The 53526-nt window shown below is 49.3% G+C and overlaps 2 protein-coding genes across 2 annotated transcripts in view; one reads left to right on the plus strand and one right to left on the minus strand.

Moving 5' to 3' along the window:
- KBTBD12 (kelch repeat and BTB domain containing 12) overlaps positions 1-7624 on the minus strand; it is a 19658-nt gene extending 12034 nt beyond the window's left edge. The window contains exons 1-6 of the mRNA XM_078610402.1: positions 7271-7624; positions 5204-5410; positions 3941-4132; positions 1900-2294; positions 1197-1494; positions 1-138 (exon numbers count right to left, since the gene is read on the minus strand). The exon at positions 1-138 is cut by the window's left edge and continues 13 nt beyond it. Of these exons, the coding sequence (XP_078466528.1) occupies positions 1-138; positions 1197-1494; positions 1900-2294; positions 3941-4132; positions 5204-5410; positions 7271-7618 (1578 nt within the window). The 5' untranslated portion in view covers positions 7619-7624. The remainder of the gene's footprint in view (positions 139-1196; positions 1495-1899; positions 2295-3940; positions 4133-5203; positions 5411-7270) is intronic.
- A 7009-nt stretch (positions 7625-14633) lies between these two features.
- On the plus strand, positions 14634-51113 carry LOC144729976 (monoglyceride lipase-like). Its single transcript, XM_078610403.1, has 7 exons — positions 14634-14848; positions 36823-36929; positions 46060-46196; positions 47601-47711; positions 49242-49331; positions 50185-50400; positions 50566-51113. The coding sequence occupies exons 1-7, from the start codon at positions 14730-14732 to the stop codon at positions 50668-50670; spliced, it is 885 nt and encodes a 294-aa protein (XP_078466529.1). The 5' UTR covers positions 14634-14729; the 3' UTR covers positions 50671-51113.
- The last annotated feature ends 2413 nt before the right edge of the window (positions 51114-53526 follow it).

Genomic DNA, 53526 nt, shown 5'->3' on the forward strand with positions numbered 1-53526 from the left:
TTCGCCGTTGAGGGCGGCGCAGCCGAAGCGGTAGCGTGAGAAGCGCATTGACGCCAGCTCCTGCCAGCGGTCGCGCTCCGAGTCGTAGCGGAAGGCGCGGTTGCTCAGCCGCTCCAGCTCCTCGTCCGGGCGCTCCAGCTGCGGGAGAGAGATTCAAACAAACGCCACCACCACCCCCCCCCCCCCCCATAGGTCCCACCGTGTGGCAGAGGTCGCGAACGGGCTTTGATTCCTTACCCGTACCCGTACCCGGCCGTACCAGGGTCGCAAATGGGTACCCGTACCCGTACCCAGCCGGGTACGGGTACCCGTTCCCTACCCGTACCATACCCGAAATGAGTGACAAACGGTTACTCACCAGTGACTCACGGCCTAGCCGTACCCGGCCGCACCAGGGTCGCAAACGGCTACCCGTACCCGTACCCGGCCGGGTACGGGTAGCCGGGTATCGGGTAGGGTACGGGTATCGGGTACCCGGTTGCGACCTCTGCCGTGTGGTGTCTGGGCGTGCCGCGTGGGGGTGGGGGGTGGGGGTCAAGCCTTGCGACGAGCCGAGGGCACGACCCTGCTGACCCCTTGGTGGAAATTCCACGTTGACACTGCCAGAGGGGGCATCCTCTTTGTGTCACTCAGCCCACCCCTGAGTTAACGCTCGGCCACAATGTGAACTCGCAAACTTCCGAGAAAAAAAATGTTTCACGGACGACTTTGCGTACCTAATTAGGGGTGGGGTTTTTTTTAATCAAATTATCTCTCACACGAGAAATAATGAATTTCGGTGGAGTTAATGACGCTCGACGGAATCGCATTTCGGCACATTATCTCCTCTGCGTTAAAAGTCTGTGTCACCACCACAATAATGGCATTAATTAATCATCCCGATATTTCCCGGAGATGATCTGTTAGTGCACACCACTCCGGTATCTTTGTGTCTTCATTCCCCCCTTTGTCCCTACAACCCCGCGTACCTGTGCCTCCAAGCCCTTGCTTGACCTCACCATCATTTGAAGGAATAATCCAGTAATGTTATTAGTTATCGAGGAAAACTCTTTCTGAAACTCGTGAATTTTATCGTCACGGCCTTGCTTGAGAATGTTTGGCCCAAACTCTGAAAGCCTCAGTTGGGGGGGGGGGGGGGGGGGGGGTCGTGGGGTCCCGTATAAATGAGTGAATTGACACCGATGCTACTGTTGTACCTGCGGTATCCATCCTCCCATCACGTAGATGTAACTGCCGACCGTCAGGGCCACGTGTGAGGCCAACATGACAGGCAGCGGAGAAACACTGCGCCACTGCTGCGTCATCCCTCCTCCTCCTCCGTCACCTCCTCCCGACGAAGGGAGGGGCAGCCTCTCTGCGGCGTTGGTGACGAGGTAGCGCTGCTTCTCCTGCACCTGGCCGCCCAGCAGGTAGAGGTGTCCGCGCGCCACCGCCAACGCGTACAGCTCGCGGTACGGCGCCGAGCACACGTGCTCCCAGCTCGACGCACGGTACCTGTCGCAGCCACGGGCACGCGCGTCCGTCGTGTCTCGCAGCTGCTCGGTGTGGGCCCGTCATGAGTCCTTCCATCCATGCTCAATCGTCTCCCCCCGCCGAACTCATCCCTCGCTTCCTGTCCACCCAATAGCAACAGCAGCCACCCGCCACTAAGTGACGGTGATGTCACCGCAGCGCCTGTGCCAGGCCAGGTGCACTTTGAAGCGACGTGAAGTGTCGAAGGCTCAGCTGACAAGAGGTCATGGGACAGAACCAGGTGTTGCCGTGGGGTTGACTAACTGAGATGACTGGCAGGCAGATGCACCAGCTGTGCCCCCTACTGCCCACCCACCCACCCACCCTCCATCACCACACAACCCCACACCACCACCACCGTCCCAGCCCGCTCGTCCAAACCCTCACCTCACGAACTCGACCCCGGCGGGAGGCGCTCCCCTCGCGCGGCGCGCCGCCTTGGTGAAGCCGGCCTCCCCGGCGAGGATGATGTCGTTGTCGGCCGTGACGACGCCGGCCCGCACGGCGGCCAGGGCCTCCCCCTGACGCGGGCAGACCACGTAGCACGTGCGGCGCAGAGACGGCGCGTAGCAGAAGCACGCGTCGGAGTAGCCCGGGCGTCGCGAGCGCACGCCGCGCGCGTCGGTGCCCGCGCACACGATCACGTCCGATGTCTCCATGCCGTAGCGGAGGCCGGCGCCGGGGGTCGCCACGGCGAGGGAGGCTCGGCTCGAGTCGACCGACTCCAGCGCCACGGCCAACATGTGGCTGCAAGCGGCGTCGCTCACGAGCACCGTGCTCCTCTGGGCACGCGTCCCAAAGAGAGTTCCATTTGCGACAAGGGCCGAGTGCAACTAACAAAATAATGCATCAAGCAGGAACTAAACATCGTGGGGGGTGGGTGGGGAATAATAATGCACGGAAGTGTTTAAAGTTTGTCGCACGTACGGCATTTGTCTGTAAAACACCGTAACACACGCGTGCTCGTGACGATGAGTAGTCGAGCTTTCGGGGGTGTTTTGTGGGTTTGTCGCCTGTAGGCACACTTTATTAGGCTCCGTCTGGTAGCCCGGCAGCAGGGGTGGTTTAACAAGGCCTGACTTTTGCTGACGAGACACACAAGAGTTTGAAACCAGCACAGAGATTGCCTGCTTGTTTATACAAAAGCTGCTGCTACTGCTGATGGACAGCGCGTATCCGCCGAACGCCGCTCGACGCATCTCCACCAAAGTTGGCCTCGTGCCTCCCGATGAGCCACTTCAAGCAGATTCATCTTAGCAACCAGGTTCACTTACCCGGTCTGTAGACCTCTCATTGATAAGCAATACTAATTATAATTCACATTTGTAAGACGCAAAGTCTGCAGGGTAGACGGACATAACTCGGACATAGAGGCCAGTTTAAAGCAACGACTGCCCGCACCTTGCCGTAGTGCATCATGATCTGAATGTGTCACAATCGTCTGGCATGCCGGTGCCAATTGTCGTGTCTGCACGGAAGTACGGTCGTTGAAACATCGGCCACAATGGCACTTCCATCGTCATCATCATCATCGTTATCATCGTCGTTATCATCGTCTTAATCGTCATCATCATCGTCATCATCATCGTCATTATTATCGTCTTAATCGTCATCATCATCGTCGTCAGCATCGTCGTCATAAGCATCGTCATTATCATTTTCTTAATCGTCATCATCATCGTCTTCCTCATCGTCATCATCGTCTTCATCATCGTCGTGGTCATCGTCGTCATCATCGTCGTCATCATCATCATCGTCGTCATCATCATCATCGTCATCATCATCATCATCATGGTCGTCATCATCATCATCGTCATCATCATCATCATCGTCATCATCGTCATCATGGTCGTCATCGTCGTCATCATCGTCGTCGTCATCATCATCATTATCGTCATCTTCATCATCGTTGTCATCATCATCATCATCATCATTGTCATCATCATCATCGTCGTCATCATCGTCATCATCATCGTCATCATCATCATCATCGTCATCATGGTCGTCATCGTCGTCATCATCGTCGTCGTCATCATCATCATTATCGTCATCTTCATTATCGTCGTCATCATCATCATCATCATTGTCATCATCATCATCGTCGTCATCATCGTCATCATCATCATCATCATCGTCATCATCATCATCATCGTCATCATGGTCGTCATCGTCGTCATCATCGTATTCGTCATCATCATCATCATCATCGTCATTATCGTCATCATCATCGTCATCATCGTTCTCGCAAGCATCGACGTCACCCGAGGACGTCGTCGTCATCATCATCGTCATCATCATCATCGTCGTCATCATCATCGTCATCATCATCATCATCGCCGTCATCATCATCGTCATCATCATCATCGTCATCATCATCATCATCGTCATCATCATCGACGTCACCCGACGACGTCATCGTCGTCGCCACCTTGAGGCTCTCGCTGAGGCAGTCCGCGCTGACGAGCGTGAGCCGCACGCGCGCGAGCAGCCCGGCCAGGCGCGGGGCGCGCGCCCGGCGGTCCCAGCGCGCCCAGCGCAGCACCACGTCCAGCACGGGGTCCTCGCGCGTCACGTTCAGCTCGTCCGACGAGATCAGCGCCTCCAGCTGATCCGCGCTGACCTGCGGGTAACACGGGGAACAGGGGCCGTCCATAAATGACTAGGGGGGGGGGGGGGGTCTGACATTTGTGACGATGTGTGACGGGGGGGGTGGTTGAGAAATGTGGCGTCACATCAAAATGCGCAACTTTAAATAAATATAGACAACGCGTTCTACTTAATTAAATTGACTTTTTAAGCAATGTTTTCTCCTACAACATCAGAGTGCAGCGCCACATTAAACACACACTACAATGACAATAGTTTAAAGCGATTTGAAGCATGTTTTATTTGGGGGGGGGGGGCAGAGCTTTGTGACGTCATATTAAAGGGGGGTCTGACTTTTTGTGACGCCGTGTGACGAGGTGGAGGGGGGTCAAAAATCGTCAAAAATCGCGTGACGTCATTTATGGACGGCCCCAAAGAGGGGAGAGTCGTGAGCAATGTGAATTGAAGCGAGGAGGACGACCTAAGAGGCCCATATGTAGACATGGGTCTGCCCCCCACCCCCCACCTTATCTCACTCCTCCTCCCTACTCGCTCCCCTTCAATAGAACCAACTCCCACTGAAGCACGCGAAAGCAGTCGTCTTCGGTGACCTGCGCAGAGGCAACGAGCGGCGACACGTCACCGTGCTCGCGTCGTCACGAACCGGCGCGTTGTGTTCACGTGACTCAACCTCACTGATCGGCCGCGTCGGGTGGTGGTGGCGGCTTTGACGACACATTCATATTCGCCGGGCCAAAATGTGTCCACGCCTGGGACGCGACGCGTCCAGTGCGCATCTCGCCATGACTGAGGCTGCTCTCCCCCCCTTCCCCGCAGCTGCGATTAGCCCGGTTGGCTACGTACGGTGCGAAAGAAGTTCAACACACACACGTGCGTGCGTGCGCGCGCGCCACCTATTCCAGTTTATATTTACGTGATCTGACCCATCAACAACAACAAAAGGGAGGAGGGGGGAGTAGGAACCAACGGCACGCACGCGCTCGCACGCACGGACGCACACACTAACACATGCGCACGCACGCACGGACGCACGCACGCGCGCGCACGCACAAACACGTGCGCACGCGCGCGCTCGCTCGCGTACCTCGAGGATCTCGTCGTGCAGGCAGACCTCGGCGAAGTGTCGGCGCAGGAAGTCGTGCGCCGCGTCCGCCAGCTGCTCGGCGCCGATCTGGCGCGCGAACGCGTGCAGGCCCACGCAGTTGGACGCCTCCATGTTGTCAAGCATGTGGCGGGAGCAGGCGGCGAAGACGCCGTCCATCTGCAGCAGGAACGCGCCTGTCGCCACGCCCTGCGCTCCCACACAACCACCAACACCCCCCCCCCCCGGCACGAACGCACGTATCGCAAGAGTGCGTGCGTACGTACGTGTGCCTTTGTGGGTCGAACGTGCCGGCCTTCATAGGTGCTGCTCGCCAACAGCACTTGGCTCCAACGGTCTGTTAAGGCTACACGGGGGATCTTTGTCTTTGTTGAACTTGGAGAGCGGTAGGCGCGCTGCGCTCCGAATCAATCCGCCCGAGTTCGATTCCTGCTCACGGCCAACACCCGGTGACGATTATCTGGACCGGTCCTGGGCCTCTCCCTAGGTCGACTCAGTCACAAATGAGTACCTGGTGCGGTGTGCAAACATCGACACTGGGAGAGACAAAGGCGGCCAGGCGTGGTGCTGGCCACCTACCCCCTCGTGTGCCATGCAGCACTTGTGTCCCCAGGTCTGTCTCCCTTACAAAAGCTCTCGCTAGTCTGAATAAACTCTATTTAGGCTTCAAAATAAATAAGTCTTACGTGGTATGCCACTTGATGTATCATGGGGTATTGTTTGTCCGCTGTTTATGGTGTTGAACGTCTTTCGCACCGTACGCAACCAACCGTGCTAATCGGAGGTGCAGGGGAAGGACAACTAAACAGACAAAGCAGTTTCGAAAGAAACGAGTTTTTAATCTAGATATACAAGTGCATGGCTCCAGTGGCATCCTAATTTCGGAAGGAAGAGCGTTCCAGACGGCCACAGAAGCACGTGTGAAAGCGCGCGATGCGGCGACCGAATTTGTTCGATGGTCAGCCAAAAGCCGCTGCTGCTGCGAGAATGACAACCGGAGTTCGCGTGATGGCTTACGCTGCTTGACAAGATCAGCAAGGCATTGTGGTTCATTTGTGCCACCCACCCTCCCGTAACGAAATGTCCCATCCGAGTTTCAACGTCAGGCCGCGACTGTTTCAGCCTCTCGATGAACTGAACATCTGTGATTAAAAAAAAATCATAATAGCTTAATTTTAAGCTTTCGTTACTGCAGGAATCCATACTCTTTGGTTCTTTCGGTAAAGTCACGTGGGTAGAAAAAATAGTAGATCACGACGTTTGGATCACTACCTACGTGACTTTACCGACAGAACCAAAGCGTATTCACAATAGCTCATGAGATTCCACCGGCCTGAATAAAGATTCTAATTCCGAACGACAAATCGGGAGAAGGCTTCGCCGAGACTCTCATCGCTCGCTCACGGCTCGCCGGCGTTTTAGAAAACTCGGGGCCGGATTCTCCTGGGATGTGGCATGGCTGGGGCAAAGCTTTAATCCGAGTGGATTGGCATCAAAATGAATCGTGGTTGCGACCAGGGCACGTACAGCACCTTTCGCCAATCTGCTGCTGGGTTGAGGGCCTCCCTCCGAACAGTGCGGGTCGTCGGGGTGTTATTGTTCGACCGTACTTCACCGCGCTGTCAGTGCGGGTCAGAGGCGGACAGCACCGACGCCGTTTTTCCACTGCAAGAGCCGAGCCGGGCCGAGCCACCGCCGTCGACGACGCCACGCAGGAACGAACGTCGCCAGAGACGCGCACACACGGCACCGTGGCGCCGTGGTGTCCTCACGGCGCACCGACCGCTGACATGCGCCACACGCGGTCGAACGCCTCTCTCACCACCCTGCCTCCTGGCCCTGCTTGGCCCCACAGACGGCTCGGTACCGGCTCGGCACGGCAAACGGCCAGTGGGGGGGGGGGGGGGGAGACCCTGCACCGCGAGGTCCCCCACTTTGGCTATGCCGGGAAGTGCCAACGGAAAGAGGGGGGTATCGGAGTGCTGGAGGGACCAGGGAGAGTAGTGGTGGTGATGGGGGGGGGGGGGGGGCAAGACGCGTGCCACTCGCCTGCACGTTGGCGTTGCAGAGGCGCAGGCGCGCCGTGTACATGTAGTCGAGCAGCACGGCGAGGCTGTCGGGCGCCAGGTCGTGGAGCCGCACCTCGCGGCGCTCGCACTCCGCCAAGCCGCAGGTGAACATGGCGCGGAAGTAGGGGCTGAAGGCGGCCAGCACGGCGCGGTGGCACGGGAAGGAGGCTGCCCCCGCCAGTAGATCCACGTCGGTGAGCTGGCGCGTGTCCCTCAGCCGCGAAAGCTGCTCGAGCAGGAACTGGCTGTGCTTGGAGCCGCATCCTTCACTCGCCTCCGGCCGCGGCGCCTCTGGCAAGGGCTCGCGATGCAGCCCCGACTGGGCCATGACTAAACCTTGGAGTTGATGGCGAGAAGGAAGCCCTGCGCTCCGGCTGGTTGGGGTGGGGACGCGGGGTCGGGTGGTTGAGGGTTTAACGACGCATTTGTATTTGCGTGATTTAACCCGAAAAAAACACATTTATTAAGTACCACTTTGTCCGATGTCAACAGCGGTTTTGCTATGGGTAGACTCACGCCTGCCACAGTAATGTGGAATTTTCACCGTGGGCTCGCATCGCTTTGTTCATTTGAGAATGGATCACCACGCAGATGTTACGGAAATCCCTTCCCGTTGGGCATCGACGTGCCAGGAATCGATGTAACAGCAGGAAATGTGGACTACTCTCTATCTGGGATAGAGTGTTACCCCCTCGCACACGTGCGGGTTTCTTTGGGTGCTCCGGTTTCCTCTCACATGCATATAAATACTCACTCTTAATCGACGAATACATTTTTTTTTAATGTGAACATAAAAACAAACGATGCAGGACTCCCCTGAAAAAGAGTGCTTGGACTCGGTGTGGCTTCCTGGGTAAATAAAACATTTCATGTCGTAATAGTTGTATTATTATTAAACTGCATTCAAACAATTTGAAGCTTTGGTGACTGCAGGGATTCATCTTCTTGGTTCTTTCGGTAAAAAGTCACGTAGAATGGAAATAATAAAATAATAAAATAAAACATAATCAAATAATTCTCACGACGTTTCGGCCAAAACGCAAGCAGCCGTCCTCAGGTCTCCCCGTCAGACCTGGTCTTCACCTGAGGACGGCTGCTTGCGTTGTGGCCGAAACGTCGTGAGAATTATTTTATTATGTTTTATTTTATTATTTTATTATTTCCATTCTACGTGACTTTACCGAAAGAACCAAGAAGATGCTTTCAAACAATTGTGGGAACGCATGTGACTCTCACGTGGTCATAACAGTTTAATGTGGCCACTTGGCAGAGCCCGGGCGAGTTGAAGTTCTCCGTGTAGGAGTAGAGGGGAGGGGTGAGTATGTGACTGGACGGCTATACTCGGGTTGGGTAATGCGATACGCCTCAGCCAATGCTAAAAATAAATTCTACAGGCACTGGGGCAGCTTGCTGTAACATTCAACCATCACGAGATCAGCCAGAGACACCTTAGCCGTCATGCAGGCCACACACACACACAGCAACTTCAACTTAAAAAAACAACGCATTACAAAACGGCGATCGAATTAGATCGATGAACGTAATCATCTGTTCGTTGCCCCACCTGGTAAAGAAAGTGGGCACGCAAATGAAAAATAATGGACACTCGTCTGTCTGTGACTCCGTACACACGGCGTGGCGGGGATTGTTTTTGTTCAGAACAACGCCGGTTACGATTTTGCTGGCTCGGAAATGGTTCGGAACGCTCTAACTCAAAACACTTTTAAAACATTGAAATCAGTATAAGAATCATCATCATCATCATCCTCCGCGTGAAAGTTGCTCAAGGGCACAATGACAACAGCCCGCAAACAACTGCGATCCGACAAGCAGCGTGGCAGCGTGTAACATTCGAGCAAGCAGCAATGCACAAAGACAAAGATCCCCCGGTGTAGCCTTGACAGACTTTCGGGGCAAGTGCTGTGAGCGAGCAGCACCTATGAAGGCCGGAACGGCACGCGGAGGGGGGTGGGTGGCCAGCACCACGCCCGGCCGCCTTTGTCTCTCCCCCTCCCCCCGTGACGCACAGAATACACATAACCACAACCACCACCACCACCAGTACGAATCTCCCGACTTCCGTACCTTGAGGACAGACTAACAATCTAGATTTGAAGCTTTCGTGACTGCAGGAATCCATTATCTTTGGTTCTTTAGGTAAAGTCACGACGTTTTTTTTCTTGCGTAGTTTTTTTTTTCCCGATGACGATTGCTTGTGTTGCGGTCGAACCGTCGTGGTTTATTTTATTTTATTTCTACCCACGTGACTTTCCCGAAAGAACCAAAAGAGGACAGAATAACAACATCGACACTGTGGATCATGAAGCGGCGCGTGGCACGGCACCCACCCAGGGCCTCTTACCTCCCCCGTCTCTCCGGGAGCAGCGGTGTTGCTGCCTCCGTGCGTTCTCGCGCGAGGAAATTTAAAAAAAACAACCGGGCACACACACACGCGCAGACCACCCACACCCCACCACCCCCCCCGGGTGTCAGATCAGCGAGGTTGGCATGAGGCTCACTACAGGGCGCGTGGCATCTGCTTTCGCATTTGCATTGCTGTTGCGTTGACCAACACCGGGTACACAGTGAGATTCGCCCCGTGTAAGTCTTTACAGACTGCTGGGGTAAGTGCCGTTACCTATGAAGGCCGGCACGGCACACGAGGGGGTTTGGTGGCCAACACCACGCCCGGCCGCCTTTGTCTCCCTAGTGGCGATGTTTACACACGGCACTAGGTGCTCATGTTAGGCTGAGTAGACCTAGGGGAGGCCCACGACCGGTTTAGACGATCTACCGCTCCCCCCACTCACCTTCCCAATGGCATCGACCTATAAGTCGTAGGATTTTTGGTATATTTTAATTGGAGTCTCATTGCGTACCTGGTTATTGAGCTGATAATTAAGCAGCGCCTCCAAGGCTAGACTGGCCAGATTATCGGATCAAAGGTCAAATGTTGTCATGAATGTAACCGCATTCGCCAATAAACTACACGCATATTGTACATTCGTTGCAATCGGCGTAGCGGTCTCTAGACAGGTCTCCAGAACCTCACGCGAAATACGACAACTACTTCTGTGCATAGCAAACCTCCTGCAACATCACGGGTAGCTGCTGCTAATGCATTGTGTGGGGAAAGCCATCAGCATACATTGTAACGTATATACAGCATCGCATACATCACACGTGCAGTATAACGCCAGCCCTCCCCAGCCACTCAGCCAGCCCCTGAAAACAATCACTATAGATCCTAAGTCAGTGGCATATAAACTCAACTATTTACTATATATTTTGTTTATTTTATCAGGTAAAGCCCACTTGATTTCAGAAACGACTCGGAAGCAAATGATAGTCCAATGAAAAAAGCAAATACTCTAAATGCTTAATTTTAAATGTGGAGGGGAGAACCAGATGATCCGGAGAAAAATGCACGTGGGGATCGAGAGACACGCAAACTCCATATATACAGCAGCAGGCATCGTCAGTGTAGGGATCAAACCCACGACCACCTGTATGCCAGGCGAGGTAGTTAACATCTCACCACCGTGGTGATGATGATGATGAGAGAGACACGCAAACTCCAAATATACAGCAGGCATCGTCAGTGTCGGGATCGAACCCACGACCACCTGTATGCCAGGCGAGGTAGTTAACATCTCCTAGCCACCGTGATGATGATGAGAGAGAGAGACACGCAAACTCCCAATATACAGCAGGTAGTGTCAGAGTGGAGTTAGAACCCACGACCTCCTGTACACCAGGCGAGGTAGTTAACATCTCCTAGCCACCGTGATGATGATGATGATGAGAGAGACACGCAAACTCCAAATACACAGCAGGCATCGTCAGCGTCGGGATAAAACCCACGACCACCTGTATGCCAGGCGAGGTAGTTAACATCTGGCTAGCGCGGATACAACAGGAGTATGGATGGAAGCAATCGCTACCCATTGAGACCACGAAAATTGGTACATTATTGATTTTTACCAGAGAAAATACGTGAATTTGTTTTCTATTGATAATGTAAAGGACCTCATTTAAAAGGCTTAACAATTCTGGACCGTCCTTTGGACGTTTCAAGATCCACCTCTGCTCTGGATGGTTGCCATAGTTTTAAGGATGTAGCATCGATTCATAAATTAAAGTCGATTCTTTCACTCACCATGCATGCGTCCAATAGAGCTTGCAAGAATCAATGACTTTCAATCCTTGTGTGGTGTGTGTAGAGTACGTTGCTTGGTTCACGTAAACCCCGCAGCCACTCGAACATGCAACAATCACCCCCCCCCCCCCCCCCCCAAAATAATTATTGAATTGACTCATGACACAAAATCGTGGCAATTAATCGAATTTCTTGGCAGGGGCGTGGAGTGGTTAGAAAATTGTTGCATTTACAACAATTCCCTGCGCCGTTTGATTTCCAAAACAAACACATTCACGAATTCCCAAAAAAGGGATTCAATCTGTGGAATGAAACCTGACAGCGATGGTGGGGATGGTGAAGTGGAGGACGGACGTGATATAATTTCACGCACAAGCGGAATTGTATTTTAAAAGATTTATGACCACCCTTTTCATTTAATATTGTAACATGCCATGTATTGCGAATCAAATGTGAGGGTTGACTTGGTGGGGCAAGATGGCCATCTGCAGGATTGCCATTTTACATTTATTCGCTTATTTACTTTTAAAATTACTTTCCTTTGTAATGTGTCCCCTATGTAACCCCATTGTATTCTCGGTTCTTTCGGTAAAGTCACGTAGAAGGGAAATCATAAAATAATAAAAATATTTTTTTATGTTTTAGTTTATTATTTTATTATTTCCCTTCTACGTGACTTCACCGAAAGAACCAAGAATATGAATCCATGCAGTCACGAAAGCTTCAAATCGAAATTTAACCCCATTGTGCCATGGGCTAAAATATCCTTTTAGATGTCTCGTAGGGTAATGCAACTCTTTCCTCTTAGAGAACGGCCCACAGAAGTGGGTATTACAGAGCAATCTCTGAAATCCATTCAAATAACCTCTGGTACACACAGCAAGCAGCAACACTCTGCCACCCACACTGCCACATGAGAGTCAATACTTCTCATCTGACAGTCAAACCGATCGTGTTAATTCTCAGAGATTACATTTTAGCCGTACTAATCCAAAACCAAATTTAACGCGGGTCTTTTTTTGTGCAGTGACTGGTGACGTTGCATGGACTATTACCAATTCACGACGCGTGAGAACCAGATTTTAATCACAAGTCGATGCCAAGCTTTTCAGCCCAGAATCTCAACGTTACTGGCTCAGCACGCCAATTTCTATCTCTTAGCCGTCCGGTCACCCCATTTTCACCACGGTCTAGGAGGTGACCAGGTGATTCATTGGGCTGATGTTGTGTCAGAGACACCAAGCAGACTAACGCGTAGATGCTGGGTTTGAATGCTGCCGGTTTCAGCCATCCATGAGTATATTGTGTGAGCAGGTGTAGGGAATTTACGGTCTCAGCTTGGTTAACGATGAATGCACACAACACCAAATACTTTTAATAGGTTTGTTTTCATGATAATTGTTTTTTTACCCTTCTATCTGGCAACAAAACTGACACCTTTTTACAAGGAGTCATGTTTGCATAGACCGCAATACCTGCAGTCATAATACAAACAAAAGACATAACTCTGATAATGTATGAACTGTCCTTGAAGTGGATTGGTCCACACCCGAGACAGCTTTCCTTAGAGCCTAGTCTCACATGGGTTGGACCAGATGACGCCAAAAGGACAGTGCACATTATCAGAGGTATGTCCTTTGTTTGTATTATGGCTGCAGGTATTGCGGTCTATGCAAACATGACTCCTTGTAAAAAGGTGTCAGTTTTGTTGCCAGATAGAAGGGTAAAAAACGTATTATCATATTTTTACTGGCAAATGAGGTTCCCATAGGTTTGTTTTCACTTTATTTGGCAAATGATGACCCCTGAAAAATAATTTTATTGTTGTAATTGACTTGCCAAAGTGATGATATTGTTTGATCTTACTCTTCATGCGGAATAAGAAGGACGCTTCTAAAGTGGGGATAAAGTGACCGGACATTAAAAGTAGCTACGTGACGTCGTCATCCAGAACTGTTCTCTAACACAAGGTGGTTCCAAATGTCCGATGACGGAACACCAATAACACAATTGAAATATTAATGTGGATGAGTAACAGAAACACATTCCTGCGGAGGGAGCTGGTAGGAACGTTGGGTTGCTCGGTCAATGACCAGGGTCAACGGCGGCGTGGTGTATTCCGCAAATATGCCCGACTGTGAGGGCGGGCACAAGCCGGCGTGAGTAGGTTAAACGTTGATAAGGGCACCACGGGGTGAGCAGCCCCTCCCCACCCAGCCCCACCCCTCCCACCCCCCACCCAGCCCCACCCAGCCCCTCCCCACCCAGCCCCTCCCCACCCAGCCCCTCCCCACCCTCCGCAATTATATTTGCACCAACATTTAATGCTTTCTGGTCCTCATCATCGAACATTAGTCTTTCATTTAGAGTATTTGGCTGCTATGAATTCCCACACGATAAGCCACTTCGTTGAGCTATCATTTGTGGGCAGGTCGCTTCTAAAAAATAAAAAGAGCTATATAGCTCAGTGGGGCCCTACCAGGTAAAATAAAAATAAAAATGCAGTTAATTTAACATCGCCCAGCCAGTCACGACCATCTGTTACTAGATCACCCTGATACACACGCTGAAAACTCGTGCCGCCACGATATGTTACACCGGATATGAAAACTCAACGTTCAAAAGCAGGTATTTCAGTGCGGAATGTCGCCCCGGTTGTAAGTAACGGGGTAGAGGAGGAGGGGGGGGGCATGTGATTGAGATTGATTCTTCAGAATGGTGTCATAACGTGGATATTAAAGAATGGTGTTGCTTTGTAAATGCGCGCTCGGGGGCGGGGGGGGGCAATGTCACTGGCCCCCTTCCCACAGCGGCATTCCCCTCCAGGGGAACAAGACCCTCTCCCACACCTCCCCGCCCTCCTTTGTAGAATTCATATCCCTCCTTGATTTCACTATTTTTATTAACTCGTGCTAATATTTCCAATTCCTTCCCCCTCCCCCCAAACCTGGAGGCATTGTAGCTCCGGCAGAAGGGAGAGAGAGAGAGAGAGAGTGGAGATGCGGGAGGAGGAGGAGGAGGACAGGGAGAGTCAGAAGGAGAGAGAGAGAGAGAGGCGGGGGGAGCGCTTTAAGTGTCGCGCTCCAAGTGTATTGTCAAACAGAAGCCGGCGTTCAGAGAGCCGGGAGCGCACCAGAGAGAGAGGAGAGAGAGAGGAGAGAGAGGAGAGAGACGCCAAGGGCGATCTCGGGACGCTGCCTTCGTGCCGGAGAGAGTGTCTGCGTGTGTGTCCGTGTGTTGGACTTCTTTCGCACCGTACGTAGCCAAGCGTGCTAGGGAGATGATGTCTCCGGGCGAGGCTTGGGAGAACGTGCCGGAGCCGTTCATCACCAATGGGGACGGACTGCGACTCCACTGCCACTACTGGGAGCCCGACCTGGGACAAGGGGGCGAACTTAGGTGAGTGGCTAAGTCGCCTACATCCGTACATTGTCTCATTTCCTTCGTGGATATCGATCAGGAGGTATCGATACGGTGGGGGGGGGGGGGTCTTATCCAGCGAGTTTGAGTCTCAGCCGGTGCGGTTGACCCGGCCCATCATCACCATCATCATCACCATCATCACCATCATCATCACCACCATCATCACCATCATCATCACCATCATCATCACCATCATTACCATCATCACCACCATCATCATCACCATCATCATCATCACCATCATCATCATCACCATCATCATCATCACCACCATCATCATCACCATCATAATCATCACCATCATCACCATCATCATCACCATCATCATCACCATCATCACCACCATCATCATCACCATCATCATCACCATCATCACCATCATCATCACCATCATCACCACCATCATCACCATCATCATCACCATCATTACCATCATCACCACCATCATCATCACCATCATCATCACCATCATCATCACCATCATCATCACCATAATCATCACCATAATCATCACCATAATCATCACCATCATCATAACCATAATCATCACCATCACCATCATCATCACCATCATCACCATCATCACCATCATCATCACCATCATCCCCATCATCACCATCATCATCACCATAATCATCATCATCACCATCATCACCATCATCACCACCATCATCACAATCATCACCATCATCATCACCATCATCATCACCATCATCATCACCATAATCATCACCATCATCACCATCATCATCACCATCATCATCACCATAATCATCACCATCACCATCATCACCATCATCATCACCATCATCACCATCATCACCATCATCATCACCATCATCCCCATCATCACCATCATCACCACCATCATCATCACCATCATCATCACCATCATCATCACCACCATCATCACCATAATCATCACCATAATCACCATCATCACCATCATCATAACCATAATCATCACCATCACCATCATCACCATCATCACCATCGCTTTGCTGGGTAGGCGAGTGCGATCGCTCAATGGATCGGTGCGCCATTGCCATAGGGATGTGGAATCTTTCACTCCCGCTTCTGTAGCTGTGAATGGGAAGGGCGGCGCTTAAACAAAAACTCCTCTTGGATTCGTTTGTGTTCTATGACCAGAGTATTAGAAATGGCAAAGATATCGTTACCGTTGTGTGTGTTGCAGTGAGTGGTTCGGTTGCCTTTATTTTCTTCCCTTGTCAAACACCAGTGCAATAAAAAAATGCTCCAAATATGTCACTGTAATTTTGAACATTTTTTTACACGTATTTGGTGTGAAATCAGGCCCTCCGTTGGTACGAGATCTGGTCTCACTCGAATCTCACCTGGTCATGAAGACAATATCACCCGTCTAACTACCTCCAAACGAGAACTCTGGTCAACACACTGCACTCACAGTGATGAGAACTATTTACCCAACACAGCCTCGCCGAGCCTGTTAAGGTCTATACAGAAGTGGGGCGGGGGGGGTTGCCTGTGGTGCACGATGCGTGGAGCTCTGCACGATGTGTGGAGCTCTGCACGAGGTGTGAAGCTCTGCACGATGTGTGGAGCTCTGCGCGATGTGTGGAGCTCTGCACGGAGCGTGAGGCTCTGCACGATGTGTGAAGCTCTGCACGGAGCGTGAGGTTCTGCATGATGTGTGGAGCTCTGCACGGAGCGTGGAGCTCTGCACTGTGAGGCTCTGCACGATGCGTGGAGCTCTGCACGATGCGTGGAGCTCTGCACGGAGCGTGAGGCTCTGCGCGTTGTTTGCCTCTCGGCGGTAACGCTAAGCAGAGTTGACGTGGGGGGGTGGGGGGGGGGCAGATGAATGTGAACCACAGCTCCCCACGTGAATGTCACGGGTGAACGCATTGTCTCACCCTCTGCGATGAAAATTTAGAGGAAGTGAGGCGTGCCCCGTGGGACGTTAGCGATTTGTTTAGGCTCACAGCAAGACGCAGCGACTGGGTGGGCGGGTGTGGGAGCAATGGGGCATTGTGTATATGGCGTGTGCGATGCGGTTAAGGTTCGGTTATCTAGGGTGCAGGTTAACCGCGCTCGCGAAAATGAAAGATGAAAAACATTCGAAGTTTGTTATTCCATCATCGAGGGATGAGTTTCGGATATGAATTTTTTTTCTTGATTTTGGATTTTTTTTTTCAAATGACAATTTTCTATTTTCCGTTTGTGTTAATGTACGACGTGTCTTTGTGTTAGCATTAGTGACGTTACCTCATGCCACGCGACGCCACATTTGGTGGGAGAAGCAGGGAACTGAGGTAACGCACGGAAGTGAAGGAATGCAATTTCGTCATTTTTTTGGGATCAATCCGAGACAACACTTTTTTGGTGTTTCGGATCATCCTTAATGTCATATTTTGCCCCGATTTTCGGATTAATCTGATCAACCCTTACATAAAGGATACATCCCTATCCCAGACTCAATCCTGCCTTGTTCCATTATCATCTGCCCCTAAACTTGAGGCACGCTGGCGGCTTAATTAAGGAGGCGATTCAATGAGTCGACACATCCTACGTGTTCACGCCCGATCCAATTCGTAGTGTGCATTGGTTTGCTTTGGCTGTTGTTTTTTTGGTTTTCATCCAGACCGGCCCCTCTGCTGCACCGGTGACCCCCGTATTAGTCGAGAGCCGACGGCGGCAGGGCTCTTTGCTCGTTCACTTTTTAGTTTTTGAACGTCTCAACTCCGCGAGAGGCAACCTGCTCGATTGAATGATGACGGCGATTTGTGCATTTGTCAGCGTTTGCGCGAAACTTCCAGCGATTTAGAAACGTGAGGCTGACCCCTGCTCTATGCGTGAAAGCAATCACCCTGCAGGCCATGATTTTGGGATACAAATGTGAATATTTTTCTATTTAAAGCTTTTGTGACTGCAGGGATTCATCTTCTTGGTTCTTTCGGTAAAGTCACGTAGAAGGGAAATAATAAAATATATTTTTTTAAAATATATATATACTTATTTTATTTTATTATTTCCCTTCTACGTGATTTTACCGAAAGAACCAAGAAGATAAATGTGAATATGTTACACAACTGAGATGCTTGCGTCCTGGGGTGGATATCCTTTCCAGCTCAGACCCCGCTTGCTTGCCCATCGCCACATCTACAGCCTCTTGTTGGAACAGCTCTCTCGCTGGTTCAGCAGTTCCACTACTGGATTATATTTTTTTACGCCTGAGGACGACCGCTTGTGTTGCGATCGAAACGTCGTGATTTTTTTTAATTTTATACCTACGTGACTTTACCGAAAGAACCAAACAGTATAAATATATTAGTTGCATTTTTCAGATTATAAGCGTAAGACTGGACGGTGTTTATGCCAAACGTCTGTTTTTTTCTCCCCTTCGAGAAAATCATAAATATTTACATCAATCTTAATTGTCTAAATTATTAGATGGCCACGTGACATCATCTGTGTACATCTGCAGATACAACAGAGATGTGACGTTTCGCCCAAGATTCGCTGATCCGGGCTCACGATTCAATCGAAGAGCTCATTTGTTTGTCCGCAAACATTTCGGTGAATGTCGCAACCACTCGTGGCTGGAAGCAGTCACGTGAACCCGTGACAGGCCGTTCAACATATATGAAATCGAACAGCATCGATTCATACACAAATTGACGTATGTTTCGTGCGATCAAAAATCCATAGTAATGTGTTAATCATGACGCCTCTTCAGACAAATGCGGCCAAACATCAATATGCCCCCATGCTCCATCGATCATCAATTGGTGGCTATCTCCCCAATCAGTTCTGAGCTCGATGATGGAAATTCGACTTTGGTGTCGTGAGGAACCAGTCCAATAGGTGAGATGATAGGAACTGCCCAAACAAACTCTAGATTTGAAGCTTTCGTGACTGCAAGGATTCATATTCTTTGTTCTTTCGGTGAAGTCACGTAGGTTAAAAATGAAATAAAAATTAATAAAAAATAAAATAATAAAAATCACGACGTTTCGGATACTTGGTACACTTGATGCAGCAAATCTAGCTGTGACGGTCCCACCTGATGACGGAGACTTGTGTTGCCTCCGAAACGTCGTGATTTTTATTATTTATTTTTTATTAATTTTAATTTAATTTTTTACCTACGTGACTTTACCTAAACAACTAAGAGTATGCCCAAACAAACCCAGAACAGGAGCCGACAAAAATAAGTCAGTGCGAGGTTGAAATAAAACATTTTCAAGAGTGGTCATCCACTATAATGATCGAATAAGTGAAATTAGATAGGCAATTCGAACTGCGTGGTTGACATTTCGTCAACACGTTTCTCATATTCGTAAGGGGTTTGTTGTTGTTGTTGTCCTCTTTGATGTTTCAACCAAACAAGATCGATCTTCAACAGCAGCATCACAGAAGCATCTGAAACAATCGACACCTCGAGATGCTGGGGAACCAAATGGGGCGCCGTCCTCAAAACCTCGACAGGACGACGACTGTCGCCCATGTCGTCCTTTTTAGGTGGACGAGACTTGTGCGAGATAGCCTGGGTCCAGTCTTAGTGGTGGGGAGTGGTGGGGCAGTGGTTAGCGCACTGCGCCGTGAACCCCCTTCGCTCAGAGCCAACATTGGTGACTAAAAGCTGAACCGGTCCACGTCCTTCACGAGCTCGACTCGGCCTTAAACGAGGGTCTCTTGTGACGGGCAAACATCGCCACTGGGAGACAAAGGCGGCCGGGCGTGGTGCTGGCCACCCACCCCCTCGTGCGCAGTGCCTGCCTTCATAGGTGCTCGCTAACAGCACTTGCCCCTACAGTCTGTTAAGGCTATACGGGGGATCTTTGTCTTTGTAGCGGTTAGAGCGTTGTGCTACGAACTCGTCCACCCGAGTTCGGTTCCCGCTCACGACCAACACAGGTGACGATTATTTGACCCATTCTTGGGCCTCCCCTAGGTCGACTCAGCCTCAAATAAATACCTGGTGCGGTGTGTAAACATCACCACTATGGAGACAAAGGCGGTCGGGCGAGGGGCTGGCCAACCCACCTCCTCGTGAACGGCCTTCATAGGTGCTCGCTAACAGCACTTGCCCCAACAGCCTGTTACATTACCGTACAGGGGGGTGCGGTTATTTGTCTTTGTAGTTTTATTATTGACCTAACTGATAATGCTGTCTTTCGTAATGGATTATACCATTTTTGGACACCCTGCGGTGTTATTAATCTTAGATGTTTATATATATAGTGTGTCATCATCGCCACAGGGGGCAATGCGCACGTGTACACGGTCGTTCTGTTCGATGTTTGGGGCTTCATAAATCGTTCAGCTCTGTGTGTAGTTTGTGTATCGTGCGCGCGTGATGATGCACTTGCACGTAGCCGCACTAATTGTCGCTTTACCTTTTGCCATTCACAAGGGTCTACAATTATAAATGCTGCTAATTAGGAGCGCGGCTTATGCATTGAGTCATAGATTAATATCTATTGTTTTAAGCTCACGAAACTTACATCGATTTTTGCTTGGAGGGATCGATGTGGGGGTTTACATTTTGTTTGGCTCGTGTTAAGTTGCGTGTCGTACGGTTCGCGTGACCCCTGCAGCAGCCGCTAGAGGCGCTGTCATTCACCGCAATGTTCAACACAGAACACATTCTTCATTACTCTTTGGTTCTTTCGGAAAAGTCACGTAGATAGAAAAAGAATAATAAAAATGAAGTGATTTAAAGCTTTCGTGACTGCAGGGATTCATATTCTTGGTTATTTCGGTAAAGTCACGTAGAAGGGAAATAATAAAATAATATACATATAAAACAATAACATTTTCTTTCTGTGGATTTTACACCAGTCGAAACGTCGTGATAATTTTTATTTTTTTATATTTATATTATTATTTCCCTTCTCCGTGACTTTACCGAAAGAACCAAGAATATAAAAATGAAGTGAATATAAAATAATAAAATTAAAATAAAAAATTAAAACCTCCTGAAGACGATCGCTTGTGTTGTTATCGAAACGTCGTGGTTTTTGCATTTTATTTTTATTTTATTATTTTACCGAAAGAACCAAAGCATAAGTATAAATTATAGACTTCCAGTACACTCACTCTCGTTAAGAACCAGGCGACAGTCTACATTATAGACTGCCAGTACGCTCACTCAGTTTAATAACCATTGCTACATTCTACATTATAGACTGGCAGTACGCTCACCAAGCTTAAGAACCAGGCTACAGTCTACATTATAGACTGCCAGTACACTCACCGAGGTTAACATACAGGCTACAGTCTGCATTAGTTGTTTTATTTTTTATTCACTTTATTATTATTTTTCTACTACGTGACTTTACCGAAAGAAAAAAAGAATATTAATTCCTGCAGTCACGAAAGTTTTAAGTCGAATTTTTTTACACATTCTTAAATTGAGAAGCGTTTTGCAGAAATTAGTCCATTCATCAGACGGGCAATTTGTTCCACCCTGACTATACAGGAATTTCAATTTGAAATTACAACAAAACATTTTAGATGCGTCTATAAATCTGTCTTGAACATTCTCCAAGACGGTGATGGGACAAAATAATTGCCGTGGTGGCTATGAGATGTTAACCACCTCGGCTGCTACTCAGGAGGTCGTGGGTTCGATCCCGATCCTGACGCCTGGAAATTTGGAGTTTGCATCTCTCTTTCCGTGGTCGCGTGGATTTTTCTCCGGGTCTTCCGGCTTTTCCCTCCACATTTAGAAGCACGCGCTTCGAGTATTTGGCCACTGTAAATGTCCACGTGATAAGCCACTTCGTTGAGCTGTCATTTGTGGCCAGGTCGCTTCTGAAAAAAGGAGCTATACAGCTGAGTGGGCCTTACCTGGTAAAGTAAAAATAATCATTTAGTTTAGTAATTATCCGAATGGCGTATGATTCCAATGCTAATGTAATTGCCATGCAAACAGGACCCTAGCATTTCACCTGCGTTCAAATGACGAATGGATACATTTGTGGACTTTCAATGCATCGGCTAAAACGAGACAATACATGTTCAGAGCTAAAACTTGGACAGCGTGTGTTTGTAGGTGCTGCTCGCTTAACAACACTTGTCCCAACATCATGTTGAGACTATACGGGCAACATTTGCCTGTCGTGTGTATATTTTGAACGGTGGTGCAGCAGTTACTGCTTCGCACTCAAATTCAGCAAACCTAGTTCCATTCCTGGCCACGCCTAACATCAGTGCCTGAGTGATGTCTCTACCTGCTTTGGGCCTCCTCTCTGTTGACTCAGCCTTAAATGGGTACCCGATGAATTGTTTAAAACTGCACTGCGGAGACACATGCCTCGCATGATGCTGAGCACACCAATTACCATCGTGCACCGGTTTGCAGGTAATCGCTCAGCGTCCTTGGCCCGTGAGTTTTCTTTTTTAACTCTCAAAAAAAGCGTGCAACAAGCGAATCGGCCTTTTGGCCGTTTTGCAACAATAACAAAACCAACATCATCAGCAGTTCCTGAAGAAGTGCATTGTGGTCCCCTTGTCTGAGTTCAGCTTGAAAATAAATTTGCGAAAATGTGAACGGTGATACAGAAACAAACTCACATTTTGGGAGTACCCACTTAAGTGCGAAAGCTTTATCTTTCGTGTATTTTTAGAAGTGTGTCACTGTCAGATTGTGTTTCCGTGTGTGTCTGTTTGGGAAACTGTGTGTATTTACGTGTGTACATGTATATTATGGTATTGTGTGATTGTGTGTTCGTGTGTGTGTGTGCCTGAATGTTAGTGTGTGTTCATGGGCATGCCTGTTTATGTTTCTTAGGTACTAATTTATTAACAGCAGTTGTCCTTATGATCTACAAAGCTGAACAGGGGATGTATGTACATGTTTGTGTGTCTGACGTGGTGCTGGCCACCCACCCCCTCGTGTGCCGTGCCGGCTTCATAGGTGCTCGCTGACAGCACTTGCCCCAACAGTCTGTGAAGGCTATAAGGGAGATATTTGTCTTGTCTGCGACAGTGTGCGTGTGTGCGTGCGACAGCGGTGGCGTCGAGATTAGTGCAAGTCCAGCAAACTGAATTCCAAATCCAGCAAACTGAATTCCAAATCCAACTAACTGAATTCCAAATCCAGCAAACTGAATTCCAAATCCAACTAACTGAATTCCAAATCCAGCAAACTGAATTCCAAATCCAACTAACTGAATTCCAAATCCAGCAAACTGAATTCCAAATCCAACAAACTGATTTCCAAATCCAACAAACTGAATTCCAAATCCAGCAAACTGAAATCCAAATCCAAAAAACTGAATTCCAAATCCAACAAACTGAATTCCAAATCCAACAAACTGAATTCCAAATCCAGCAAACTGAAATCCAAATCTAACTAACTGAATTCCAAATCCAGCAAACTGAATTCCAAATCCAACAAACTGAATTCCCAATCCAACAAACTGAATCCCAAATCCAACAAACTGAATTCCAAATCCAACAAACTGAATTCCAAATCCAACAAACTGAATTCCAAATCCAGCAAACTGAATTCCAAATCCAGCAAACTGAATTCCAAATCCAGCAAACTGAATTCCAAATCCAACTAACTGAATTCCAAATCCAGCAAACTGAATTCCAAATCCAACAAACTGAATTCCAAATCCAACAAACTGAATTCCAAATCCAGCAAACTGAAATCCAAATCCAAAAAACTGAATTCCAAATCCAACAAACTGAATTCCAAATCCAACAAACTGAATTCCAAATCCAGCAAACTGAATTACAAATCCAGCAAACTGAATTCCAAATCCAGCAAACTGAATTCCAAATCCGGCAAACTGAATTCCAAATCCAGCAAACTGAATTCCAAATCCGGCAAACTGAATTCCAAATCCGGCAAACTGAATTCCAAATCCGGCAAACTGAATTCCAAATCCGGCAAACTGAATTCCAAATCCAGCAAACTGAATTCCAAATCCAGCAAACTGAATTCCAAATCCATCAAACTGAATTCCAAATCCAGCAAACTGAATTCCCAATCCAACAAACTGAATTCCAAATCCAACAAACTGAATTCCAAATCCATCAAACCGAATTCCAAATCCGGCAACTTGAATTCCAACTCCGCCAGCCTGAATTCCATTGCCAACCGTAACTACTGCAATGAATGGCAGAGAAGGACGACTTTACTGGCGGGAGCCAGAAGAGAGAGAGAGAGACGGGAGATGTTGACAGTCTGCTTTTTCTTCCGTGTGGTTGATGTAGACGCAGATCAACAGCTGCAGTTTCACATGCAGGTGGTCAAGCCCCGATAACCGCGTCAGGAGCGACGGAGTGTATCTCTGTGACGTCTCCATCGCATTTGTGAATCGGGCCATTGCGCTATGGAGAAGGGTAATTGCCCGAAACGTCACATTATATGTTTTTCTCGTAAGGCCACGGTGTTATTTGGCGAGTGTGCTGATTGTTTTTTTGTAAACAGTAAAAGCGAAAGCAACGCGTATTTTTTTATTATCGTCAATCGATTACATGTCTAACATCAGCGTAAATGTGTACCTGGTGCTGTATGCGAACATCATGCAGTCGATAAGGCTTCATGGATGTGCTTTTTGCCTTTTATACACAGTAACAACACTTATATTAGGGTGTCTGTCTCTGTGTGTCTCTGTCTCTGTGTGTCTCTATGGGTGGGTGTCTGTCTGTGTGTGTCTCTGTGTGTCCGGCAAAACAACCTCCTACCTCCTCGCGGTGCCGGACGGGCAACACTGTCGTGGGCAGTGCTGTGGGGGGAGGGCCAATGCCCATTGGCCTCTCCCCTCAGGGCGTCTGTGACCACCACAGTGGCTAAACGGGGGCTCTGGACGGGTGCGAGGGGCTGGTAACCCCTCCACCTTCAATTAACCACCACTAAACTACGATTTAAACATAAACCTGTAATTAATAAGCTTGTGCCGGAGGCCCCGGGGGGTCAGGCTTTTATGACGTCTCCTGGCCAAACCCCATTTGGCGGAGCCAGGAGATTGAATTTTAACCCTCGGGGCTCCTCCAGTAACAACGAAAAACCATTGCGGATGGCCACGTGGAATGTTCGAACGCTCACTGCGGAGGAGAGGCTGCCACTCCTCTGTCGGGAGCTGGACCGGTACCGCCTGGATCTCTGTGGCATTCAGGAGGTCCGGTGGACCGGTTCTGGCTCCTGCCACCATGAGGGGTGGACAGTCCTCTACTCGGGGCAGGAGACTGCCAAACAACAGGGTGTGGCTCTTCTTCTGAACAAAAGAATGAAGGGGGCGTGGGAGCGTGGCGGTGAGGTGTGGGAAGCTGTAAGCCCCAGGATACTTTGGGCTCGCCTTCCCATCAACCAGAGGCGAGGAGTGGTGGTCGTGGTTACTTACGCCCCCACCGAAGACGAACATCCGTGGAGGGATGCAGGCAAAGCCGATGAGTCAGACGCTTTCTATGACCTACTGTCACAGGTGCTGGCTAAAGTGGCCACTCGGGACAGAGTCATCTTGTTGGGTGACTTCAATGCCCGAGTTGGTCATGATGCTGGCACCTGGTCTGGAGTGATTGGAAGGCATGGGCCAGATCAGCTCAATAACAACGGTAGGAGGCTGCTAGATTTCTGTGCAGCCCATGGGCTTGTAATTACCAACACGCTCTTCCGGCATCGGCGCATCCACACAACATCATGGATGCATGCCGGGTCCAAGCAAGAACATCTGCTGGACTACGTAGTGACGGACCAGCGGATGCGAGCCCATGTCCTTGACACCAGGACCTACCGTGGAGCTGATCTGCCCTCTGACCATCGACTAGTCATCTGTAAGATGCGCCTGCCATTCTTCCACTCCGGTGGTGGGTGTACACCCAGGATCCCATTCCAACCAAAAGTGGCCTGGTCTAAGTTAGCTGATGAAAGTTGCAAGCGAGAATTTCATCATCGCTTGCAGCTGGGGTTGGCATCGTCCCCCACTCCACCTGATGTCGAGGGTAAATGGGCGAGGTTTAAGACTGTGACTCATGCAGCTGCAATGGCTGCCTTGGGTACGCGGTCCAGACCTCCCCGGGAACCCTGGCTGACGGAGGAGGTGTTCAGGTTAATTGAGAAAAAGCGACAGGCCCACTCTCATCGCCTACAGCATCCCACGTCAGAGAATGAGGAGGTTTACCGCAGCCTTCGCTCGGAGGTTCGGAGAGCCGTAAGGCGCTGTAAGGATGGGTGGTGGTCGCGGGTTGCTGAGGAGATGGAGTCTGCCTCAGTGGCCCGCGATCACAAATCACTATTTAACTCCATCAAAAAAGTAACCTGCAGCGCCACACCTATTACCATCATTAGAGGAAAAAACGGTGATCCAATCTCCGACCCCCAGGAACAGGTTTGCAGATTTGCTGAGCATTTCTGTGAGGTCCTGGGGGAGGGAAAATCTCTCAGCCAGGAAAACATCATGGCACAAAGTGGGGATAACCCTGCTGAGGCTGCGGTGCCTCAAATATTGGAAGAGGTCACCCCCTGTGAGTGGCTGGCTGAGGTACCGGCTGTTGAGGAAGTACTGAGGGCGATCCGGAGTCTGAGACCAGGGAAGGCACCGGGCAGAGATGATCTCCCAGGCGAAATGCTGAGGGAGGGTGGCGTTTGTGCACAGACTGCCCTATATGACATCATAACAACAGTCTGGACCACTGGACGGGTTCCGCAGGACTGGAAGGATGCCCTGGTGGTCCCCCTCTTTAAGAAGGGGGACCGCACAGACTGTAACAACTACAGGGGCATCTCACTCCTCAGTGTGCCGGGTAAGGTCCTGGCAAGGATTATTCAACATCGCCTTGCTAGGCATGCTGAGGAGAGGCTTGCGGAGCCCCAATGTGGTTTCAGGAAAGGGCGGTCCTGCACAGATGCCATATTTTCTGTCCGTCTGCTACAGCAGAGGTGTAGGGAATTCCAAAAAGACCTACATCTCTGCTTTATTGACCTGGTCAAGGCCTATGATACCATCAGTAGGACTGGGCTCTGGGTTGTTCTTCGTGCTTTCGGAGTCCCTGACCCTCTGCTCACGATCATTAAGGACCTTCATGATGGTGAGCGGGCCCGGGTAAAACTACGTGGCCGGGAGTCGGAGCCTTTCCCTGTACACCTTGGGGTGCGACAGGGATGTCCTCTGGCTCCCACATTATTTAACATCTATTTCGACTGCGTAGTTCGTGAAGCCTTCAATAGCTGTACCGGGGGAATTACCATTTGGTACAGATATAATGGGAGGCTGATCGACGCCCGGGTGCGATCAAGGGATGGCTCCCTATTGGTCAACCACGTTATGTATGCCGATGATTTGGTAATAGCTGCTCATTCAGAAGAGGAGTTGGAGACGCTGCTGCTGAGGCTGGAGTGTGCCACTAAGAGGTGGGGCCTTACCATCAGCCCCACCAAAACTAAGCACCTGCCTGGGTATTTTGTACCATCGGGCACTCCGCCCCCACAACTCCCAATCGGTGATGGGGCAGTTGTGGAGAGAGTAGAGAGTTTCCCATACCTGGGCAGTGTGCTCATGACCAGCTCCAGTTTATCAGCAGAGGTCTCACTCCGAATCAGTCGAGCGGCAATATCTTTTCATCGGTTGCGTAACGCTGTGTGGAAGCTACCTGGTCTGTCGCTCCGCACGAAGCTTCAGGTCTTCTCGGCCACGGTCATTCCCTCCCTTCTCTACGCTTGCGAAACGTGGACCCCCCTAGTGGAGCATCTTCGCCGGTTGGAAACATTTAGGCTGGCCTGCCTACGATCCATCCTGGGTTTGACCAGGCTGGATTGTGTGAGGAGCTCACAAGTCCTTGAAAGATCTGGGCAAAGTCCCATCAGTGAGCTCCTCCGGCAGGCAAGGCTGCGTTGGCTGGGTCATGTAGCCCGCATGCCCAGCCACCGCATGCCTAAACAGCTTTTGTTCGGCCGGATCGAGGGGGCTAAACGGGCGCGGCACGGGCTAGAGAAGAGATGGAGTGATGTGGTACAGGAGGACGTGGAGCTGAGTGGACTTGCCGATGACTGGTACCAGCGGTGTCAAGATCGGCCTCAGTGGAGGAGGCTCGTGAAGGACGCTACTGGGCAGTTGGAGGCAGTCGCCCTCCAACAACAACGGAGGGCGGAGGAGCGACGCTCACAACAACGAGCGGAGCGCCGGGTGGCTAAAGCACAGCAAGTTGGCACAGTAGGGGGCACAGGTGGTGCATCAGCCAGTCATCTCGGTCATCTCGGTCAGTCGACCCGTGGCACCTGGGTCTGCCCCGTGACCTCCTGCCAGCGGGCGTTCGACACTTCACGTGGCCTCAAGGTGCACATGGCCTGGCACAAGCGTCGTGGTGACGTCACCGCCACTTAGTGGCGAATGGCGGTTGTTGTTGTCTCTGTGTGTCTCTACCGGAGTCTGTCTGTCTCTGTGTGTCTCTGTGTGTCTCTGTCTGTCTGTGTGTCTCTGTGTGTCTCTATGGGAGTCTGTCTGTCTCTGTGTGTCTCTGTGTGTGTCTCTGTGTGTCTCTGTCTGTCTCTGTGTGTCTCTGTGTGTCTCTGTCTCTGTGTGTCTCTATGGGTGGGTGTCTGTCTGTGTGTGTCTCTGTGTGTCTCTATGGGAGTCTGTCTGTCTCTGTGTGTCTCTGTGTGTCTCTGTCTGTCTGTGTGTCTCTGTGTGTCTCTATGGGAGTCTGTCTGTCTCTGTGTGTCTCTGTGTGTGTCTCTGTGTGTCTCTGTCTGTCTCTGTGTGTCTCTGTGTGTCTCTGTCTCTGTGTGTCTCTATGGGTGGGTGTCTGTCTGTGTGTGTCTCTGCGTGTCTCTATGGGAGTCTGTCTGTCTCTGTGTGTCTCTGTGTGTCTCTGTCTGTCTGTGTGTCTCTGTGGGTCTCTATGGGAGTCTGTCTGTCTCTGTGTGTCTCTGTGTGTGTCTCTGTGTGTCTCTGTCTGTCTCTGTGTGTCTCTGTGTGTCTCTGTTTGTCTCTACGGGTGGGTGTCTGTCTCTGTGTGTCTCTGTGTGTCTCTATGGGAGTCTGTCTGTCTCTATGTGTCTCTGTGTGTCTCTATGGGAGTCTGTGTGTCTCTGTGTGTCTCTGTCTGTCTGTGTGTGTCTCTGTGTGTCTCTATGGGAGTATGTGTGTCTCTGTGTGTCTCTGTCTGTCTGTGTGTGTCTCTGTGTGTCTCGATGGGAGTCTGTGTGTCTCTGTGTGGCTCTGTCTGTCTGTGCGTCTCTGTGTGTCTCTATGGGAGTCTGTGTGTCTCTGTGTGTCTCTGTCTGTCTGTGTGTGTGTCTCTGTGTGTCTGTGTGTCTCTGTCTGTCTCTGTGTGTCTCTGTCTATCTCTGTTTGTCTCGATGGGAGGGTATCTGTCTTCTTGTGACCCCCCAGGGTCCCCGGTTCTCATTGGTGAGCGCCGTGCGTGGCTTGTCGACAGCTTTCTTGCCGCACTCCACTCAACCCCGGCTCGCCTCCTCATGCTAATTAACCACCTTTTCCCACCCCAATCTTTCCAAGTACATCTGCTTGGCCCAATGTTCCATAAGGATCATTAAGCACTTGATAATCGGCAATGGTGGGTGGGGGGGCGGGTTACCAATGAGCTGAATGAGCATATAGAGCGGGAACTCCTGCGGAGTGTATTAGCGCAGCGGCGAGTTCACATTCAAAGGGGGCATTTCATTCTCGAACAGACTCATGATGCGTTTTTTCTACACAATGTTGCTGTAATCCCTTCAATGGGGCCCCACGGTTTGGATGGAGCGCTCTTACCAATGACATCTGGTGACAAGAGCCTAATAGAACAACTACAACGAACTCCACCAAGCAGACACTCGGAACAGACGGGGGGGACAAAATGCACAGAAATGTTGAAACTAGGCGTGCGTATTTGTCTGTAAAACACCGTAACACACGCGTCCTCGTGACGATGAGTAGCTGAGCTTCGGGGGGTGTTTTGTAGGTTTGTCGCCTGTAGGCACACTTTATTAGGCTCCGTCTGGTAGCCCAGCAGCAGTGGTGGTTTAACAAGGCCTGACTTTTGCTGACGAGACACAGTTAGAATTTGAAACCAGTCCAGTGATTGCCTGCTTGCTTAAGCAAATGCTGCTGCTGCATAATATCGTTCTGGAAAAGCTGATGGACACAAACTTTTTTTGAATTTTTTACGTGGAGACACAGCACGGCGTTCTGCTTACATATCATTTTACAGAGAGCGGTTGTGCCTTTGAAAAATATTTTCAGGATTTAAAAAAAATATATATGTGCGATGCAATTTAAGTGTTCTCATCACAAGAACACGTTCTCTATACCCCTAGTCGTACGCGCCGTTCCTGCTCCTAATAATCTCACCCCGGGAAATCCCCCAGCCTCCAGTCTTGCCTGGAGCCGAATATCACACCGCACCCTTTGCTCCTAAGTTATGCATAAACACAGCGCTTTGATGTGCACATTAAAAGAAAAACTATATTTATGTCCTTAACAATGAATTAAGCCGCGTCATTTGATTGCATATCCTTTGATGTCGTGGTGGTATTTTTTGTTAGCGAAATTATTATTCTTTGAGGCTGCAGATAACAAGAGTTCATCTTCATACCCACGAATAAACACACATTTCCCAAAGCCACGTGTTCTCTCGCCTCCTGCATAGTTCGGGAATGCGATGTGTGCCCAACCGAGTTGGCGATGAGGGTGCTAAATGGTGCAAACGGTGCAACATTCCCTCTGAATGTGATACAAGATAGTCGAGGAGGGTGGAGCGGTGGCACAATGGTTAGCGCACTGTACTCTGAACCCAGAAAGCTGAGTTTGATTCTTGGCCTCGGCTAATATCAGTGGCTCTCTGTGTTATTGTGCTTCGGCACAAGTCGCCTGACCTACAGCAAGCGGTGGGTGGAGAGTCGCAGTCTGTGAGCTTTAGAGCTCCACTAACTGGTAGCATTGGCCATCGTGTTGTATTTATCTAGATTGAAAACGAATTTCTTTAGAACCGCTTGTTGTTGTGTTTAGTTTGTTATCACTCCCCGCCCGCTCCGCACAACACCGCACCTCCGATTAGCGCCGTTGGCGACGTATGGCGCGAAGGAAGTTCAACACGCCGTGCATTACCATTGCTCATTCGATGTTTGCCTTTGTTGTCGACGGAGCTCGTTGGGGAGGCGAGGCTCACGCAACACCCTGACGATGAAGCCACACGTGCACTCATAGCCCAATGAAGCTAAGAAAAAAATATTTTTTTACTAGATGTGGTTTAGATGTTGGCTCCAGTCCGGATAATCAAGGCCGGGTTTATGCACGATCCCCAAACGAGTCCTAACATCCCCACGTATTAGTGGCAGATACCCAGTTACAGGACTCATCCCATGTGCTCCTGCACTTTATCATGAATGCCCACCGTGAATTAATCACAGAAGCCATCGCGGCAAAATTAGGTTACTCTTTGATGGCTTATCTCCCCAGCCCCACGTCCCCTCAAGGGTGACAGACAAGCGACCCCGATTACAGTAAATCGTTATATATAATCAATGCAAATTTGAACAGCAACCTTCGATAAGAATCCCTCATCATTCCAATGTTTGCTCTGCCAAGGCGTGGAATTAATCAGAGTTTTGCAAACCCACACACAGGCACACACACACACGTTAATCCATATGTTGATCGCGTCTGCATTAAACAAGGCCACGTTCGCTTCGTTATCTGTTGATGAAAGTGTCCATTAGTGGATATTGCTGAAAACTCATATATCTTTGTCTCTGGCACTGCTGAGACCCCGGGGTTTGGGGTTCGACTCTAGGCGAGTGCCCAAGACTAAGCCTGGTTCTCAAGTGCGGCGAGTTGATAGTCTCTAAAGCCTGCGGATAAAAAAAACACACACACAAACATGACATTAAACGTTGCCTCGCACTTTTATTCGGTCAAAATTCCATCCCTTGAGAAGTACAAATATCGGGTTGGCTTGTCACGTGATGAGCGGTACCCTGCGTGGCAGTGCGGGCTGGGAAAGTGGTGCCACGTGCCGTGCGGGTGAGAGGCCGCGTCGTCATCGTCATCACATCGTCACATTGTGACGGAGCTCAAACCATGGTGCAGTTTCGTGCTCGAGCAGAGTTCTTCACTGACGGCCCCTGGTGGCCTTTAGTGCGGCCCCGGACAAAACACAACACGTGACAACACCGCCTATCATTTCAGTTTCAGTTCATTTATTAGGTATAGCCCTGTGAGCCATTCGGCTCTTGAATCGGGTGCAACCGCAACAAACAAAACACGTGAACAAGAAACATCTCAAAGTGACTCCGCGCATTACAGAAAAATCCAGGAAAAAAACCAGCAAAGTCTTCCAGAAAAAAGCACCGTATATCAATGCTGTGCGCAAAAATCCCGGTGGGATGCAAGTCAAACAATAACATCATCATCGTCGTCGTGCTGCTCATCAACCCCAGTAGCTTCAAATGGTGTGACGACTCTCAACACTGATGATGTCTTATCGGCGAAAGTGACACCCCCCCCCACCACCTCTGAAAATGAGTGAAGAACGTTTTGCTAAGAGGGTGTCCTGCGCTCCATGTCACGGTGGACTCTCCAACCAGACATTAATCGCCGGGTCGTGTCGACGATATTAGGCAGATACCGCACTTTAACCCAGCGGTCCACAACCTGCCGACAAGCCGGGCGCTACGCGCTCGCACGGCTGTCCCTCCATCCACAATCACTAGCCGTGCTCCGTGCCGAATTCCAATCAAGCGGCTTCACATCGCGGGTGCCGCCGTGTGGAATGGAAGGGATGGCCCGTGAGCAGTCGACTTGCGAACGCGCTGCGTTCCACCGCACGAAGGGAGTTCGAGCCCCGGGTTTTCTCAGCTCGCAGCTACTTCTCTGCACGCGGTTTAGTTTGTGTGTGTACGTGTTGGTGTGCGTGTGTGTGTGTGTTTGTGCGTGTGTGTGTGTGTGAGTGTGTGTGCTTGTGTGCTCGTGTGTGTGTGTATGCGTGTGTGTATGCGTGTGTGTGCGCGCGTGTGTGTGTGAGTGTGTGTGTGAGTGTGTGTGCGTGTGTTCGTGGGGAGCGGTAGTGTAGCGGTTAGCGCGCTGCGCTATGAACCTGGCGACCCGGGTTCGATTCCCGCTCACGGCTAACACCAGTGACGATTATCTGAACCGGTCCTGGGCCTCCCCTAGGTCGACTCAGCCTTAAATGAGTACCTGGTGCGGTGTGTAAACATCGCCACTGGGGAGACAAAGGCGGTCGGGCGTGGTGCTGGCCACCCACCCCCTCGTGTACCGTTCTGGCCTTCATAGGTGCTCGCTAACAGCACTTGCCCCTACAGTCTGTTAAGGCTATACGGGGGATCTTTGTGTGTGTGTGCGTGTGTGTGTGCGTGTGTGTGTGCGTGTGTGTGCGTGTGGGTGCGTGTGTGTGCATGTGTGTGTGGGTGCGTGTGTGTGTGCATGCGTGTGCGTGTGTGTGTGCATGCGTGTGTGTGTATGTGCGTGCGTGTTTTTTGTTTAACGTGTGCGCGCGCGGCGCGACCTGATCGTCTTCCATTCAGCGCTCTTCCAATTCGCGCAGTTTTGTTCGCTCGTGCGAATGCCGGCACGACACCCCCTCCCTGCCTTGTCTCGCACCGCGGGCGGAGAGGACAAACCCCGCGCGCTGCGCTTCCAGCAGCTGCAATTTTTACGCATTTTTTCGTATTAACTCCCGATCGCGCTCCGGACGTCGTGAGACAATAACAACAATAACAACAACAATAACAACAACAATAACAACAGCAACAACAACAAAATGCGTTCGGCGGAACTCTCACGGAGAGCAGTGCGGCAATGACATGAGTGTCTTTGCAACACGACCGTTCGTTATTTATTAAAACGTATTTTTGTGTTTAGTTTGTGATGTTCTCTCCCCCCCGCCCCCAGCTCCTCCGATTAGCACGGTTGGCTGCGTACGGCGCGAAAGAAGTTCAACGTGCATAGAGAATGGCCCACGGAAGTAGAGATCACAGGGCTGTCTCTGAGATCATTTCGAGTGAGCTCCGAACCCCTGTAAAGTTGCAACCGCTGTCCTTCCTCCCCCGCTTCGTCAGAGCAATGCTCATAGCATGACGGTCAATCCAAAAACAATGTCACGATCACAAGACGCTGTTCAGCAGATGAAGTCCATTGGCGAATTCAATGCGACGTTTGTGTTTGTTTTGCCATTGGTGAGAGGGTGACCCACTGACTCGCGATGCTTGTGATTCTGTGCGAGTGCCATTCAGAGGCGAGAGCACCTCTTGGTGCTGGGTGGTGTTGATGTTCAAGGTGTCTGTGTGCGTGTGCCAACACCGGTGACGATTGTCTGAACCGGGCCTGCCCTAGGTCTACTCAGCCTCAAATGAGTACCTGGTGCGGTGTGTAAACATCGCCACTCGGAAGACAAAGGCGGTCGGGCGTGGTGCTGGCTAACACATCCCTCCGGCCTTACAAAGGTGTTCGCTAACAGCACTTGTCCCTTACAGTCTGTGAAGGATATACGGGGGATCTTTGTCTTTTGTGATGAATTCATATCCAGTGTTGAGTTGTTCACAAGAAACGTGTTGTCATCTTCTGCTGTGCAGAGGTTTCAGAACGCGATGATGTGCTATGTTGCGTGTTGCACGTGCGGTGCTCAAGCAAATTTTGTGCAAACCCCTCGAGAGCTGAAGAGACCAGGATGAGTCTCGTTTGCAAAACGAGAAAAGGGAAAACGAGTTCTGCTCGATGTGTTTATGTTTGTTGCTGTCATACCCCTGCACCTCTGATGAGCACGTTTGGCCATGTGCGGTGCGAAAGAAGTTCAACATCCATAATAGAGGTTTTTTTTGGGGGTTAGATCGCGTAAATATATAAATGTGTCGTTAAACCCGCCACCACCCGACACAGCCAATTAGTAAGGATTGTCACGTAAACAGAACGTGCCAATTCGTTACTAGTAATTCCTCAACATGCTAGATGTAGTTACTGGCGACACGTCGTACTCAGATTGTAAATGTTGTGGATTTACTCTCCAACACACCGGTGTGCTGTACTAGTAACATTTTCTGTTTACGCAACAAACCGTATTAATTGGCTGTGTCTGTTGGTGGCGGGTTTAACGACACATTTAAATGTACGCGCTCTCACCCAAAAAACCTTTTATGGATAATATTTTGTCGCGAAAGCCTACTGCGTGTTAAACTTCAACACGCAAATTAAATCAAGCACAGCAACGTAGCAAATACAAACGAGTGCAACAGCAACGGCGTCACGTAAGTAACCGAAAATACAGCGAGAGCATGAATCGACGTGCATGAATAAAGTCCCATGTCGGGCGAGTCTGCTCGGGTAAATCACAGGGCACTTAAAAAAAAACACTTCTGAGAATTTGGCACAAGAACCACGAGAGATGTGCTGGCCCCGAGCTCTGGAGACCACCTCGAGATAAGATTCCAGGCACGCGCTGGCGATGATGGCGAACAAGTGGGAGACTACATCATGGGACCTCCTTTTGCCAGTACCAAAATATGATAATAGGGTTTTTTCCACTTTTTTCTGGCAACAAAAGGTTTCAGTTTGGTGTTTTAACATCTTAACACACCTGTTTTGTTGCCAGAAAAAAGGGGAAAACCTATTATCATATCTTTGTACTGGCAAAGGAAGTCCCATGATGTAGACCCTCACCCCGAGCTCTGATAGTGCATTGTCTTTGGGCTGTACGCCTTTTGGCGTCCTCTGGTCTAACACCGTTTGAGACGAGGCTCAAAAGAAAGCTGTCTCTGGTGTGGACCAATCAGTTTCAAAGACAATGCATATATTATCAGAGTACGTTTTTGTTTGCATTCTGACCACAAGCATTCCTTGTAAAAGGTTTCAGTTTGGTGTTTTAACATCTTAACACCTGTTTTGTGGCCAGAAAAAAGGGAAAACCCCTATTATCAAATGGGAGACACTTTAACTTTTTGCAGATATTAACATAACAGCTGTTACCGTGTTGCAGTGTATTGTCATCAGGGCCGGATTAGGGCGTGGGTGCTACCGCCAGCTGGAGGGGCCTCCAGAGATGAAGTGATAAGTTCTTCTTGGTTATTTCGGTAAAGTCACGTAGAATGGAAATAATAAAATAATAAAAATAAAACAATAAAATACAATTCTCACGACGTTTCGGCCACAATGCAAGCAGCCGTCAAGATGTTAAAACACCAAACTGAAACCTTTTGTTGCCAGAAAAACGTGGAAAAACCCTATTATCATATTTTATAATGTTTTATTTTTATTATTTTATTATTTCCATTCTACGTGACTTTACCGAAAGAACGAAGAAGATGAATCCCTGCAGTCACGAAAGCTTTAAATCGAAATTTAAGTGATAAATTATTTCATTTGTGAATGCTGAATTGTATTTGTTGTCAGCCTTGTAAAAATACAATTTTGTTTTTCTGCAACTTTGTTTTCCTTTTGAGAATATTACTGGGGGCCTCACAGTACCTGTGTAGCCCAGGAGCCTACAACATCTGAATCCGGCCCTGATCATCATCCGTTATTAAATCCTTTATATTAAGTTCGCTTGCTTGCTTAGGACCGTGCAAATCTTTCGGTCGTTTTTTAACCCACTTTCCGTGATCCAATCGAGCTGACATTTTCCACACAGACTCGTTGTGCGTGACAATTAATGTTCGTGAAAAAATTTTTCTAAAATTTTACACTTTTTAGGACAAAAATATTATATTTAATTACCAATTGCTTAATGGTGCAATGCAATCATCTGACCCATAGGTGGCAGCCATCTCAAGCCAGAGGACGAGAGGACTCTAGCCGCCACGCATATAAAGGATTTATAGTGAAAAACTTTGTTTTTACTGGTTATACTTATTTTCCCATTAAAAACGATAGCCCCATAAAAAAATGTTGACATTTTTTTGAAGCACCGCGTATTTCTCCCACTGCCCATCGCCACGATCGTCGCGCGAGTTTTCACGGCCGGCGTGCGATGCGCGGCGTGCCGCCTGTTTGTGCGTGCAGGGGGCTGGTGTGCGTGATGCACGGCGCGGGGGAACACTGCGGTCGCTACGACGAACTCGCCAAGACGCTCACTCGGCACTCTCTGCTCGTGTTCGGACACGACCACGGTGCGATGATGACACTTGCTGTGACACTCCACTCTCCCGGACGCTCCATGCTCGAGATGTTTGCCGTGTCACTTCGCTCTCTCGCACGCTCCATGCTCGAGATGTCTGCCGTGTTACTCCACTCTCCCGCACGCTCCATGCTCGAGATGTTTGCCGTGTCACTCCGCTCTCTCGCACGCTCCATGCTCGAGATGTTTGCCGTGTCACTTCGCTCTCTCGCACGCTCCATGCTCGAGATGTTTGCCGTGTCACTCCGCTCTCCCACACGCTCCATGCTCGAGATGTCTGCCGTGTCACTCCGCTCTCCCACACGCTCCATGCTCGAGATGTTTGCCGTGTCATTCCACTCTCCCGCACGCTCCATGCTCGAGATGTTTGCCGTGTCACTCCGCTCTCTCGCACGCTCCATGCTCGAGATGTCTGCCGTGTCACTCCGCTCTCTCGCACGCTCCATGCTCGAGATGTTTGCCGTGTCACTTCGCTCTCTCGCACGCTCCATGCTCGAGATGTTTGCCGTGTCACTCCACTCTCCCGCACGTTCCATGCTCGAGATGTCTGCCGTGTCACTCCGCTCTCTCGCACGCTCCATGCTCGAGATGTTTGTCGTGTCATTCCACTCTCCCGCACGCTCCATGCTCGAGATGTCTGCCGTGTCACTCCGCTCTCTCGCACGCTCCATGCTCGAGATGTTTGCTGTGACACTCCGCTCTCTCGCACGCTCCATGCTCGAGATGTCTGCCGTGTCACTCCACTCTCCCGCACGCTCCATGCTCGAGATGTTTGCCGTGTCACTTCGCTCTCCCGCACGCTCCATGCTCGAGATGTCTGCCGTGTCACTCCACTCTCCCGCACGCTCCATGCTCGAGATGTTTGCTGTGACACTCCGCTCTCTCGCACGCTCCATGCTCGAGATGTCTGCCATGTCACTCCGCTCTCTCGCACGCTCCATGCTCGAGATGTTTGCTGTGTCACTCCGCTCTCTCGCACGCTCCATGCTCGAGATGTTTGCTGTGACACTCCACTCTCCCGCACGCTCCATGCTCGAGATGTTTGCCGTGTCACTTCGCTCTCCCGCACGCTCCATGCTCGAGATGTCTGCCGTGTCACTTCGCTCTCCCGCACGCTCCATGCTCGAGATGTTTGCTGTGACACTCCACTCTCCCGCACGCTCCATGCTCGAGATGTTTAGCGTGTCACTTCGCTCTCTCGCACGCTCCATGCTCGAGATGTCTGCCGTGTCACTCCACTCTCCCGCACGCTCCATGCTCGTGTTCAGATGCGGTCACGGTACGAGACACTTCCTCTGTGAATCAGCTCCCCTAAACGCACTCTCCCACCTCTCCCGTCCCACCTCACTCTTCCATCCTACGCACCCGATCCTACCTGGTGTGTTGCATCTCACTCAACTCTCCCTCCACGTACCCTGCACTCCATCAACCGAGATTTGCTACCGAAAGTGAACCTACGCTCAGTGGAAGGCCGCTCATTCTCCACGTCTTTACTTCCCTATTGAACTAAAACACGGAGCTCACTTGCACCTCGACCTAACTTCTCATGGCGCGTCTTGTGCCCACATGTTCGCACTGTATCTTGAGATGTGCGTGTGTTTTTGTCACCTATAGACTAATATACAGAGCTTATACGCACATGTTCCTAACTTCTTAATATTCATTCTAGATTTGAAGCTTTCGTGACTGCAAGGATTCATACTCTTAGGTTTTTCGGTAAAATCACGTGGGTAAAAATAAATAATAAAAGTAAAAATAATAGAAATACAATTATAAATCACGACTTTTCCACTTGCGCTGTTTTTGACTCGCATGTGTTTCGTTTACGACCGTTAAATACCTCGTCTGTGAGCTGTGCAATATTCACTAAGCAACATGTGCAATACATCCTCGACTTACGAACATTATGAGTTTCTGGGACATGTTCGTAAGTCGAATGGTTCGTAAGTCGGAACACTATTCAGTAATGTAATTCCCATACGGTCAGTGTTTAGAATTGTGTTATGTTTCAACAAAATAGGGAAGCATTGTTAAACTCATAAATAATAAGAAATAGTGTACATTGTAAAAATACTGTAGAGTAAATTCAACATAAAATACAGTGACATAAAGAGATTTTTTTCTTCAGTTTTATTTTCACTTACCTTTAGTCCTGATGCTGGCTTGCTTGTCGGAAGAGGCGCAATTCGTCACCACAATTGTACAAACATCAACGCACGCCTTAGCGTCATATAACAATAACCGAGCGTAAAGAGGCCCTTGCAGAAACAGAAGTGACCGAGCGTGATTAAAACTAATTAGACGCACCGCGTTGCCCCGGTGAAAAATATTCCCCTCTAGAACACGATTAGCGCGGCTAAGATTCTCGCAACGGTGAATAAACATTGTTTCAGGGCCGTTCCAAATACGAGGCCTCACGTGGTAGCAGGCCAAATACAACGAAGTCATCAGCCGTGTCTGGCTTATGGACCATTATTTCCCCCTGTCCTGGTGCTAAACAACTGTCGATCTAACTCTCACCTTATCCATCCTTTTAGGCCATTGCTGTAATAGGGACATCGCCCACAGGGCCTCCCTCTCTCTATTTGCAGTCTGCCAAACCATTTGTGTGGCAGTTCAATGATAGGGCTGGCTCGCGAGACGAAGGGCAGTGTTGTTGTTTTTTGCCTAGCTAATATAATGTGGCAACATGTGTATTTAAAAAAATGGTTGCAGAATCCCCACCTTTGGGCAGGCATTGCATTGTTCGCGGTGAGCGATCTTTGGTGGGAAATGTAATTTTTGTTGCTTCAATTGATGCTGTTATCTCGTGAAGTACGAGCAATTTGAGTTGTGTAAAGGAAAGTAATCAGGGTCTGCAGATAATTGAGAAACGAATTAATCTGGCTGTCGCCTGATGATGCTGGTTGTAATTACTGGCGAAACGTCTTACTCAGATTGTAAATGTTGTGGATGGAATCTCCAACACACCGGTGGTGCTGTACTAGTAACGAATTGGCCACGTTCTGTTTACGTGACAAACCTTACTAGTTGGCTGTGTTGGGTGGTGTCGGGTTTAAGGACAACGCATTTGCCTTTGTACATACGTTTATTTCATTTTCCCAAAAATGCATTAATGTTGATCATTTTTACCAATTAAAAAATAATTATGCGATTATTCAATATAACGACTTGTGGGGAAATTAATTTTTTTAACAGACCCATAATTATTTGCACCATTAATGATCGGTAATTATCTGTAATTAGCAACCTTGAACTCTATAATGCATTTTGCAAGAAAGTGGCACTACATCAAAGTCAGCATTTATTTAAATCAATAACACCATCCAGTGTTATTTTGAAATACACCGCCTGCCTCTTAATAAACAATCAGAATTCATCACGATCAGGCATTACAGTCAAATTACATCCACTGCCATTAATCAATTGCGCTCCCAGTGAGCGCAGGCAGCAGCGGCAGCACTGTTCAACTCCCAACGGCGGCACATCATTGTCAGCGGTGGCAGAAACGTGGGGTTCAATCCAGGTCACACAATTCGACGGCGAAAGTGAGGGATTGTTGGCACCAATGCCACACCAGGCCACCGATGCCAGACCAGGCCACCTCAAAGAGTCACATGCGTGTCTACTGCTCAAACCCAGCTGCGCCTGTTGCTCTTGCGACTGAATTGGAGTTTCTACATCGTTATAACTCCTTTGCCAGTACCAAAATATAATAGGGTTTTTCCCCTTTTTTTCTGGCAACAAAACTGAAGCCTTTTTACGAGGATTCATGTTTGCATTAACCACAATACTTGCAGTCAAAATGCAAACAAAAAACATACTATGATAATATGGTGTGGACCAATCAGTTTCAAGGACAATGCATATATTATCATATTATGTTTTTTGTTTGCATTTTGACTGCAAGTATTGTGGTTAATGCAGACATGAATCTTTGTAAAAAGGTTTCAGTTTTGTTGCCAGAAAAAAGGGGGAAAACCCCTATTATTATTGAATTAGAGTAATTTCATTAATATTCAACAGTGGTCAGATTTGACTCTAAACACAAACACACAAAAACACAACAACAGCAACAACAACAACCGCCATTCGCCACTAAGTGGCGGTGACGTCACCACGGTGCTTGTGCCAGGCTATGTGCACGTTGCGACCACGTGAAGTGTCGAACGCCCGCTGGCAGGAGGTCACAGGGCAGACCCAGGTGCCATGGGTCGACTGACTGAGATCATCGAGATAACTGGCTGATACACCACCTGTGCCCCCGACCGTGCCAACGTGCTCCGTTGTTATTGGAGGGCGACTGCCTCCAACTGCCCAGTAGCGTCCTTCACGAGCCTCCTTCACAGAGGCCGATCGTGACACCGCTGGTACCAGTCATTGACAAGTCCACTCAGCTCCTAGTCCTCCTGTACCACATCACTCCATCTCCTCTCTAGCCCATGCCGCGCCCGTTTATCCCCCTTTATCTGGTCGCACAAAAGCTGTTTAGGCATGCGGTGGCAGGGCATGCGGGCTACATGACCCAGCCAATGACTGTTATCATGATGTCATGTAGGGCAATCTGTGCACAAACGCTACCCTCCTTCAGCATTTCTCTTGTGAGATCATCTCTGCCCAGTGCCTTTTCTGGTCCCAGACTCTGGATCGCCTTCAGTACTTCCTGAACAGATGGCACCTCAGCCAGCCACTCACAGGGGCTGACTTATTCTACTCATATTTGAGGCAGAGCAGCCTCAGCAGGGCCATCCCCACTTTGCCCCATGATGTTTTCCAGGCTGAGGGATTCCCCTCCTCCAGACCCCACAGAAATGCTCAGCAAATCTGCAAACCTGTACCTGGGGGTCGGAGTTTGGATCACCGTTCTTTACCATAATGATGGTAATAGGTGTGGTGCTGCAAGGTATTTTTTTATGGAAATAAAGAGCGATTTGTGATCGCAGGCCACTGAGGCAGAGTCCATCTCCTCAGCAAACCGCGACCACCACCGATCCTTACAGCGCCTTACGGCTCTCTGAACCTCCGAGCAAAGAATGAGGCACAAGGTTAGTTGTATATTTTGTTCGTGGTTTAGTGGTAATTAATTGAAGATAGAGGGGTTACCAGCCCCTCACACCCGTCCAGAGCCCCCTTAGGCTGTTGTGGTGGCTACAAACGCCATGAGAGGAATGGCCAATCGAAATTGGTCCTCCTCCCATGGCACTGCTCACCACAGCGTTACCGTCCGGCACCAACGAAGAGGTAGGAGGTTGTTTTGCCGGACAAAAACACAGACACACACAAACACACAAAACACACACACACAAAAACACACACACAACACACAAAAACACACTCACAAAAACACACTCACAAAAACAGTGGTCAGATTTTACTCTAAACACATACAAAACACATACACAAAAACAGTGGTCAGATTTTACTCTAAACACATACAAAACACATACACAAAAACAGTGGTCAGATTTTACTCTAAACACACACAAAACACACACACAAAAACAGTGGTCAGATTTTACTCTAAACACACACAAAACACACTCACAAAAACAGTGGTCAGATTTTACTCTAAACACACACACACAAAACATACACAAAGCACACACACAAGCACACACACAAAGCACACACAAACACACACACAAACACACATGGACAATGTTCCTCCTGCAGGCAGTTCGCCCTTACAAAGCACTTGTAAACATATATAATCTTTGTGTATTCTTTTATCAGGTCATGTTGAGATTCATTAAACGATACATTTTAATTTCAGCTCTCAAGCTGTCAGTTAATGAGACCATTGCAGGCATGTTACGCTTTTAATTTTGAATAATGCGTGTGACATTTTCATGGTTGTGAAGAGCAATTAGCTCATCATCGTTGGCCACGTGCTACTCTGTGCACTCACTGACGCAGTGATGTCTCCTTCGGCAGAGAACTTGACGCTTTATTTCTGGTTCATTAGCATTTCTCTAAATCACAGGAAGGGAACATTGCTCTAGTTTTCGTTGAATATCAGACCTAATGTATTCCACAAACCGTCGGGTCGATAGCTAATTCATATTTTATATTTCCGTAATTTTTCAAGCGGCATATATATTTTTATTATATTCGAGCGAAACCGAGTGGGCCTGCACTTGGGTCCTCTTCTGCAATTTGTCTTTTCGAAAATTGCATTACAATCGCGTCCTCGGTGTCACGAGAGAAATACGCGTCCATTCATAACTCTTTGCAGAGCGGCGCTATCACCCAGTGAGAGTGACCTGGGGCACCGTAATGTCTCTGCGCACCATGCAGTGGCGATGTTGATGGCACGTTGGGCAAACTGAGCGGTGCTTTTTCTCTCTTTCTCTCTCTCAAGAGTTGGCATTTGGAAAATGTGGTGAAAAACGCAATTTTACATCATGGTGTTTTTTGTGTGCAGTCATTGGTGACTTGGTTGAGACCATTAACTCACTGTTGAGACCATCAACAATTAAGAGGACACGCATACACCAAAGCCTCACAATCCTAAAAAGAATATACTCTTCATCTTCGTTACTTAATTAAAATAAGTTTTATGCAACGATTAACAAAAAAAATATCGCTTTAACATGCATAGTTTAAAATGTAATTCACGTTCACAAATTCAACCACGCGTGCTCCTCGAACGGGGGCATTCCTGCCCGCTATTGCAGAGCGGCCGGGGTGACGGAACCCAAGCCGAGAACGCCCGCCACCATGAATCAACTCATTACAGCGCAGAGGTCGCGTGAGGCCCACACCCCAAGGTTCACGTCAATTTCCATCAGCACCGCTTCATTTACACGTTTCTCTCTTCAAGGGCGTTTGTAGATGCGTGTGGTTTTCATTCGGCCTACCCCGTAATTTTCTCATTTGTTCCAGGTTTGTTCTCATCATACACTCGGTCCAATTTTTTTCCCCACATTGTTAGAACATCTCCTGACTCTTGTGGTGTCTGTGTTGATCGTTTACGGAGCACGTGGTTTGATTCATTTTTTTATTATTATTATGATCGCAGATGCTGAGCCAAAGCCCAAAGGGCTATAACGTAAAGCATCTCGCAACTAAACGAACTAATAATGAACTAATAATAGCACGGTACATCACGTAAGAAACAACACATTTCTGTCAACCGAACAAGGTTATGGGAATTTCGGAAAAGAAACGATGGGAAGGAATTTAAAATCCCGTAACTTGGAGCAGTGATGATAGTAGGTCATATAGGAATTAACGCCTTTCCTGAATTGAGCAAGGTTCTAGGAACTTGTGAAAAGTGTTGATTGGAGGAAGTTCCACAGTGAAGCAATGTGAGGAAAGGTGGAGGCAGAGGAATGTTGTACCGCACTCCACAATATTGGCAGTTGAACAAAGTGTGGGGGAAAGGAAACCGTCAGTCTGGGTGACCTGGCCGTTGGCCTGGCTGGAGGTGAACTCAATTATAAACTATTTTTAAATCCTTTATATTAAGTTCACTTGCTTGCTTGCTTAGGACCGTGCAAATCTTTCGGTCGTTTTTTAACCCACTTCCCGTGATCCAATCGAGCTGACATTTTCCACACAGACTCGTTGTGCGTGACAATGAATGTTCGTGAAATTTTTTTTCCAAAATTTTACACTTTTTAGGACGAAAATATTATATTTAATTGCCAATTGCTTAATGCTGCCATGCAATCATCTGACCCATAGGTGGCAGCCATCTCAAGCCAGAGGACGAGAGGACTCTAGCCGCCACGCATATAAAGGATTTATAGTGAAAAACTTTGTTTTTACGGGTTATACTTGTTATTTTACCAGGTGCGGCCTATTATATAGCTCTTTTGTAAAAGCTACCTAACCACAGATGATAGCTCAACGAAGTGGCTTGTCACGTGGGGAATTTATATCAGACAAATACTCTAAACGCGTGATGCTGATTCTAAATGTGGAGGGAAAACCCAGAGGATCCGGAGAAAATCCACGCGACGACGGGGAGAGAGACACGCAAACTCCACATATACAGCAGCAGACGTCAGGGTCGGGATCGAACCCATGACCTCCTGTAAACCAGACGAGGTAGTTAACATCTCGCCACTGTGGCGCCCGATGATTCTGTCTCTGCGAATCCAAACAATGTGGTCAGCATCATGGATAGACATTGGATTCGCAGTCCGTTTTGCTGAATTTACCGATTCAGAATAGCATTTGTAAAATTACAGTCGTTGGGATTTTTCTGGGTCAATATTTTTTCATATTTCACGTGTCCCATTTTTCATTTTTCTGGAAAGGAAATCTTTAACTTAAATGTTAACCCAATACACGACAGGCACAATACACGTGGATATCTTGTGCTATGTAATGTTTCAATACATCATCTAACATAGAATTTCCACTGTAAGTTGTTTTATTGGGGTATGAAATATTTTGTGATTAGTTGAGCCTAGAATTGGGCATACTATTTTATATATGCTATCTATATCCACTGGACGAACTCGGATGTCAAAGCCACCCATGAACACGTGTGTTTATGTGTGGGGAGCGGTAGTGTAGCGGTTAGCGCGCTGCGCTACGAACCTGGCGACCCGGGTTCGATTTCCGCTCACGGCTAACACCAGTGGCGATTATCTGAACCGGTCCTGAGCATCCCCTAGGTCTACTCAGCCTCAAATGAGTACCTGGTGCGGTGTGTAAACATCGCCACTAGAGAGACGAAGGCGGCCGTGCGTGGTGTTCGCCACCCACCCCTTCGTGTGCCGTGCCGGCCGTTATAGGTGCTCGCTAACAGCACTTGCCCCTACAGTCTGTTAAGGCTACACGGGGGATCTTTTACTTTGGGGAAGGAGTGAATCCGTCAACCCAAGTTCGATTCCTGCTCACGACTAATATCAGTGGCGAACATTTGAAGCGATCCTGTGCCTCCCCGAGGTCGACCCAGCTTCGATTGAGTACCTGGTAAACATCGCCACTAGGGAGACAAAGGCGGCCAGCCGTGGTGCTGGCCACCCACCCCACCCCCTCGTGTGCCATGCCGGCCTTCATAGGTGCTCGCTGACAGTACTTGCCCCAGCAGTCTGTTAAGGCTACGTACGCGCGTGCGTGCGCGTGCGTGCGCGCGCGTGCTTTGCTGTGCGCGTGCTCCGCAGTGGGTCACGGCCGGAGCACGCGCGTGCGCCTGGCGGACATCCACGTGGACATGCACGTGCGCGACTGCCTCCAGCACGTGCGGCGCGTGCGTGGCACGCACCCTCGACTGCCCTGCTTCCTGCTCGGACACTCCCTGGCAAGACGCGCGCGACGCGTCGCGCTCATCCACACACAACCTCGGTGCCGGATTATCATCGTAGCAAAAGTAGCTGCATTTGTAGTAGCTACATGTGTAAGTAGCTGCATGTGTAGTAGCTGCATGTGTAGTAGCTACATGTGTAGTAGCTTGCATGTGTAGTAGCTACATGTGTAGTAGCTACATGTGTAGTAGCTACATGTGTAGTAGCTGCATGTGTAGTAGCTACATGTGTAGTAGCTACATGTGTAGTAGCTACATATGTAGTAGCTGCATGTGTAGTAGCTACGGGCCCCGCACTTTCAAGGGCCCCGCGCTAAATGCTTTCAAGCTATCAATTCCGGTTCAGTGATTCTGCACTTGCTCTATTACTATAGTACTATACCACCTTCAACTTTTATAAACGACTGGGTGTTTAAGGTTAGCGATTTGTCGTATTATCTGGCTGTATAAAAAAATGAAAAAATACAATTAGTTTACTATGCAATCTTGATTTACTATGCAAGTTAAAACATTGTGTTTTAATATTTATGTGTTTTTTTTATTGAGGGCCCCTTTATAACATCATATGCTACAGGCCCCGCACTCGCTTCATCCGGCACTGACACAACCCAACCCACGCACCCCACTCGCCCGTTCGGTCGCTCGTTCGCTCACTCACAACAGTATTTAAAACGAACACTTTTAAAAATGTAACACTTTTTCAGCAGCGGTCTGGCCGTCACAAACGATCGCTCGACGAAGCGGCTGATGATCGCGCGGACATTTATCGCGGCCAGATAGTCTCTCACGCGCACGTCGATTCTAAATGTGCAGAGCGGGAGAGGGGAGGGGGAACCAGAGGACCCGGAGACAACAGTCCACGGGAGAGAGAGAGGGAGGGAGGGACACGCAAACTCCAAATATCCAACAGCAGGGGTAGAGGCGCTCGCTCGATCGCTCTCAGCTCACGGCACGCTCGCGAGTGATACTGATTGAGCTGTCGTGCACACAGGAACAGTATGTAGTCGTCTCACGGTAGGGGAGGGTAAGGGGGGGTGGTGGCGGTGAGATATTGCGATGTGCGATTCCAATTGAGTTATTTTCAAGTAATTTTATTATATAGTTTTTATTGCTCGGCAAATGTGGAGGATGCTGCCGGCACACAATGTGACTTTACCGAAAGAACCAAAGAGTAGGGGTCTTTACCGTCCACGTGTGAAGCAGACGGCACGCTGAGTATTTCATGGTTCATGCATCACCGGCGGCGATGACCAGAACTGCTGTGATGGGTCTTTGTGGGATGAACGTTGAGATTTATAAGGGCACCACGGTGTGATCAATAAGGTCTGAATTGGTCTGTAACAAGGTGGGGCACTGATAAGGGGTTGACAGGTGTGTGGTGTCCCGTGTGTGTGTGCACAGGGCGGTGCCGTATCGGTGCTGGCGGCTTGCGAGCGCACGAATGAGTTCGCTGGGGTGGTGCTGATTGCACCCCTGCTGAAGATGAGCGAGGAGTTCGCCACGCCGTGCAAGGCAGGTCTCACCCCCCCCCCCCCCCCCCCCAGTTCCTCGTTGTGATCCTTCGCTGTGGCGCACACAGAGAGATAGAAAGCGATGGGTGACCGAACCGGGTCCCGGGCTGCGCGTCCCCTTTCATTGCTGTCATTTATGGACGGCCCCAAATCAGTCCTGGACAGAGAAGAGGGGAGAAAGTCTTGATGCTGGACTTGAACGGAGGCGTGGAATCGGCGGTGCTGACAGCCAGGATGAGGACATTTCACACCTTCCGGGGGCAGCAACAGCGGATCAACCGTGACGCGTGGCTAAAGCCAACTTTAAGTCGATCGGCAGGATTGCACGCGGGTGGGATAAAGTCTGGGTACTGCCACCTCTTCCAAGACGTCCGGCCAGCGTGGAAGAGTAGGCCAAAACACTCTGTGGAGGGGAATCCCTCGAGCGGAGGTTCCTTCCGCCAGCGGTGGCGTTCGCGAGTTGCATTGCAGGGCTGCGCCTTTAACCTCCCACGATAGGACACGATCTGGCTGGGCCGTGCCCCGCCAAACGCCTTACGTGGAATAGCTGCTCAGTAAAGTGTCGGCAGTTTGCTGCAAATTCATATTCTTAGGTTTTTTCGGTAAAGTCACGTAGGTAAAAAATTAAAATTAATAAAATAAAATAAAAATAAAATAAAATCACGACGTTTCGGAGGCAACACAAGCTTCCGTCTTCAGGTGGAAACGTCACCAGCACGATTGCTGTATCAAGTGTCACCTGAAGACAGAAGCTTGTGTTGCCTCCGAAACGTCGTGATTTTATTTTATTTTTATTTACTTTTATTAATTTTAATTTGTTACCTACGTGACTTTACCGAAAAAACCTAAGAATATGAATCCTTGCAGTCACGAAAGCTTCAAATCTAGTTTGCTGCAACTTAACCGCCGTGTTCTTCACTAGTTTTTAGAAAGGTAAGAGGAGGCGGGGGGGGGGGGTGGATGTGAGGGCACTTTCGCTGATAAGTCATCATCTGCGTGAGGGCCGCAACAAAATGTGAAACCATTGTGGGGGTTTGACAGCAGCACCACGATGCTGATGATGATGGTGGTGGGGGGTGTTTTCACTTCTAGATTTGAAGCTTTCGTGACTGCAAGGATTCATACTCTTAGTTCTTTCGGTAAAGTCACGTAGGTGAAAAAATGAAATTAAAATTAATAAAAAATAAAAACAATCAAATCACGACGTTTCGGAGGCAACACAAGCTTCCGTCTTCTTGTGGACAAAAGGCGGCTTAATCCTAGCTGGCTTATCTACATATGCCATCTACATTACAAAGGCGGAGTTCCAACAGCAGTACCGATCATCTCATAACTCCTCCTCTCCCACGGCCCCTCCTGGCTCCTCCCCCCTTAACCAGTATATAAGGTCGTACCTCTTGTGACTTCTCTTCACTTGATACAGGTGTTTTCACTGTTTGCGCATCGTCGAGAAACCGAAGCCCGTGACCCGCGGGTCTCGCAATTGAAGAACGCCGGCGGATCGTTGTACGCTCTGCGTCGTCTCCCGCAGGTGCTCATGGCCAAGTTCTTCAGCTGCATTTGCCCAAACTTCCCGCTGGGCTCTCTCGACCCTTCCCTGCTCTCCCGAGACGCGAGAGAGGTAACATCATTCACGTGCGGAGGATGCTGCAAGTGTAACGGACAGCCGAGAAATTTTGATTTAAAGCTTTCGTGACTGCACGGATTCATATTATTGGTTCTTTCGGTAAAGTCACGTAGAAGGGAAACAATACAATAATGTTATTGTTTTATATTTTTATCCATTTATTGTTTCCCTTCTACGTGACTTTACCGAAAGAATATCTTCCGATATTTGGAATCCACGGGAGTTGTGCACTTTTACATAATCTAAATTGACATCTCATTTCTTCAGAACTGATTGTTGTGTTTAGTTTGTTGTCCTTTGGCCGAAAACCTTCGATTAGCACGGTTGGCTACGTATGGTGCGAAAGAAGTTCAACGTACATACGTACAGAACAAATATTAATTCCACCGGGAGAACAAATATTCAGGGAAATGACTACCGGCATTAATATACACCAGTACTGGCCCAGCACAGACAGCCCGGTGCAAAGTGGCCGTGAAAACGATGGCAGTGTGTGTCGGTGTGTGTCGGTGGGCGTGGGTGTGTCTCTGTGTGTCGGTGTGGGTGGGCGTGTGTCGATATGCATCGCTGTGGGTGTGGGTGGGTATGTGTGTCTCTGTGTGTGTCGGTGGTGGGCGTGCGTGTGTTGGTGTGTGTCGGTGTGGGTGGGTGTGTGTGTGTCGGTGTGCGTGGGTGTGTATCTGTGTGCGTGTGTGTGTGTCGGTGTGGGTGTGTCGGTGTGGGTGGGCGTGTGTCGGTGTGGGTGGGTGTGTGTGTCTGTGCGCGTGGGTGTGTGTCGGTGTGCGCGTGTGTGTGCGTGTCGGTGTGTGTCGGCGTGTGTGTGTGTCGGTGTGTGTGTGTGTGGCAGGTGGAGGACTATGCGTCGGACCCGCTGGTCTACCACGGCCGCGTGCGCGTGGCGTTCGCCGTGAGGCTGCTCCACACGGTGTCGCTCCTCGCGCGGCTCATGCCCAGCGTCTCGTGGCCCTTCCTGCTGCTGCACGGCAGCAGCGATCAGCTGTGCGACCCCGCGGGCTCCCAGATGCTGTACGACAAGGCGGCCAGCACGGACAAGACCATCAGGGTGAGGCACGACCTTCTCTTGACCCCTGGCTACACTCACCTTCATCCGTGTACCGTGCCCGGCCTTCATAGGCGCTACTCGCTAAGGGCACTTGCCCCAACAGTTTGTTGAGGCTACACGGGGGAAGGACCTTTTGCCTGTTGTGTGCGTGCGCGGCTCTTGCAGATGTACGAGGGCGCGTATCACGTGCTGCACCGTGAGCTGCCCGGCGTGAAGGAGGCGGTGCTGCGGGAGATACAGCAGTGGATCATGGCGCGGCTGCCACACTGAGAAAGCAGGTCACGCAGACCTGCGCCCGCCGTTACCACCTGTCTCGATTTGACCTGGGAATTGACCCGGACGGCTGGGAAAATTGGCATCGGCGTTTGGGTGCCAGGGGATTGTGCGTTGGGCTTCGTTTCGCACCGTACGTAGCCAACCGTGCTGATCAGAGGTGCGGGAATTGATTCCTATCGAGGTCTCACGGCCACAGTGTACGGGCCAGAACAGAAATTCGTACCAGGTAATGTGGCAAAACTTTAAGCGTATCAATGTATTTCCATTGCTAAATGAGAGTACATTATTTCATAGGTCGCTCATTCAAAGTGATTTTCAAATAATTTGCTGCAAAATTACCACGGAGGGATTTGAACGAGTTACACCGCCTCAAATATCTCAACCGGTCAAATGAACGACTGTAAATATATATATTTGTGTTCTTTATAAAAATAAAACTACATTATCTCCTTGATTTAAAGCTTTCGTGACTGCAGGGATTCATATTCTTGGTTCTTTCAGTAAAGTCACGTAGAAGGGAAATAATGAAATAATATAAATATGAAACATATATTTATATTATAATATAAATATTAAACATATATTAATATAATTTTATTATTTCTAGTCTACGTGACTTTACCGAAAGAACCAAGAATATATACACTATCTCCATGAAGGTTTTATCCATTTACAGCACCTCTTTCTTGAAGGTCCCACCTCTTTCTTAAAGGCCCCACACCTCTTTTGCTTGGCTTTCGAGGGACACCTAAGCTTGGCTACGCGCCTCTTGGGTCCGAGCCACGATGATTCATGTCCGCGGAACTTCGGGCACACTGAATTGCACGGTTGTTATTGCTTTTCTGATTATATCCATTGAAAGTTCTTGATGCGTCATTTTGAAAGTGGCGATGCCGATGTTTAAGATAAACTGGATGTTTGCATATCTTAGCCAAGTCGTCACACCATACAGACTCATTCATCTTGGCGGTCCAAACAGCCCATCCAGCTGGTGCTGGTGACAGACCTTTTGACACATTTTCTCCCGTTGAACGTCTTTCAGGACCAGAAGATTCTGTCCGACGAAGAAGTGAATAACTCCTCCGGAAACTTCAAGTACACACTCACGCAAAACAAGGTGTACGATCTGTTTGTATTTTTGTATGTAACCTTCGCAATATATAAGCAATACGATATGTATAGACTACGTAGTAGGTGACGTTACAATTACAGTACTGTTCTTAGATAGACACGTAGGCATGTGCAGCTTTTACGATGTTTTAGTGAAATACATGGACTGCATATCTCATTGCCCATGTTTACACTACTTTTTTTTACACCTATGGCCCACTCCAGGCACTAAAGACCATTCTTGATCGGTGTAACTCTGTCTATTGAATGTATCTTATCGGATTGACCACAGCGTAGGGAACCTCCACGCGTGTGTTTTACGCTATGTAATACTTCTAAGCGTCCGTTTGTTTGACAATAAAATAAAACACAGACTGTGCATGGACTGTGCAATAAAGGGTAAACCGGCACTGGCGTGGAATTTCATTTGCCGGATCTTTCCGAAGGCTCGTCTTTCTGCGATTGTCGTGCGGACACGAAGGGTTCACGGTGAATCAAGGTCACGAATTAAGCGCATTGTGACCCCTAAAGGCTTCAAGGGTCACAAGAACCCCATGAATGCAACATTATAACAATAATGATGTATTGTCAATTCACCGCTGGATGAAGGCCTCCCCAAACCTCCCAATGCAGTGATGGGTTATGGGGGGGGGGCGGGAGGGGGGGGTGACCATACTTCATCACGCTGGGCAGGGAACACATTCGAATATCACGCAACACTGATGTTAGCCGTGGCCAGGAATCAAACTCGCGCATGGTTCATAGTCCCATGCGCTATCTACCGAACGTCTGCTCCCCCCCCCCCCGCATATGGCAACGTACGATTGAATATCGGCTACGATTCGATTCGCAATTTAATACGAATCGATTTCACCATCACAGCCCTGAGTTCGGAGCGTGCAGCGCCGCGCTTGCAAGGTGACTGCAACGTGTGCCACCCAGCCACGTGTGGCGAGATGCTCCTCTGTGTGGTTGTGATAACTACTCGCTGTTCGCAAGCTGTGAGAGAGCGGATCGTAAACAGGGTTTTCCCGCTCGTTCGAACGCTCAGGGTCAAATAGGGTAAGGTGGGATCCAAACGCCAGATTGGGAAGGACCAATCGGCAGGTTCCACAAGGTGGCCGGGGATTGGTCAACCCGGCCACGAACCGGTATAAAAGCCAGAGCGCTGAGAGCTCTTGGCCAGTTCTGCTACACGAAGACCCAAGTCGGCCGAAGACATCTAGGACCCTGGACCAAGCTCTCCAGCCCTTATCAGGGCTAGGGCTTAGTGGAACCAGTGGTCGGGGGAGATTAGGTCCTGGATAGCTAGGACCCTGGCTCCCAGCCTTCCCGCCCTTGTGAGGGCGAAGGTCCTGAGCGACCAGAGGTCGAGGACCCGCTGGGCCAGCGGCTGGTCGGTGTGCCTCCCCTAGGTCCCACCAGAGGACGCTAGGATAGCAGGGAGACTAGATTGTCAGCAAGGTCCGCAGGCTGTAGCTCCTTAGAATAGGAGCTAAGCGTGAGTGTGGAGCTGTACAAGGTCCGGAGGCTGTACCTCCTCAGGGTAAGGGGACCGTATAGCCCTTTGTGTGATAGGGACTGAGTATTCAGAAATAAACAGTGTGTACCATGAAGAAGTTTAGAAGTCCGTCCTTTACAACACTACATCTGCATGCCGTGGCTGACGCTTCCTGCACGGGGCATTGCTGCCACCGCGCGTGTCGTCTCGAGCTTTGCCGCTGCGGTGTGTAACGTTGG

Source organism: Lampetra planeri, chromosome 34 (genome assembly GCF_965212315.1).
Source record: "Lampetra planeri chromosome 34, kcLamPlan1.2.h2, whole genome shotgun sequence".
Classification (NCBI taxonomy): domain Eukaryota; kingdom Metazoa; phylum Chordata; class Hyperoartia; order Petromyzontiformes; family Petromyzontidae; genus Lampetra; species Lampetra planeri.

Excerpts from the sequence above, each read along its gene's own strand:
- LOC144729976 (XM_078610403.1), top strand. The coding sequence starts at position 14,730 with ATGATGTCTCCGGGCGAGGCTTGGGAGAACGTGCCGGAGCCGTTCATC. Across the intron at positions 49,332-50,184 it reads TCTCCCGAGACGCGAGAGAG|GTGGAGGACTATGCGTCGGA; the intron begins GTAACATCATTC and ends TGTGTGTGGCAG. Across the intron at positions 50,401-50,565 it reads GCACGGACAAGACCATCAGG|ATGTACGAGGGCGCGTATCA; the intron begins GTGAGGCACGAC and ends CGGCTCTTGCAG.